Below are 70,899 nucleotides of genomic sequence, written 5' to 3' on the forward strand. Positions count from 1 at the left end.
TGCTTGAAATTTAAAACAAATTTTTTAAAAATCAAATTGAATAATTTTTAGAAAAACTGACATATTCTATAATTAACTGAGGGTCATATTAATTTTTAATCTATTATCATTAAGGGGCAAAGAGTTGTTTGTACAGCATTCAAGTATAAGCATATTACATAACCAAACAACACAATACCACAATACCAGTTCCATTTCCCTACTGTAAATTGCAACTTTTTTTGGTTAGTCTACTCCAAGTATGATTGAAATACTTGAACATGCTGATTTCAGTACTCAAGTAGAAAATACCTTCTGATTCAGAAAAGTTTCCCTTGCACAGAAAACATCTTTTTAAAGCTGCCTTCCCAACACCTCTTCAATTTATGCAGATGACATGACCCTTCTGCAAAACTGGAGTCAGTCTAATATGTATTCATCCACTCCAGACTGTTCTTCAGTTCTACCTGTTCTAGCCTCCACCAGGTGCCTTTAGGTGGACAGACCAGTGCTGCATTTAAGAATGTGAAGAGACATGTATTTTACTGTATTAAACGATCCATTTATCTCACAATAAATTGTTTGAGACTTACAGTTCAAGGCTCAAAATATGTCTCCAAGATAGGTAGAGTTTACAATTCTAATCATTGCAGACACCAAACAACAAGAATGTTTAACAGCTGTCAAACCTTCCATCCATTTAAAAGTCTAACTGATTTGCACATATGGTATTGGTCTTGGTATTGGCCTTTGAGAGGGTACACAAATATAATAAGAACCTTGAAGAAGTTGGCAACATGCAACTATTCACCAATGATCACTGAAAATGTTAACCATGTGATCTTTTGGTTAACACAGTTTGACACAAAAATGAAAAACCTAATAATCTGTCTCTTAAAACACAAAATAAAGATATTTAACAGAAAGTAGATTTACTATAAGGAAGATCCAGAAGAAGAAGAAAATACTACAGAAAATTTGGGATTATGCATATCTCAGTGGCCATCATGAGGAAGTGGCATAAAGCACTTCAAGGGAAAATAAAAACAGCATAATCCCAGCACATACAGTTTTAGGGTATGTACTCACAAGTGAGTAGATTAAAAAAAATTCATCTAAAGAAAAAGTTGATATAACTTATTACTAGAATATAGAAAAGAAAGCAAGAGAAAGATTCCATCTGAGCAAGTCATACAAGAACATCCAAGATCTTTTTTTCCCGTTTCTTCCTTCCTTACCATGCCTCTTCCACTTCCCTCTTTGACAATATTTTTACAAAAATTATCAGAAAAAAATAGAAGTGAAGAGGTAAAAATGGAAATGACTGCATTTTGTGAAGTTTTCCCTTCAAGAAATTTTCTTCCAAAACTCCATAGATATGTTTGCACTGAATTCACCTGCAGTTCGTGAAAGGGCACATAGAAAATATGCAGGCAGCAGTTCATTATCAAGAATACTCTCTAGCCTCTATAAACCCTTCCATTATTGCACTGAATTTCAACCAGTCATGCCCGTCAGTCAGCCTTACTCGTCACACTATCACTACACTCTCTCTAGAGAAGAAAGGACTTGCCTACTCTTACTGTTAGAGCCCTCAAGGAACTAACAGGCTTTAATAGCCCTGATCAGCCTCAGCTGGAACGTCCACTCACATCCCTTGCCCGTGGGCCTGGGAGCTCTATTTAAGCTCAGCCTTGGCCCTTTAGTGGCTTGAGTTACATGGTTGGAGGAGTAGCGGTCTTGGTTTAGTACTAGTCACACCTATGCTTGGCTACTGAGCGCCTTGACTCAGGCCTTGACCTACCAACTGACTTCCTGCCTCCACCTTGGACTATCATGCTGCTGTGGACCTGCTGGGCGACCGCTGGAACTGATCCTGATGTGTGTGGATTGACTCTCTCCCTTGATCTCAGTCCTGTATCATCACAACGAACTTGTCTGGGGATGTGGACTCCTGGTTGGATATGGATATGGTGACTGTCTCTGGACACGCCCTGCCTACCTTGCTCAGGTGCTGTGGGGCTGGGCCCTGGCTGTGAGGCTGGCTCTGTCGTGCTCAGCTCCTAGCTTGCTTTCCCTCAGAGACTCACTAGCCAGTGCTGTTCCCTGATGCTTACTTTTGTGCAGCTTTTCTGTGTTCTTGAGTACGCTTTCTTATTATGCAGTGTTAAGTGATTTTGATTTTCCTTATGTTTTATCTGTATGTCTCCTTAGGTTTTCTGGCCCTTTTTCTCTTCAGTTTTCCAGCTGACTTTTGGTTTGCCCTTCCTTTCATACCCTTCTTCTCAGGTCCTCACTAGGACTCCTAGCTGTGGATCTCACTTCTTTCTCAAATCCCTCTATCCCCTTCCACTAGGAAATCTGTCAGTTATTTTCAGTAGAACTACTTCATGCCTATCCTTGATGAAAATGGTTTCATGACCTAATCTGTCCCTAAATAAATAAAGGTGACTTTCTCGCAAAACACATCAGAATCATTTCACAGAATAAGTAAAAAAGGGTGAGAAAAATCTTGGGAGTTAGAAGATAAGCAATGATTTAGTAGAAACTCTTAATGACATTCAAGAAAGGTCACTGCACTTGAGGGGAGGGGGGGAGGAACTAAAATGCCAAGCTCTCCCTTAAATAGATTTTTAGGTGTACAAACTCCAAGCTCTTCCTCTTAAAATCTGATGTAAACTTTGTCTCGGTAAACTTAATGCTGAATGAACAGAAATGAAAATGCAAATGTTTTTTTGGTTTTGGTTGGGTTTTGTTTGTTTGTTTGTTTTCTGGCCCAAGACTCTGGAATAAGTAATAAGCTGGAATAATATTCTGCAGTAAATCTAGTGTTTGACAGATGTGCTTCTTTCAGAGCAGATAAGTAGCTTCTTCCACTAACGGAAGTTTGAGAAGTGTAAATAAGGAACTGCTGCTTTGCTCCTTCCATCAGGGGCTACAAAACCTGAAACATTACTAGTAGATTTTATGAAACCCATGCAGGCCTTGTTTGCCAAGTACCATGCTTTATTTTCCATATTGATGAACTGATTTGCAAACAAAAGGGTTATGTGTTTAAAAAACAAACAAAAAAAACCCCAAGCCAAACCACTGCAAAACAAAAAAACCCCAACCACACCTGACTATGGCAGTACAGGGACAGTGTGGGGCTTTGCCTCAGCACAGCTCTTGGAAGTAGTGGCTCTGAGCACAAAAGACACTGCCTCCTCTTACTCTCGTCACAGTAGCAGCCCTCTCATGAAGAAAATAATTTACTCCCACCCCCCTCCCACCCCAGTGTTCATTTTTGCATCTTTCCGATCCAAGTGTTTTGCTGAACATGAAATCATAAAGTTTTCTGAAAGTGCTAGGTATTATTTCAGTACAAATTCTTTTTCTATGACTATGACAGGAATCAAACCACAGTAGCCAATGTTTTTACAGTTTCAAATCTCTTTCCATTATCATTCTTATTTTTATGACCTCCTGACTGCCATGGTCCCAAGGTTGTGTTCAACAGTGCCTTGATCCCATTTGTTCTACCAGTTCATTTCACTGCTGTCTCCCTATAGCAGGCACAAAGGCTACTGTAGTATTACAAAAAGCAGCATGTCCTTTCTTCCTCCTAAGTTAAGGAACTAAGAACAGGAAATTCCAGTGGTTCCTAGACCAGGGTATGCCATATACATGTTCTCCTTCAATGGATAGTAAATTTAAATTGCAGTTTTCCCAGTGGGTTTCAAGTCTGAACTACATTGAATACTTAGACCTTAATCCAGCCAGTAATTAATGAGACTAATGTGCTTACAGCTTGTGCTTGAAGTGCTTTACTTGAGGTAGAGTGCTCAGCACCATCCATGTAGAAGCTTTTGGCAAAGTGAACAATCTATGTGTGACACTTACTGCAACTATTAGGATTCAGTGAAACTGCATGGAATGGTCTTGGCCTAAGATAGACTGGTCTGAAAAGTATTAACCTTATAGGAAAAAAGGTCTAGTAAGACGATGATCTTTCACTTGAAGACCTCTGCTGGATCATTCTGAAAGCATACAGATGAAGGCATTGTGATGCTTCACTGCACAGATTTTATCAAAGTTACACTACAAAAATACTGTTCGGAATGTATAAAATTCTTTGTTAGCCCCACAGCTTTTTTAACTAGTGTGCAAAAAGAAAAAAGAATGTTTGTCTTAAGGGGAGAATTAATACTTAAATATCATCATAAAAACATAAAAATCATTTGCTTTATAAAAGCCAGAAAAAAATGAATGGACTTAGGAGAGTGTGCACTTGAAAGCCTTCCAAAACAGTCATGCTCTTAGCCAGTAGAATCAGAATAATAACATGCTAGATAAAAACTCTAATTAGGGTACAACAAGGAGAAGAACCTAAGGGGAAATACAGCCTTTTATAGTCATGTCTTAAATGAAGCAGAGCTGCAAAAGAACTTTTATAGACACTCTGCACTGGAAAGAATTTAACCACTAGTGAATATTCCTTATGTTTTGCTATGTTATGTTTGTATGGCTTAAGATGGTGCCCTCTCATTCTTCTCTGTTCCTCCTTTTAAATATGATCTGACTCCAATCTCAGGCTGACTTTGGCACCAATATATAAAGTAGATGTACACATCTAATACTAATGACTGTTTGAGCTCTTCTATTTATCAGTGACAATTAATGAAATCTACTATATTCCCTTATGAAATTTGTCATCCTCTTCCGTGATTTACACAAAGACTTAGTGATAAGTGAGCTGCTGTAATTCAAGTCAATAGATCTCCAGATGACTTTTTAAAGTTATCAAAGAAAATTCTTTTTGTAGCAGGGAAGCTTCTTCCAACCAATGAAGTTCTGCCAGAGTAGAAATGGATATACATACTAGCATCTAAAAATAAAGTTCAGACACAAAGAAAAAAGTTTTTAAAAAAGAATAAAAATCACACTCTCAAACAAAATGGAAGTGTGTTGCAATCCAAGAAGACTCTTCAGGGTTTGGGAAATATATAGATTTATTTAAATGGAAATTCTGGTGATGAAGCCTCTTATATCAGTTTTAAATGTTACAGTTGTACACCAATAGTTTTAAGACCAGAAAAAGTCCTGGTAGAATGCTGATATCCTTACTAATACTGAATAAATATTTCATGCAGTACCTGGATATCAGTGGGACCATTAGTGAAACAAGGGTCTAAATTGCCCGGTCATGGGGTAGAAGAATTAAAACAAGTGGCTCTTAGTCTTTGCTCTAGGTCTCTTAGAAACTAAGACTGGCCTCTGCTTAAGCCTGAAGAAAGTCATGATTCTCCATCGTGCTGCCTCATTAGAATGTGTTACTGCATGCACACTGCAACTGTGTAAGCATGCTCTGCAGATTTGAGGTCCCTAACGCCATCATTCTAGTGGCACAGAATTCAACAAATTTTAATGGCAAATATTTCACTTAAGGAATTTTACTTCATGCACTTGATGCCTGTATAGGCACTTCCTTTTTGGAAGGCAGTTTTACATGTCTTTGAAGGTGCCAGTAAGCTTATACCTGAAAGTGAAATGAGTAATAGCCTATACATTTAGTGAAACTACTGCAACTTGGTGTCTATTATAGAAGCCTACCTCAAAGTAAATTAGTAAAGATACACACCAAAACAAGAGTTAGCATGCTTATGTTACAAGAGCTCAGTTTCAGTATAATTGTTAATGAGTTTGCAAAAAGAAAGCTCATTTTTAAAATGAATGTTGAATTACACCTCAACTCAGAGCCTGCTGTGACTATAACATCACAGTAAATTTGGCATTGTAGTGCAATGTAGCCATTTTCCGATTAGACCCTAGTGTGACTAGCAGATGCTATTTCAGTGAGGGCAAAATAGGCTTTATGTACTACTTATCTTTCAAAGAGCATAATTTCCTTGCTTACATATTGAAAATCTGATCCAGATTTCTGACTGGTGGAAGTATACTACATGTGTGTCTAGAAGTGGGAAAAGCTGTTATTAAGCTAGTTCCAAACCTCTTTTATGCTGAACTGGCAGGTGCTGAACTAGCTTAGAGGCTGTTCTGAATTGTATAACCTGTTTTCATTCCTGTGCTGTTTTTGACATATGGGGATCACCCGAATGGAGTCATGCCTTTAATACTCCTACACAGGAGGCGGCTAGTTGAGTATGTATGCTTTGTCTGCTGCAATCAATTTAACCTTATTGTAGTTAACATTTTCCATAAGAAGATGGAAGAGTTACTGCAGAAATTAAAAAGTGTTTGTAGGAGTTCCTAGAAATGGCAAATGCTGAAAAACAATCAGCTCACATGTCAGAATGCTGTTCTTCAGTAAAATGGTGTCATCTTTGAAAGTCTAATGGAGCTCTTGGCTAAAAGACCCAACAGTGTCGATCAAACCACTGTGCTGCTTAAAATAAAAAGGGGAAATAACTTATGGCAACAGAAATTGGAAATAATGCCTATGGAAATAAGTAAGACCATCTCATTTTTTAGCAATAGTTGCAAAAGAGAAATGTCACCCTTAATTCTAGTTGCAGTTACAGCATAGAAAAATAAATTCTAAAACTGAAACTAAAAACACCATTCTAACTAATTATGTAGGACAGATAAACAGAATGAAATATAAATATAACTCTGAATTAAATATATCAAATCTCTTCTCAGTGTGCTTTCCACTTTTTGCAAAAATCTTTACTCAAACCAGTCCACGTCTGCATCTATGCAGAATATATATATGCACAGCTTCTAGAATCATGTGATATTCACATGATTTCTGCTAGTATTAGCTGAAAGAGCTACTGCTAAGCTGTGTGATCTATACGGATTCGCATAAAATATAACTAGTCTATATATGATAACAGCTATAATGCATGTAAGAACAAGAAAGAAAATACCAATTTTTCATATATGAAAATGCTGCAGAATTCTATAAAATGAAAGAATAACAACGAAATATTAACAGTCCAGTATCATTTGCAATTAAGAGTCACAGCATCATCTAGTGGTCAAATATGAAAAGCAGAATTCTAAGTGAAATATCCATTGTTTTGGTACTTTATTCAGACAGAAAAATTAAAAGCATAAAGAAAATGGCTACTTACACTTCAGGGAGCATTATAGACAAAGCCCAGGAAAGCACTTACCTGACTTAAGGCTTTTTTAAATATCTACTTTCTCTTTTCATAGAACAGAAATTCAATAAACCATACTAATAGAGGAGACATCATGTACTCGCTTTTTCTTTAACTGTATTCAGATATACTCCGAATGGAAATAAAATCCTCCACAAAATGTACAAGTCAAGTGAAATGACATTTAGCAATTATTTTGCAGTCTCTTTGAGGTTATATGTATGCTTACATAGTTGTGGTGGGTTGACCCTGGCTGGATGCCAGGTGCCCAACCAACGCCACTCTATCACTCCCCCTCCTCAGCTGGACAGAGGAGAGAAAATACAATGAAAAGCTCATAGGTCGAGATAAGGACAGGGAGAGATCACTCACCAGTTACCATCAGAGGCAAAACAGAAACGATTTGGGGAAAAAAATTAATTTATTTTATTACCAATCAAATCAGAGTAGGATAATGAGAAATAAAACCAAATCTTAAAACAACTTCCCTCCACCCCTCCCTTCTTCCTGGGCTCAACTCCACTCCTGAATTCTCTACCTCCTCCACCACAGCGGCACAGCAATGGGGAATGGGGGTTATGATCAGTTCATCACACATTGTCTCTGCCACTCCTTCCTCCTCAGGGGCAGGACTCCTCACACTCTTCCCCGGCTCCAGCGTGGGGTCTCTCCCACAGGAGACAGTTCTCCATGAACTTCTCCAAAGTGAGTCCTTCCCATGGGCTGCAGTTCTTCATGAACTACTCCAGCATGGGTCCCTTCCACAGGTTGCAGTCCTTCAGGAGCACACTGCTCCAGCGTGGGTCCCCCGTGGGGCCACAAGTCCTGCCAGAAAACCTCCTCCAGCGTGGGATCCTCTCTCCACGGGGCCACAGGTCCTGCCAGGAACCTGCTCCAGCGTGGGCTTCCCACAGGGTCACAGCCTCCTTTGGGCACCCACCTGCTCCGGCGTGGGGTCCTCCACGGGCTGCAGGTGGATATCTGAATTTGAATAACACGTAATACTGCCTATACCTCTAATATTTTTGATCTACAGAGTTGTTACTGCAATAATGACCTAGTAATATAGGATTACCCTGTAGGCCAGTAAATACAGTATTGCCATTACTAATAATAAGCCCCAGGCTTTCACTGAGTTTGCAAAGCCTCAGGACTGAGGCATGTCAGAGTTGCTTTGCTTGTATTCATCTAGACCTGTCTGGAGCTTTGTCTTAACTTCTTTAGATGTAACATCAATTTTTCTTATCAGGTGGCTATGCCTAATTTCATTTACTTTTGTTTAGTTCTGTACTGAAAAATAGATTTGATATAAACCGTAGTAACAAGTAGTCATTCTGCATAGAATGAAATACTCGTCACTTGAATGCAGAAATACAGGCCTAGTATGATAGCCAAGGCCTTGAAATCAATGAAGTGTATAGAGCCATTCTTATCAACCTCTCAATTTGTCTGTAATTGTATGCAAACATACAAGAGCGGTTGTAGAAGCTTTGTAGAAACTGGAGTGCTATACAGTGCTTGTAACCTGTATTTTGAATCTATCAAGGAAAAGTAAAAACAGACTTCACTCAGAGAATCAAATAGTCCTGGCTGCACATTTTACAGTTCTGTGAGTCACTATATAGTTACAGAGCAGCTGTTTCATGTGGAGTTTGAGAGCTAAGAAGTAACCTGTACTTTGAAATTATATTAGTCTTTCTTTGACACTTGTCCCAAGAATAAGGCTGAGTACCCTAGTGTTGGATATGGTTTGATACAGAGACTTCTACTTGTGATAAAGGCATATTCTGTAAGTACATGGTTTATTTTCCTATGAGGTACTCATGCTCTTCCACAGAGGAAATATATTTGCTTCTCAGCCAGTTGATAGAATCTACTCTGCACCATGATCCACAAACTGAGAAGTTCTGCTTTAAAGGATGCAATTGCAGCAACAGCAAACTTAGCACAGATACTGTCCTAAAGAACAGCTAATGCTGAACAGGTCAACATTTTTGATATTTTGAGAAAATCCACATATCAACACACAATTGGAATGCAATTAAATTTATCTATAGCTTTGAATGTCTTTGGTTTCTTGTGCCAAACACTTAGTATACAAATATTAAAGTCACTAGACAATTTTAACACTGAAGTCAGAGTAATGATGTCTCCAAATCCTATACGATGCATTAACTCTGATTCACAAGTCATAAATGTCCTATACTATTCAGTCTTTAAACCAAGTTTCTTTTGATGACTTTTGAAATAAGGCAGAAAATATATGAGTTAAAAAAACCAGGATGATAGTGAAAGAATGAAATTTGACAAGCGCCAAATTTGCAATTCAGGAGAACTAAAATTATATTCCTGTGGATGTTATCATTCTAAAAGCCATTTGCTTGTTATTCATTCCTCTTTCTGAAGGAAAACAAAGATTCCCCCTCCCCTAGCTATTTTTTGTCACCTATAATTATTTCCTACATAGCTGTAGTTATCATTCTGCAAGGCAGGAGGGACAGAAAGAGGGGAAACTGCAGAGTGCAATTGCCAGATCTTGCAGTGTGGAACAACTTGCTCAGGGTAAAATGTCAATTACTTCTGGAATGGCAGTGTAGAGGCTCTTCATTTCAATATAAGGTAGCATGTCTGAAAACCCACAGCCCAATGATCTAGAATGAAATTGTACTTGCATATAAAGTATTGACTGTATTTGGTGGAAAAAGACACTAAGTATCTTACATAGAAGTATAACACACATAATAAGGCATTAGTCCTGAACCTGATCCCCTGTGGGTAAAAAAACCCAGGCACTCAGCTTATGCAGAGGTGTCTTTCATGCTTTCATCTGAAAGGTTGTTAACGCTTGCTTTAAGATATGAAATACATCACCTTAGCATTAGACATATAACCTGAGAACTGACTTTGGAAACTGATGAAATGCAGCACGTAGTTCTTCCCCTCAACATATTGAGCAAAAGGTAATTTGATTTGATTGACACTTCACTGTTAAAATGTAGCACTTCATAATAAAGAGAAAGTGTTACACTAAATGGTTTCTTATTCTTATGCTGCGAGACATGCTTAAACACGCAGATGCTGTTACAAAAATTTTTATTCAAACAAAGGCTTGGAGGAAAAGCAACCAGAACACAACTGCATAGGGAGAGAAAGGCAAGAGACACCACTGTTAGAACAAAGTCTGTGCACTTTGTTTAAAACGAAAAGAAATAATTAGAACTTGCTGCTGAGACTTCTCAGTGTGCAGGCACAACGCTTTCCTTATTCTGATACTGGAATTACAGTTGCCCCAGTCTGAATAATGTACAGAATATATAGAGAGTAACAAAAGTCTTTCATGTATTTCATTAAAAGCAGACACCCCTCCCCAAGAAAAACAATTGCATCATTTGAAAAAAAACAACTGAGGAAAGCATTTTTTTCTTCCCGTTAGTGAAAAGACTGTTTTCCTTAAAGCCTTTTCTGACAGCCTTTCAAATTGTATTAAAAGTTCTGACTGTTTTTTCTGGGGGAAGGAACTTGAATTAAGGTTATTTGGAGTTGCTGCTGTTGTAATCTGAAGGTTTTTTTCTTGTAAAAAGAAAAAAAAAACCTCTTTTCTTCTTTCAGTAAAGGATGAATGCAAAACCAGAAGAGTCAGTCAGTAAATTCAATTGTACAGTCTTTCTGTAGTCCTAATTCTAATATGCAATTTCACTAATGAAAGAATGTGACCCTATTATACAGTGTTACTTACTCTGTGGATTGTGCAACCAGTTTTGGAGGGCCATTTAAAACTCTGCTGCTGGTGTCCTTTCTGGTCTTAACCATACAAGAGAGTTCCAAAATGTTAGGTTGCCCTTGGATATTCATTAAGTACATGGGTATACAGTATTTTTCAGACAAGGTAAAACAAGCCGTACTACCTTGGTCTTATCTTCATGCTAACACAGCTACTTGTCTCCTCACTTAAGAGCTTGCTTGTGTCCAGCCAACTGGAACAACTACTGGAGACAACAGAAAATACCTAGAGGAATATATATATATATATAAAAAAGACATAATCCATAATGATAACAGCAGGGTCTAGAAATCCCGCAATGCAGCTTTTCTTCAACATTTAGCCTCTTTCTAGTCTCACTTTATCAGGATGATGATTTAACAGCATCTTTGTGTATCTTAATTGCTCAAAGAAACAGTAGCATTGCTGCTCTCAAAAAATTGTGAGCCTGCTAACTCATACCATACAAAAGTAAACTCATCTATTTCAAGTGGACCCTTACCTATTTTTTTTATAGATTTAAATAAACCAGTTTATCATTCAATGTGTCACTGATTTTCTGCTTTCATAAATAACTATAAAGGACAGGCTGAGTTGGAGTTCTTTTACTTTAGACAACTGTATCTGCCCTGGCCACTGCTGATTTGATGTCACTAATGGAAACTTTATGGGGTGGGTAATGAATGGTGCTTGTAGCTCTCTAGTACATTCCAATTATCAATCTGCACATCAGTCACCAGACGGTGAAATTACAATACAACTTCATATACGTTTTCCTCTCAGAACTAAGAAACACTGTTTTCAGTTCTGGTCAGGGTAGGCTGAGAAAAATATGTTTTCTAGGGCATTCTGCAAAGTTAGCTTTCTTGATTTTTTTCAAACTTGTGTCTCTTACCAACTCAATATTTTAATTGGGAATTTGAAATTTTGTCTTTATGAAGTTACCACACATTTATACAAATACAGTCACTTCCAAGTGGATAAAAGGGGAGAAAAAAAAAATCACCAGGAGGTTAATTACGGAGTGGAGAAGCTTGTCTGTGAAGGCTGTAGAATCTTCACCCTTAGGGCCTTTTGAGGCCAGGCTGGAGAAAGTCCAGAGCAATGTGGTTAGAATTCAGTGTTGACCCCACTTTGAGTAGGAGGCTGGACTAGAGGTGTCCACAAAAGGATGTCCTTCCTTTCTGACCTGAATGAGTCTGAAATTCTGACTCACACTGGTATTACTAAAACACTTGCATTGAAATTTCTCTCTGTATAACCAAAGAACTCCTAAACCTAGAATTTCAACCCCAAAACATGATGAGTTTGTGTTGAGGAACGCTATTGTTCAAGTATCTACAGATTTTACATCTTGGAAAGTAAAAAAAACCCAACACATTAGTCAGCTATTTTGAATGTGGGGATGAGGGGAGAGAAAGGGAAAATCTAAATTTTTTGGCTTTCTGCATCTTAGAAGAAAGAACTGCACATTTTTATCACCTTGACATGATACTCTGTTAAACCTCTGCTCTAGAGATGTTCAGCTTCAGTGGCCCAGCCCATCAGGGTGAACAGACTTTAAAAAAGTTTCTTTCTTTGAGGTGGATTCTGTGCTGAGAGGGACAGGTGGGCTAAACAGCCATGAGATATTAGAGTTGTTTCTAGTGAAACTGTTCTTATCACTTTAGTGTTCAACATCACTAGAAAACACATATTTTTCTCAGCCTACCCTGACCGGAACTGAGAACAGCGTTTCTTAGTTCCAAGAGGAAAACATATGTGAAGTTGTATTGTAATTTCACCATCTGGTGACTGATGTGCAGATTGATAATTGGAATGTACTAGAGAGTTACAAGGGAAACAGGGAAGCTTGGTTTGCCTACAAGTTTCAGGGACCTGCTGCATAAAAAGTTCTCCTATGTCATTACCCAGGAGTGAACTAAAAGTCAGGCCAAATTAAACAGGATGCAGCAGCACAGCTAACACAGACTTTCTTTTGCAATCCTGACACTCCCATCTGCTACAGTTGCATGTTGACCAGCATATCCCAGAAATCTTCTAGGCTATATATAAACTACAAGCCACCCATGGAACTTACTCAGCCGGCCAGCATTACTTTTAAAGTTTCAACAGCCTCAGAAAAAAACAGTAGTGCTGGTGTCATCAAAAGAGAAAGTACACTGCCATATTTGCACACCGTGCCAATTCTTCCACCTGTTTCCAAGTTCATAGATATTTCCTAGCTTATACTAATGACAGCAACAAAAATGCAGTAATGGGTCCTGTAAGAAATTGCTGCTAAATTTCTGCTTTTCTCCTAGATCACTTTGGAACATCCTGTGCTTCCCCAGTCTTTTTTCCCCAACTCCTTCCCAAACCCATCTGGAGGAGCTTGGACTGTCAGCTGATCTACTCAGTTAGACCACTGTGACCACCCACAACGGCCAGATCTTTCCGCAAAATGTCAGTGTTCAGTCATGAAATGAGCATGGCCTAAGACCCTTCAGGTGTACTGCACATACAGTGCCAGGTCTTCAAGGAAAAGAAGCAGCCTTGAGGACTTTATGGACTGAAGGCGTTATTTTTTCTATTGAAAGATATAGTAAACAATCGTTCCCTATTCACCAGGTACACCGCACAGCCGACAAAACACGTTTTTACTGTGGCTGGCTTCAGTGTACCTCAGACACCAGTCCCAGACCTTGGGGGTCTCCCTCTGTGCTCTCGCTGCCCAGTGGCAGGGCAAGTCCTTCAGGCTCTGCACAGTGGCATCAGGTGCTATGGCTGTCGGACCCAGAGCCAGGGGCAGTAGTGGTCTAGGCAGTTGGTGTTTTTGCCAGCCAACAAACAGCTAATTAGATATGGTACGACCTGAGATTCCATCAGTCAAGCTTGGGGATTCCCCTCCCCGCTTTTGAGATCACAGCCTCTGTCTGGCCTCAGAAAAGAAGGCAGGCTGTGGATCAGCCTGTCTGGTTGCAGTAGTAGCTGGCTGGTGACTGCGTCTGTACTCACTACTCATGCTGCAGAATCCCATCTCATGCCTGTAATTACAGGTCGTAATTACTGCTGTGCTTCACCCATGCTGCTTGCCTTGGCCAGACACAGCTGCTATCCTGAAGCAGCATATTAATGTCTACGCCAGAAGGATCTTGATACCTTGCCGTGCAGGTGAAGCGGCAGGAGAAAAAGAGAAGTCTCTTCAGCTAAAGGCTAATGAGAATGCTATCTTGAAAGCAATACGACTTCTTACAATTCCGTCTGAAGACAACCTCCGAACTGTTAAGGGAGGGAAAGAAGGGAAGGGCCATCTCTCCCTCTGGAGCGTGACTTCAGATTTGACTACGGCAGATTTTGTGTACCGTCTGTCTAAGGCACCACCTGGCAGAGACACGGCCCTGAAGAACGCCTCACGGACAGCCCACCCCAGCGCTTACGGCAACCCCGGCACCAGCGAGACGGACGGGGCGGGCAGGCCCCGGCGGCGGGCTCAGGTCGCGGCTCCGGCCGCCCGTCGGCACGCGAAGGAACAGGCGAGCCCGCAGTAGCAGCAGCTCACCGCGCCGCCCCTTTGCGCCCCACAGCTGCCAGCGGACCCGCAGCACGGCGCCGGGGCTGCGCGGCAGGTCCCGAACCGGCAGGTCCCGAACCCGCAGAGCCCACCGCGCCGCGAGGACGGCCTCGGCGCGCGCTTCCCGCCCTCCCCGCTAGCGACAACCCATCCCGCGGCGCCGCCAATCTCGCGAGACTTGAGGCCCGAGCCCCGGCCTCCGCTCTCGCGAGATTTGTCCCCTTGCTTCCGGGTGCGTGCGGCTGTCGCGCCGGCTCTGCGCGCTGCGATGGCGGCGCCGGGCTGTGAGGAGGCGCGGGCGGCCGCCGTGGGGCTGGGTGCCGGCCCGCCTCACCCCGGCGTCCCGCCTCACCCCGGCGTGGCGCGGCGGCGGGGCCGAACGCTCTTGGTGCGGCACCTGCCCGCCGAGCTGACGGCGGCGGAGAAGGAGGATCTGCTGAAGCACTTCGGGGCGGTGTCTGTGCGCGTCCTGTCGGACCACGGGCGGCTGGTGAGGGCCGGGGCCCGGTGCGGCTCCGGGCGGCGGGGACGGGAGGAGAGGCCGGGCCCCGCCCCGGGCCGTTTGCCGCGCCTCAGGGAGGGGGCGAGCGTGTTTGCGGGGCCGGGGCTCTTCCTGCCCCCCGCTTGGGCCGGGGCGGGCTGCGGCGCGGTGGCCCTGCGCGCCGGGAGAGCACCGCTGGGCCGGGCAGGGCGGAGCGGTTGGGGGAGCGTCTGACACGGGGGGCCCGGCTCCCCGCCGGCTGCAAGTCCTGTGCCCTTGGCCTCGCTTGTTGTTAGGATTAAGGCTGTGGAAAAGCAGTGCAGAAGGGCCTGTTGGTAGGTGTAGGGTTGCGGTTTCACAGGTCTGTCTCTTGAAATCATCTTTTTTTTGTTGTTTTTTTCTTTTTCCAAATTACAAAAACATAGGAGTATCTGCCTGGTGGCAAATGCTGTTTGGAAAGAACCTTGTATTCCTGCAGAACTGCAGATAAATAATGTCCGCATCTTGTGTCAGGGTCATGCTTTCTTTTATAGGATATTTAGAATACTGACTTTGTTACAATGATTTTCCTGATAGCAGCTTATAACAGAATTAACGTTTTGGGGCTTTAATACCGAATCAGGTAGTGGCAAGAAGAAGCAATAAAGTTTCTTACAACAAATTTAAGTTCAAGGTTAACTGTGTATTCTGTGAGGATTTGATCTAATTTGGAAAGCTCAAGGATTTTTTTAAACTTAAAGTAAGGGAAACCGCTAGTTAGAAACCATCCGGACTTCCAGAGCACAATGATAGTTATGACTTTAGTAGCAGGAAAAGTATTACTTTTAGGAGTCGCTTTGATGAAAATGCTCTGCTGAGAGGTGCTGAAATAAATTTCCTTTTTTGAAAAGAGGATTAAACTTCTTTATCAATATGTACTTTCTTACAGTTTAGGTTGGCTTTTGCTCACTAGAAGAAAAAATAATAATACTGTTTTCCTGTATTCCCCAAACTGCTCAGTTCCTATCTTAATTTTTGACTGCAGGAGGTGCTTGTCCTAAATTCTTAAGAGAAACATTCTGTAGTCCTTCACCTTTGCCCCACGTGGGAGTTAGATAACCACTACCTAGAAGCTTTCAAATATGTAAACTTGAACTTACGAATTACTTGAAGGTATATGTTTTACATGCAATTTCTTACCTTTTCGGTTTGAATTCAGTATGACAATTTTTTTTGTTTGTTTTCTAGAAACATACTGCTTTTGCTACCTTTCCCAGTGAAAATGCAGCTGTGAAGGTTTGTATTGAGTTTGTTATTGAATGCTTTAGCAAAGCACTTTTCTGAATTGCCATTTGTGCTATGAAATGTTTTACCATCATCTAGTACTTTGTGTCAGGAAAAAAAAAGCAGAGCAGTGTAATATTAGAGTTCTGTTTCAGGAGGTGCTTGAGGGATTTGATGAAACAAATGCTTCTGTAGAGTCACAAGAAGGTTGGGTTGGAAGGGGCTTGTGGAAGTCGTCTGATCCAACCTGTCACTTAGAGCATGGCACACTTAAATGAGTTGAGACTGAGCAAGGCCTTGTCTAGGGTGTGTGTGCATTTATACGTAAACTATAAACCAAACATAATTTATTTGTCTCCTGCATAATTGCGTATTTGCCATAAAATTCAGACATAGTGATGTACACAATTCAAGACTGCCTTGAATGCCCAACTTTGATAAGGAAAAGAAAACTACCATGTTAATGGGGGACATGGATGCCAAAAAGGTAAAGCTAATAATGCTTTTTAAATGTGAATCTGGTAAAAAGCCTGTGTCCTGAATTTCCCTCTTATGCCCTAGTTTTTCTGGTGTTGCTTTTAATTTTTTTAGGCCATGCTGTAAAGTACTACTCAAAAAGTTACAAAGACTGTGTGGGGTGAACAATGGTGAATTTAGGTTGCTTCATGTCAATTGTTAGCAGGATCTGGAATTTCAGAATGATGGAGCTTCCTAGTGTCACTGTTAAGAATCTTGATTTTAAAATTCTCAGCTATTACTAGTGGACTTCAGCGTGTTTGTAGTTCATGAGCAAGAGGTTGGTTACTTGAAATCACAGAGATTTACTAGGCTGTGTAATAAGTGTCATTGTTAAAGCTGCAGTCTTGCTAATGTGTTCAGATGACCTAAGTCTCTGCAGTGGTTCTAGCTGTGCAACCTTATCTTTTTCCTTCCTGCTAGCGGGAAGGAGGCTGCTAAAAGCAGGGCTGTGAAGGCAGGAATGGTGCAGAATTACCTGTGTCTGTAGTTGCACAGACTTAGCCTAAAGCGGTTGGGACTGCATCCTATGCAAACTGTGGCTAGTTTACCAACCAAAGAAAAAGCAGTTATGCTTAGAAATAATTCTGATGTTTTTCCTCTTCCCTTTCTTTCTTTTCTCTGTTATAATTATTTGAAGGCTTTGTCAAGACTACATCAGCTGAAACTTTTAGGTCACACCTTAGTAGTTGAATTTGCAAAGGAGCAAGATAGCGTGCAGGTACTTAGCCAGCCTTCTGTCTCAGAGAAGTGTAAAAGGTATGTGCATAATAATTTGACTTCTGTGTGGTCAAGGAAAGGAAATTCCATATTCATGATACTTTCATAGTACTGTTAAGTCAAAGGATAAATTGTAACCATTTAAAAGTGTTAACAGGCAGGTCGAGATCTATAGATAAGTGACTGCATTCCTCCCATTAGTATTGTTTCATTCAGTATCATTATGAAATAATTCCCATCCTTATTCCTGTAGTTTAATAATCTTTAATCAGCAGATGGTCCTGTTTGTTCTCATTTACAGAGCAAGACTCCAGTCTGCGTAAGCTGACCTCTGTGTTGCACAGGTTCCCTGTGTTTAAAAAAGACTCTTCTACCTTTTTTTTGTCAGGATTATAGTTTTCTTTTGTTGTTGAACAGTGCATGCAATGCTTTCCTGATGTTTCTTTCTAATCTAATCAAGAGTTCAGGCAGAATTGACACCTGCTAGCATAACTGTATAAGACTATACTATTGTAGCCACTGGCTTCTAAGCTGGAGCTGATTTGCATGTATCTAGCTTGAAACATGAGCAGAACAAACATAAAACTGTCTGAGTCTGTCTTCAAATAGTTAAAGCATATGTAATATTTCAAAATAAAAATGAAAAAAAAAATCAATGAATCCTAATGCTAGTGTGACCAAGAACTGTGATTGTTTGGGTTTCAATTGTCTGTCAAGCACTTAATTAAAAAAATAAGGTGCATAGTTAGGCTCTCAAGTTCACCTGTGTAATATGTAACTAAGTGATAGAAGCTATGTGATAGTGCTTAATTAAAGTCAACTGTAGTGGTTTTAAGTTATTTATTCCACTCTAAATGTGAACAAAACAGTAATTTAATACAGCCTCTGAACAGAGAGTAACATGAAGTAATTTTAGTTCTTTTCCTGTGAGTAGATTTAAGTCAGAAGTGTTTGAATATAGGGAGACTGAAATCTGCATAAATATTTATTTTAGAAGTCTGGCTACTATAATTATCACATGTATTAATTCTTAAGAATTAATACGGGCTGTAGTAATGACATTCATGAAAGATGTTAAAAATAGTATACTAATCTATTTCTTACATTTTTTTAATAGATGAGATTAAACATATTTCATATATTATGCAAGGCACTTAAATTTTACCTGGTTTTAATTAATGCTAAATTAATTTTCAGTTCAGAAGAGCCAGTGAAAGAAGAAGAAAAGAACGAACCAGGATGTGTTAAAATAGAGAATGGAATTGCACCCAACCATGGGTTAGTGTTGTTTTTTGTCTTAATTATTTTATTTTGTTACAGTTTATTTTTAAATAAGTGTTATGCACTGTTGAACAAGAGAGAATGCAGTATGCTCCATTCTCTCTTGTTTTATTTCATAGTATGCTACTGGACTACATGCATAGCTGTAGGAATTGTCATAAAGATGAAATTTTAGTTCTTCGAGTTTAGAACCCTCACGGTTGAGTAGTGACTGGTGCTTTGAGCTGTGAAGTTGTGGATTGCATAATAGCCTTCTAGCACTATCCATTGCTTTCTCAGGAAGAGTTTGAGGACTGAGTAGGTTATCCCAGTGTATGTTGTCCCAACAGCAGAATACTGTTGACTTTTGTTTTTCCAGAGGTTTCTTGTTCTTCCCCCCCCACCATTTGCATTTTTGCATATATGAAGAATAAACTTCTTGCTGTGCTAATTAATCCAGAACTTTGAGTTTATGATGTTTGTACAGCATGGTATGCTGTGCTTTTTGTTTGGGGCATGTTGATTGTTTCTGTGTGCTTTAGGCTTTCTGTATGTGTTGGTACTTTCATTGTGCTCAAGCCCAGGAAGTCTCTCATGCATTAGGGGACTGCTCCCTGATGCTAGAGACATAATGTAAGTGGCCCAAACCTGTTTAGGGGAAATAATAATATTTCAGTGATACTTCAAACGTAATGAATAGTTAAATCTCTAGTAATCATTAATTGTTATCAGTTGTTATGTGGCAATGGTGCTAAAATGTCTTGTTTTTAATCTTTATTCCTCAGTCTCACCTTTCCCATCAATTCTTGCCTCAAATATTTGTATCCACCACCTTCAAGTACAATTCTAGCAAATATAGCAAATGCCTTGGCAAGCGTGCCCAAATTTTATGTCCAGGTAAGTAAAAAACAGCAAAAAAAGAAAGTGCAAAAAATAAAATCATCTCCTTTTTCCTCTTTTAATTATCCATAGAAATAATTTTTGTCATAGTAAATATTAACTTAGTTTTCCTGTGATAGTGTTACCCAGTGTTAATTTTTTTACTATGTTGAGATAATAAGATTTCATTGACCAGAAGTTAACTTACTTCCTTGGCACTGCAGACTTAACTGGATATGATCTTCCTAATTAGATTTTACTTGAGTACTTGGAATATCATTCTGAGAAGATGCTTTACTCTTTTGATTTGCCTTTTTAGGGTGTTGCTCATTTACCATTAGTGTTGGATCTCAAGTGCAGGCTTTCACATTGTTTAATAACCAATGTAGTTGTGTCTTTATTACAACTATGCTGATTTACACCTGCCAGAAGTTATTGGCTATGATACCTAGCAAGGAACTGTTGTCATTTGTTTAAATGAAATTTTACGTATCTTGAATCATTTCAGGTACTTCATCTTATGAATAAAATGAATCTTCCTCCACCTTTTGGACCAATTACTGCTCGCCCTCCCATGGTAACTTTTAAAATATGTTTTAAGTACGGTAAAACAGATTCACAAGTTAGAATGTTAGCAGAATGGTAGGAGATCAAAGTTCAAACTTCTAAAAGTTGGATAAGTCTCTAGAGGATAGCAAATACTGCTGCATTTTGTTGGGTAAAGATGGGCATGTTAGTCTTCTAAAGAAATCCTTTTAACTATGCTTAGAGCAAAGAAATATATGTATATGACAGTAGCACTGGAATATTTCAAACTGTTGAATATAAAAAAAAAGGGAGGTTATAGCATCATGTTACACATACAGGAAATAAAGAACACCATTAACCCATTGCCTTACAAAGATGCTTTCTTTGATCCATGTGTTTCTTTGGAGTTCCGATTAGGTTCAGGTTATGAGATTATGTTAATGAGATTATACAGTGCTTCTGGATTTAAATTGCCCTGTCTCCAGGATGCTTTTTGAAAGAGGCAGGGTTGAGGAAAACTGGAAGAGGCTTAGGGGGAGCTGTTTCTGAAGGGAAATAGCTCTGTGGTCTCAGTTCTCTGTTGCCGTGATAGTTTAACTGACTGCCAGTGGAAGACAGAGCAAGTGAGGACTTGCATTAACAGTGATAGCTACAGTATTTGGATATAGTGAAGTTGTGCTCCACTACACTTTGTGTTTTCCCTAACAGAACACCTACTTCTAATAACAGGAAGCTAGCTGGTAAAGAAAACTATGAAATAAATCAAATAAATTAATTCACACTGATATTCTGGGAAGAATTTTATTTGTTGCCTCGTATTGGGCCAGGTTAAGCACTGTGAATTTAATGGTCATGCAAAAAAGTAGTAAGGTGAGAAGCCAGTCCTCAAAATTCCTAGAGCAGTTTCTAAAGGGCACAGAGTATTTCTAATGCCAGAAGACATCAGTGCCTTACGGAACTGATGATACGTAAAGTAGCTGTTAAATCTAGTAAGATTGTTGAAAGCGGGGCTGGAGATGATTTTGTACATAGGGAATTCCTTATATGTGGTTTTTGCAGTCTCAATGAAAAAACTGATTCCTTTCATGAAATCCTCACTCCTTACAGAAAATAGAAATGTAACTTGGACAGGTGTTGGAAGGTTCAGTGTAGAAACTGAGATGGTTTGGGAGCTTAGGCCTCCTCCCATATGTTTTGACTATATTCTTCTCAGGAAGGTCCTTAAAGCTGAGTGCAAAGTAAAAAAAAAACCAGGGCCATGGTTGCTATTTTGTTTTTTTATCTGCTCAGATTGAAAGAATGAAAACATCCACTGTTATGCTTCAGAAAGGAGCAAATTTTTTTTCTTGTGGAAAGTTTTCATTAGTAATGTAGTTTAGCAAAATAGCATCTAGATCCCTATAAACATACTTTAAAAAAAATGCTTCTTGTCATCTTCTAATTTATTGCTTTGACTGTTTTTATTACGTAAAGGAAAACAATATATGCAATTTTTTTTCTTGAAATATTTCATTACTTTTTTTAACTTTTTCCCCCATAATTAGTATGAAGAGTATTTACCAGTGCCTGTGCCACCTCCCCCAGTCCCACCTCTGCCTCCTGAAGAGCCTCCTTTGCCTGAAGAGGAAGAGCAACTATCTACTGGAGATGAATCAGAATATGAAAGTGATAATGAGGAGGAAAAGGAGAGGTATGCATTTTACAGCAAGCTTTTGGGCTCTCTTAAAGTGGTGGGTTTACTTTTCTAGCTTCTAGTTCATCACATGGTGGAATCTGTTAATGTTTGCAGTATGTAGATAATCTTTCCAGATACTTAAGGAAGCTCCAGAGTGACTTAAAAACAGGACAGTGCAGTTTTGAATCACAGTAAGAGAAGGAAAATGGCTAAATGGTATGCAAATTATCATTTGTTCCCAGGTCCAAAAAACAAATACCCAACAAAACAAAAACACAGAATGAAGAGAGTGTGCAGATATAAGGAAGCAATAATTAGTTTGTTTTCTGGATTCTTCATTTTTTCACATCTTTACTGAGTAAACTACCCAGCCTGAATCATACATGCATTCTGACTTCCGAAATGTTCTTTGTACATCAGTGTCTATTGCTAGGAGTAATAATGGGAGGTTGTGTGTGCTGATGATTCTCTTGCAGTTTTGGGACTGAATTACATCACAACTGTTTTTTTAATCTTTAAACTAATACTAAATGAAGAAGCGTTTTTTCTTAATTTGCTATTTGAACTGAAAAGTAAACCAAAAAGTCACTATGCAGTATATATTCAGAAAAGTACATGCATTTGGAAAAAGGCACTCCTGTGGACTCGAAATAGTATTAACAAAAAAGGTTCAGCCTGGGGCTTCTTAGCATTTCTACAGCTTCAGTGTCCTGATCAGGTGCATGCTTGGGGAAAGAAGGGGCATCATTGAACTAATTACAATTTTGATCAGTCACTTAAGTGCTGTGTGTATATTGATTTGCTATGTGTTACAGTTTCTTCATGTAGTTTTGGTCTTAAGGTAGTTAGATTTATAACCATACTCTGAAAAGTTGTTTTTCAAGGGCTTTAAGGAGGGGGGGAAGGGTTTTCAAAATCAGTATTTTTCTAATAAACTGTAAACTGCTTCAGTTCTTTTTAAAATTTTGTTTAAAATAGAATGACCAAGTTGATGGAATTAGCAACCCTTCAGCCTAAAAGACCAATAAACACAAAGAGGCATGGTGTTAGAAAAAAGCAAAGAATTAAAGACTTACTGAATGTTCCCATGTGCACTCCTCACAGGTTTGTATTATTTCTGTAGTTTCTGTGCTTTTTGAGAAGATAAATCCTTTTACTAAATTGTTTTCTGTATCATCTTGCTTTAGTGTTGTTGTTTTAAAACAACCATTCTTCACTGGTATTTAAATTCCGTAGTGGAGTTGGTCTTCCCTTATCTACATGCTTGGTTTTCTTGCTCCAATGGTCCAAATTTTTGTATAATTTGAACTAAAGTCTGCTCAACAACCTTAATCTGTAAAAAGTGTTGCCTGGTTCAAGCTCTGTGTTTCTCTTGCTATCAAACTAATAATAATCCCTTCTGCATAAAAAAGAAAAGCAATTTCATATCACAGCCCTGACAGAAGCAATCTGGATTTATTGTTTGGGATTCTTTTTAAAATAAAAATTTAAAATAAAAAAAAGTATGATACTGGAAGAATAAAAACTGATTTGGTTTAAAATATGTTTGGTTTTTGAAACTGCAGTCCTATGGCACAGTAGACACCAGTGTAGTATTTCTATATAGTGATGATCAATTGTGAATGCATTTTTACTAATAGCCTTCTTCCTCCAAGTGATTTGCTATATTTTTTTTGAAAATTTGGTATATTTTATACACTATGTGAGAACAGCAGCAAGGCCGCTTATTTTTCGTATTTAAGTTACTGATAAAGTTTTTCATAAGTGCCTGTATATATTGTAATGTGGAATGTAATTCTTGTTTTTGCTCTCACTGCCAGCCATACCTACTATATTTGCAGTGTTTTAATCAATTTGAACTGTACTGAGTGAAATTTATGAAATGGACAACTCGTGTATTCATGGTAAAAAACAGTATAAAAGCTGTATGGAAGAAATCTTCTATTTGACTATGCGTTCATCAGTGTCTGAATCTTTAATTAACATATTGTTGTTTTTAAACAGTAATTTGCACCCTACGCTGTCACCTTCAGATGTCTTTGAGCAGCCACACCATGTAGGTCATAAAAAAATTGAGTTCCATATTACTACTGACATACCAGCTGTTCTTCAGATAAACTCTGAAAAAGATGAAAAAAATGGTAAGAAAATTCATACTTCAAATGTATTTAATATTAAATTCATGTGACTTCAGTGTGTAGAAGGCTGCTGAAATTTAGGCCAGGGAATTCTATTCTTTTCTTCTTTTGTATTGGAGCTTTCATACGTAGTATACATCAGGATGTATTTAAGAACATCAACATGAGTCTTGTCTGCATTTGCTGTTTTTCCCATGTTAAAGCACAGAACTCTGTGCTTTGGTACAGTAAAGGATTAAGAGGATTTTAAAGGTCTCTTTCTGTCCTATGTGATCTGTGGCTTTATTGTGAATTGCACTCTTAAATGTTAAGGTGGTTTTAGCAACTATGTTACAGATGCATTCTCAGTATTATATAGCATAATTGAATATGTAAGGCTAACTTCAGATTTTCCTTTTCCAGCTCTTAGAGAGCAGCATTCAAGTGATTGCCTACTCCTCTGTGATACACTGATTATCTGCTATAAAAATGCTGGGCGATAATAGCAATGAGGTGTGATGGTTTCTTACAGGGTTGTGGTCAGTCTGTGTTTCTTGATGCTTTACAGTAATAAGCAGTTTCTTTCTTTGAATGAAAATTAAACCATTGAAATGGATACAGGCTTGAACAGCAAGGCTAGTTTTACCTTAACTGGCATGTGCCATGGCTGTTATTTGTAGCACAGTTGATTTTATAGGACCATGTAGAGCAGGTGTGTTTGTCCAACTAGGGATTAAGACACATTTCTTTAAGGATGTGTTCAAATTACTTTCCAAAGTTTACTATATTAAAATGTTACTGAAATGTTACTTTTTTGCTTACTGTTGATCCTCTTGTGAATAAACACTACTTATGTAATGTGTTTGAAATTTCAGACCTTTATGCAGCCACAGAAGAAATCAATAGTACAGGCTTTGGAAGGATTTTCCCAGCTCCTAGCTCAAATGATAAAATGGAAACTGAAGAGGAAGATGATGAAATACCATCAGAATTTATTTCTAGAAAGGATCTAGAAAAAAACAGACTGTCTAGAGAAGGTATAACTGTGAGAATAAATTATCTAATAATAGCTCTTTGCTTTGTTGTAACAAATAGTTTAAATATTTCCTTTATTAGTTCATCATATATTAAATTTAGTTATTTTATACTGAGCAAAAATACAAAGTAAGTAAATGAGCTAAAATATTGTCTGTTTTTCTGTCTTGTTCAAGAAATGGAAAAATTTTCTGTTTTCAAAAACTATGAGCCAGGTGATCCAAATTGCAGGATATATGTGAAGAATTTAGCTAAACAAGTTCAAGAAAAGGTAGGTAAACAAGCAGATTAAGTATTTATCAAAAGGGCTTTTTATCAGCTTTCCTCTTATACCTACACTTTAATTTCAGGATCTCAAGTTCATTTTTGGAAGATACGTTGACTTCCAGTCAGAAGTGGAACGAAATATGTAAGTTAATTTGATACTTGGTTAAAGTTAAACGTTTTATGTTAACTTCTATAATACTGGTGAAAATGGCGATTTCAAAACTAGTCCATCTTTTCTCTTTATGCTTCTGCATAAAGAAAAAATGCATTTCGTCTGAAAATCTTCATTTATCACAAGTACAGAAATAGAATTATTTTTTGAACAGTGTCTGAAGACTCTGCTATTTTGCCCTTATATTTTCCTTGCCAAATTTACTGTTTATTGGCTGAACAACATAGAATGAACAGTGTAGATGATTGTATGTATCTGATCATTTTGCATATATCATGTTTACTACAATTGCACACCAATTTGCCATCCTGCAGTGTAATGTCACTTTTTACTAGACAGTTCCCCCAGGCAAAATGGTCTCCAGTGACATAATTCCTACTTGTTGGCTCTGCTCCTGTTTCTGCTATCTCTCCGACTTGAAGCATGAGAATTATTTGTACTGTGAAATAAGTGTGGTTAAACATGAGTAATTCCCAGTTCTCAATTTTGCCTCTAGGTTTGATATACGTTTGATGAAAGAAGGCCGTATGAAGGGACAGGCTTTCATTGGACTTCCTAATGAAAAAGCAGCTGCTAAAGCTTTAAAAGAAGCAAATGGATATGTCTTATTTGAAAAACCCATGGTGGTTGTATCTTTTTCTTCAAACATTTACATTATATTCTTCGTAATCGGTCAGTTAATCACTAGTTTTGCTGTTATAGTGTTCTACTTATTAGAAATCTATGGAAAGAGGAAATATCTTAAGAAAACCAGGCAGCATAGCATAGGGCACTATTGTTAATTTTATGATAACTGAAAAATAAACAGGGGCACCTCTTCGGAAACATGGAGGTAAATGTGTTTTAAGACAGTAAAATTGTCTTCTCTGGTTTTAGCTCTTTAATCCTGCAAACACAATACAAAAGATAATTTAGCTTGTATGACCATTGTATTTAAGTTAAGTAGGCTTTTTGGTCAAGCCTGTGTTTACAGAATTAAGAACATAAAGAAATGTTCCTGTCAGGGTCAGTGATCTCTGTTTAGACTGCTTCTCTTGCTGGAGCTGTCAGTTACTTCTTGGGCCTGTGTAACATGTTGGGATTTCTACACTTTTTGATTGCATTGCCCTGTGTTTTGTCTGTAAGTTCTTTCTTATTTTTCACTTAAAGGTTTCATAGTTTCTTTTCTTTTCTTTTCTTTGTACTCTTGTTCCACTCTTGTTCCTTTTAGCTTTTTTTCCTCGCAAATACCTACTGAGATATCAAAGTTATGAAATTAACATGCTGCGATCTAGGATTATAAATGTCAAGTATTTATCCTGCTGTAGTTACTCTGTACCTAAACCATTCCTGGTTAATCCTCCTTATTTACTTAGTGTTGTAAACTCTTGGACAGGCTCCCTTAAAATTTTTTGTACTGCAAATCAGAGATCCTAATCTTTGACTAATAGACGCTATTGTTATAATATTTAATACTGTGGTAAAATTGATTCACAGATAAAGGTCACTTTTTAAACTACCTTTTGCTGAAATAATACTTCTTTTTTGCTTCTTGATTGGCTTCTGTTTGTCATTGACACTTGTAGTCCTTAACAGAATCTCAGCAATTTGCTCGTTCAGCTAGACCAAAACAGGATGCCAATGAAGGGAAAAGAAAAAAGTAAAACACTGCACAAGGTATGGATTGTCTGCCTAAAAATAAAAATAAAGAAATAGGCTGGGATTCTTTGTTCCTTTGGTTTGTTGGGGGTTTCTTGTTTGTTTTGATTTATTATCTTTTTAATGGCTTCTTTAGGCATAGTGATGGTGGAGAGGAAATGTTGCATACAATTTTCTTTTCTTAAATGTGCACTTATATCAGAAAACCAGAATGCAAGGTACACAGTTGGTATAAGTTTAAAATGTTGCTTCTTCCCCTGTTTACAAACTTGGAGACTGCCATTTCCCTAATCCTGATATCCTAGGGTAGTTGTCAGTTTCTCTAATCCTTAATCTGGTGAGCTAAGGAGAATAATTCTGTAGAATTGGACCATTTACTTTTTAGTAATCTTCTGGGGTTTTGGCTTTGAAAAGAGTTATCTCTGTCCTCCTTCCCTTCCATCCTTGCCATTGTAAAGTGATCCTGAAGAACTGTTCCCAGCAATAAACTCGCTTCTAGCTCGTAAAGGACCTTTGGCTTTGCTAACTTTGAAAAATGAGATCTTAGTGCTGTTGCAGCATTCTTGAAACTTGGGAAATATGCTTAGGAAAGGATATTGTGTCAGGAAGTGCTACTTAATGTTGTATTGATCAAGGCTTCCTTTGTCGTGGAATGCATAGGTCCTAATTTTTGGCATTGTTGTCTAAACTTGATGGGAAAGTAACTTCTAGCAGAAAGTAATCACTATTTAACTTTATTTCCTATCATATAGCTTTACTTCACTACTGCTTACTCTAACTATTTGTTTTATATGAGAGTAACTGAAGCAAAATCAGCTCTAATTTAACTGTGAGGGGTTTCATGGCCTAAAAATATTTGAGTAGTGAACTGTCTCAAATTAGCATGTGAAGTAATTGGTGCAAGAATTAGAAGCATTTATTTCTCAATCTGCACCCTCTGATAGATCAGCTAGCTCAAATTTAAAGGGCATTTAGCTTAATTGCAGATTACGGTTGGGCATCACTTTGGTTATGCCTCCACCTAAGACCAAATGAACTCAAAGCTTAGGCTGAATACTTCTGAAACATTCTAATTAATCCATGATGTGTTTTTAATCTGGATGTTTTGATCATTGTTACTTTGGAAAAAAACCCTGAAGTTTGAAATAAAGGATGTGAACAGCTGGTTTTGATTTTTAAAAATTGTTTGGAGACCCTGCAGTATGGTTATTGTGAGGGTAGTATTTCTATTTATAACAGTTACTTCAATTGTAGGTTTATTGTTCTGTCAGTTGTCTGAGGATTTTTTTCCATCAGATTATATTTGAGCTTGTTTCCCTCATTTCTGAGATGCTATTTGGTCTTACCACTTCCTATTTTGAGTTATTGATTTGTGGTTTGCAAAATCTGTGTTTTATTTTATCAAATTAAAGAATACTTTTTTTACAGGCATTCTTCAATATTAGTCATTGAAAAGAGACAAATGAGCCTTGGCTGAAGTATTCTATTAGGAATAAGGGTTTATGGGAATGTTTCAGTCTTGTTTATTTCTCCTTCCTTGTTAGAAAAAACCTTATATTTTATCCAGTGTCTAATAAGGAGAAAATTACTAAGGTTTCTTTAAATGCAAAAAAGAAACCTGAGGTATTTTAGCTATGGGAAAGCCTTATAAAGGAAGTCTGAACACTTTTATTCTTTTAGGAATTCCATGTCTTTTCAACTAATTTGGTACAGTAAATCTAATTCTGACTTCACTAAACATGCTAAATAATACTTGAATTACATAAAGAAAATAATGAAGTCCTTATCTGGTTATTATGTTGATGGTCAACTCAGAAGCTTTTTTTAGAGTGAGCAAATATGTACTTATGCAAGACCTGTTTGTGCACCTGAAAGTCTTACATGAATTTCATTGGTGTCATTGGTTTAATGTATCATGGGCAGAACTTCTTCCTTACCTTGACCATTTATATGTAATAATCACAGAATGTGCCAGAGACTAATACAGATTTCTAGGGATCCATGAGGTTTAATTAAAAATATTTGTTTCACTTCCCCAACTAATGATGAAACTGAACCCTATTTCTGCATGACTATGTTTTCCTGTTCCTGCTGGAATATTCGTATGGATGCTGATTTATGATGCAAATTCCATGATAGAAATCTGAGTGTGTAAGAAAGAAGAGTGTTAGAATCTTGTTTGAAACATAAATATGCATACAAACAAGGTTATGCAAACATTTGAGGGACTTCAAGTTTGATCTGTATCCTGTGTCTCAGTGTTGTTGTTTGTTTGTTTTTTTAACAACTAAATTGACTTAAGTTAAACTTTTGATTATTTTTAAACAGGAAGAAGCTGTGTTAAATTCATGAATGTTATTGCAAATATTTTTATTATTTTTTAGTGTTTTTTCTACAAAGCTTTTATCCTTTGTAGAGAAAATAATACATATGGTTTATAAAAATACAATGTAACTCCTTGCTGGCTGAAATGTCTTTTTTCTTGATCGACTGGCAAAAATTTCAGTTAGTGTTTGGGGTGACTATTTTTTCTATAGCTAAAATGCAACTTTTTGGGAGAAAGGTTATGTAGAAGAAACTGATGTTGAGAGGTCTCCAGCTTCTTCATAGGGAAGAAGTGACTTGAAAGCCTGCATTGAATGGAAACATGATTGGGTTTTGGACCTGATGGAGAAAGTGAGTCTGTAAAATGGCAAAGACTTGAAGGAGAATTAATGAGAGAGAAAAATCTGGTGTCGTCCTAGTAGTTCAAGTTACCAAAAAAATGTCTTTACTTTTGAATATGGAGTTTAGTGTTGGTGGACTCATCAGCCCTCATTAAATCTCATAAGGGGTCAAAACTGTATTTTATCAGAGGCATATTTGCTTTTGATAGGTAGCATAAGTTATATGTATGCAATACTGAGAATCAAGTAAAATTAAACCACATTCTGCTGTTCTTCTTTAGAAACATTCCTGCGTAAATACTGCAGTAATACTGTCATGCAGAGTGTATCCTTTCTTGTTGTATCCTTTTTTGTGCAATGTTTCCCATAGCACTCAACTACATTTAAGTTTTTGTATAGAGTAGGTGTGGGGATGAACTGATCTGGTAATTTTAAAAGCAAAGGGCACTTTTTTAGGGGGTGGGGAAAAAAAAATCAATGAGTTGTCTGTGGTGTGTGAATAGACACAATGAAGGTTCCTAGTCTTAAAAGGTGGCCTATACCTTCTTCCTCAAAGTTCATATAACTTGCTAATTTGTGGTCCAGTTCCTTAGTTTGTATGAGCTAGAAGTGTTCCACTGATGTGTGTGAAGCTGTGCTGAGCTCACACTGAGGATGTCTTGTTTTTCTTTAAATATAGTAATAACAATACATTGGTTACAATATGTTGGAGAGCAATTCTTAATAATATTAAATGGTTAACCAGTATTGTAGATCATTTGATGATTACTGTTGTCCTGATATATGAGAAACAATCTGTAGCTGACTTACTTTGTACATTCCTTACTTTTTCTTTTTTGAGTAGTGAAGAAAATCTAACAGTATCTAGTGATGAAGTATTTGGAATTGAACTATTAATCACTGCTACCTTTTTGTTGGTTTTGTTGTTTGTTTTTTTGTTTGTTTTTTTTTCTTTAGATTCTCTGCACTGAGGTAGTGTTGTTGCCAGTGACTTATATTTTTCTTCTGGGTTTCATATTACATTATTGTTTAACATACTGTAATATAAAATTAATACAGCCTGTATCTATTACATCAGATTTTTTTTTTCAGACATTCAGCACTTTTCTAAATGCTAAGCATCTTTCAATTTAGTTGACAAAAGAAAGCATAACACTACTATTTTCTGGTTGTTCTTACTTTTAACATGCCTTTGTGATGTTCCAGGTCCCTTTTGTGTTCCATCTCTTTCAAGTATTATCAAGCTGGGGAAAGAAGCAGTGTAATCATCGGGACTCTTGAACTGTGCGTAGTAGCATTTCTAAAGTATTTAAGGCAGAGCATAAATTTTCTCATCTTAAAGATTCCAGATATCTTTAAACTGTCACAAGACTTATATGATAAATGTATGTTAGCTTGCTTGTGAAATCTCCTAATAAATTATTTCCTTTCTCTTTGTTTTGCCTTTTTCTCTTCATTTTGACTGTTTTGTTGTGGGGTTTAGGAGTGGGAAGGAGGAGGAAGATGCCTTTTTTTTTTTTGAAAAGGTGAACAGTCCAATTGTAACTGCAGCATGTTCTAGATGATTCAGAGTATATATTCATACGCACCTTCTAGAGTGTGATGTTTACCTGTTAGTGTTTCAGGGTAAAAAGATAAGAAAATCTAAGGATAATCTCATTTTAGTGTAAGTCTGCTTGTCTTGGAGACTAAGCAGGAGGAATAGTGCACAGTGCACTGGCATGAATTTGTCCTGTGAAATTAGGCACTGTTTTTTCCTCGGTAATTAACTTTTCATTGTTCATCCACATCTTAAAATATCACTAGTGAGACTAAAGTCGTTAAAACAGTGTTAAACCAGTGTAGGTGTGGTCCTTGCCCTGTTGATCTGTGTTTAATAAAAATCAATGCTGTGGAGGTCACACAGTAAGATTTGTTACACATAAAGAAGATTAGTGTAATTTTCTAAAACCATGTGGGAAACATTACAATGATGTTTACCTGGCAAAAGAGTCCAATGGATTTAAGGAGAAAATTATTCCATAAAATATTAATTCGTAGTTGATGGTGTGGTAACAGGCTGGTGTAAAGACTTTTATTTTGTCATCATTCCAGCTGTAAACAGCCTAACTCACTAGTATTGATTGCTGGACCAAAATAAGTGTATCTTTGCTGTTTTTTCAGTATGAACTGGCTTAGCAGATTACTTTAAAATGCTTTTACTGGAATTCTTAGCTTGTTTGCTGCATTCCCATGTGGACTGCGTAGTTCTTCGTTAATCTGTATTTGGAGTGGTAGGCCAGGAAAAATACACTGTGAGAGGAAGTTTTATGAGAACTTCTGAAGGGTTTATGATGCTTAGAAGAGGGTAAAAAAAGTGGCTTAAAAGAAGAATGATTTTTTTTTTTAGTGTTCTGTGGCCATTCCATTATGAATAAAGCTAAGCTGTGTTCTTGGGTTTATATTATTAAAGAACAAATAAAACACGCTCCCCACCATCCTGTACTGCTAATTTATCAAGGAAACTTATGCAGCCAGTTGAGAGAACTTTAAAATTCAGAAGGCAAAGCTTTCATTCACTTAAATCAACTGGTTTTTTTGTATACCCATTTCTGCTGGTTGGTTTTTGGTTTGTTGTTTGTTTTGTGTTTTGTTTTTTTTTCCCCTCAGAACGTTTGTTTTGTTTGATCTGATATTTCAGATCAAATAACCTCTTATTTTTTTTAACAAGTCACTAGGGTCAGCTTCCAAGGTTGCACATAAGCAGTGAATGCAGGCTTATTTCACAATTTTTCTTCATTAGCTAATGACATACAGACACAGCAACATTTCTTATTAAACTTTTGAATATGCTCATATCACTATAATTTTCAAAGTGATGCTGACTCAGGTAATCTAACAATCATGAATTTTACTATAGTGCTCTTTTATACATTGACTCCTTGATACAGGAAAGATCTTGTGATAACAGAAGCCAAATTAGATTAATTTTCTATACATGCGAGTTGTGTGCCTTGTCAAAATTTTCTTTGAAAGCCATATTCAGAAAGTCATTCTAATATGCTTTTAATTCTAAAGAGATGGATATTAAAAGAGCATGCACATTTCTCCAGTGTCCTTAATGTGAGTTTGTTATATGAGGCTCATCTTCACTTCCAATCTTTTGAGTGTTTTTTTTCCTCAAAAACATTGAATTTTAGGGACTTCACTATATGGTAGTGAAAAGAAATTTTGGTTTTGAGAAGGTAAAAAAAAAATAATGTCATCTACAGCGTGAAGTTAACGTGCATTTAGAAATGAACGGTTTCTAGCTAAATTATCCTTATGATGGTAGTAACTTGGAAAATTCATGAAGACGTTTCACATGTTACATAGTTTGCATCTTTGTTATCCCTTCATATCTTTGGAAGTTGACAGCTTAAGAGGGGACCTAATGTCAGACAGAGAATCGTTTTTCCTTGAGAATTTTCTAGGACGTTTCCAACTGCTTCCAGCTTTTTCTTCAATGTATCTTCCTACTTGATACAAGACTGAAGATAAGGTATTTGCTATTGTAAATACATTGGTTTCCTTGAGTAGCTTTGCTACTGTTCCTAGTGTAGGACAAACGCTTGAGTCCTGTGACTCCTACTGGAGTCTTTTACTTGAGCCTAGCAAGCAGCTTCTGGCATGAGATCCTTTTATGTTATATATGACCAATATTTACTCTGGTTGGGGTTTTGACCATTCCCGAAGAAACATTATTGTGATAATGACAAACTCCATTTGTTACTTTGTATGGCAAAGCCGCTGTTCCAATGTAGCAACGTTAAAGTAGAAAATACTAGTTAATCCACTGTAGCCTTGAAGGATGCAGAACCCTTCCTTGCCCTCCTCCATTTTTAGTATGTATCTGGATGGAGCCACTTTACAAAGCTTTGTTACTCAGTTTATTGCACATAAAAAGCTATATAAGAGAGGAAACAGGCAATATGTCCTAACACGCACGTTGAGTTACAAGTACAGAACCAAGCTATTAAAATAGTGCATAAGAGGCCAGCTACGTACATTTTCAAAGCAGCAAAGTAGGGTAACAGCAAGGTGGTGCTCTTCTCAAAGGAGTGTATATGCAGAGAGATTTCCTTTCTCAAACCTCCAGAACAAATCTTTTCCAGATAGTAATTTTATCTTGAATCAACGTCATCTCGTGTGATACAAAGCTTGTGGAGAAACCCGTTGACTTTGCCGTCCCCCAGTGTCTCACTGGCGGGGCTGAGGGGCTGGAGCTCGCTCCCTGCTGGAGGGCAGCAGCAAGGGGGGCGCCGCCCCGCCCTCCCTCCACGCCGCCCCGAGCGGAAGGGGCTGGGCTCCCGCCGCTGCGGCCCTGGCGGGCTGGGCCGGCGCTGGGGCGGCCGGGGCTGCCGAGGCCCGTGGAAACGACCCAGGTTAGCCGCAAACTGTACGTGTTGAGTTCTGCTGCTCGCTTCCGCTGTGTTTCTTGCCCGTCCGTGCTGAAGAGGGCCGGCAGGATTTGCGGCCGGTAGAGCTGCTGCTGAGGAGGTTGTGTAAGGGGCAGCGCTGTGTCTCTGAAAAGGTGGCGAAGCGGAGTTGCGTGTCTGTACGAAACGGGCAGCTGCTGAGGGAAGTTCTGTGGGGCGTGAGTAGAAGTTCACGGGGAAACTACTTTCCTGTAACGGCGTTTAACGTCTTGGAGCTTTGGCAGGCCTGCGTCAGACCTCTCGTGAATGTAAATACAGTTGCTAGTATTTTGGAGATGGCAGCTGAGTTTCGTACCACAGACTTTCACGTAGCAGAAGACAAACTGACTTGAGGTCTCCCCTTGTCCAAGGTAGCAATAGCGTTCCTCAGAAACAATTCTCTCCCACGTTCTTTGAATTGCAATCAGTTGTGCTCTCTTTTCTCCCATAGGGGAATACAGGCCTCTTACTTTTCTTCCAAGTTTCAAAAGCATCTTGAAGCTAAAGCCTTCAGAGTGTGTTGGGGATTTCAACATCTCCATTCTCTTACCAATACTTATACTGAAGCCAGAGCAGCCGTAAACCTATTTCAAAGAAATGAAAAACTGTATTTTCTCTTCAAGCACTACACCTTGGAGCTGGTTGAGTCAAAATATATCGTTCTTACTGCTTCATGTAATTTGCTGCTTTGTGTACTTACTGCTGTAACTAAAAATTGCCAATCTGATAAATGGCTTCTCATCAGAGAAGATCGAACTGTCTCAGCTCATTTTCTGCTAATGTATGTGCTTCCTGTCAGGGCAAAGAAGCTTTCTTTCATGAAAATGGAAGCACACACTGCTTACGGCTGAAATTTAGCTGTATGCTCTACCAAAGATCTACAAATAAATAATTTCATTAAAATTATTTTGTTCACAAGCAGAAAAACAAGCTAAATTTACCAAGTGATTCATTCTAAATAACTCTGGCTGCCTGTGAAGTACAGTGACAGGTGATAGCAACAGGCTCTGGAAGGCAGGTTCTATGTTTCATAAACTGGCATATTTTGTGCTTGAATTTGCTCCAAAGAGTGCAGCTACCCTCACTGAGAGATATGGATCATCCTTTCCTTGAAATAAAAATGAGGGCCGTTTTGTAGAAGTAACGTAAGATTTTATATAAACTTTTGTTTGGGTATCGGTATCATAGCAGGTTGGAGTTTTTAGCTGTGCATTCCCAAATGTGTATTAAATCAGGAAAGGGTGCAGGTTTTTTTCACGTAGCAAACCTGAAGGCCCTTGTGTTCATGTTTAAACCTTCATTGAAGTGTTTGGTGTCCCCTATGACAGCACCCAGGAATCCCCTTATCCCATCTTTGCCCTGTGTTGTTTCGGTGTTAAGATAGCTTTTTAAAAAGAATAGATACTTAGAGGAAAGTAACAAGATTCCGTGTTTTGTTATTTAAAGGAAGTAGTAGTTCAGCCTTTTGTTTGCAGAAGATCTCCTTGTAGGACTCCTCTATATCTCAGATTCTCTAAATCAACTTCTGAACCTGAAGAGTGCAAAATGAGATCCTAAATAGTGTAACATAAACCTTGATAGTTGTTTAACTTCTGGTTTGTTTTAAGTTGTATCAATCTTTAGATGAAAAAAGGGAGAGGCAATTTTAATAGGCTTGTCAGCTGTGTTCGTATATAAGTAAACAGAAATACAATATGAATTGGGAAGTATAGTTCTTAGCCTAGCTTATCAGAAGGTAATGCAGCTGGTTTTCTTCCTCTGGAAAGCTTCAGTGCACTTGTAGAACTCTGTACCTGGGCACTGAGAAGGAGACTTCTTGGTTATGGAGCTTCACAGCACTTCTAACCTCTGCATGCCATTGTGCTGTGTTCTCTGGGAGAAGAATATCTCCACACAAATTGTGCAGGTGTGCAGAGATTAAACAGCATTTCTGGTTTTGAGTCAGTGTAGTCACTTCTGTATCTGAGAGATCTTCCAAGATTAGGGCTGCTGTTTGCATGTTAGATGTCATGCATATCACAAACGACAGACTCACATATGTTAGACCTCCAAAATATCTGGGGTTTCATGGCAACTCACAATAAGGAACATACTGCTTGTCCAAGGCCTTGTCTAAGTATGCACAAGTCATAGGAACCAGATTGAAAAAAGGAGGCCTTTCAAAGATAAATAGGAATGTAAAATATTATCCATTAAAATGAGAAATGAAATGCCCATTTCAGTCTATGTAAGTACTCCTTTGCCTTTTGGGGTTGTTTTTGGCCTTATATTAACAAAAATACAACTTTTGCACACCAGAGACGGCCTGTATTAGACAATATCTGAATTTTAACTTTGGAAGAACAAAGTTACCATTAGTATGGGAGGTTGATACAGCTTAGCTAGAATACAATTCTCAAACAAAATGACAGTCAAGTATAGTTAAATAAATAGGATGCCAGAGATGGGCATGGTCCTGGTTTCAGCTGGGTTGGAGTTAATTTTCTTCCTGGTATAGCTGGTATAGTGTTGTGTGTTGGATTTAGTGTGAGAACGATGTTGACAACACACTGATGCTTTAGTTGTTGCGAAGTAGCGCTTATCCTAAGTTAAGGATTTTTCAGTTTCGCATGCTCTGCCAGCACGCAGGTGCACAAGAAGCTGGGGGGGAGCACAGCCAGGACAGCTGACCCGAACTAGCCAAAGGGATATTCCACACCATAGGATGCCACGCTCAGTATATAAACTGGAGGGAGTTGGCCAGGAGGAGCCAATCGCTGCATGGGCATTGGTCAGCATTGTGCATCACTTTGTCTTTTCTTGGGTTTGGTTTGGTTTTATTATTATATACCTTTACGTTACAGTTATTACTGTTAGTATTATATTTTATTTTACTTTAGTTATTAAATCGTTTTTATCTCAACCCATGAGTTTTAAGTTTCTTCTGATTTTTCTCCCCATCCCACTGTGAGTGGGAGTGAGCAAGCAGCTGCGTGGTGCCTAGTTGCTGGCTAGGCTTAAACCATGACAGGCATTTACTTTTAAATGTGTATTTCGTAATGTGTACTTCACTCTCTTGCAGGAGCATAAATAGGCAGTAAGAAGAGTGCAACGGACCACAGAGCACAGGATGGGTATCTATTTTCTTCTGTTAATTGTAGGGGTTTGCTGGGCACAGTACGACCCCAATACTCATGCTGGGAGGACGTCTATTGTACATCTCTTTGAATGGCGCTGGGTGGATATTGCTCTTGAGTGTGAACGCTATTTAGCTCCTAATGGATTTGGAGGAGTTCAGGTATGTCTGTTCCTATCAGTAGGTAGTAAAATTGCTACATAGATGATAATTTGTTTTTCAGAGAAAATGTTCAATTCACCAAAGGACAGGTACTGAGAAAGAAAAATAGAAATGGGTAATGAAAGTAGTAAATGCTGACAAATACATTCTTCAGCCATCATCATGTAAGAGTGAATTTATTTCATTGCTCCAAAGTGCATGTTTTGCACTCTGTGCTATTACATTTTGATGAATTGGAATTGCATATCACTGGTTAATCTTTTTTTTACTGCTGTGAAGAGTAACCTACGTTTATCTGCTTGATATTATTTAAATCAAGGGAAGCTCTTAAGAGCTGGATAAACATAAAATGAAACTATGACTGAGAAAACGGGCTCTCAAAGAGAATACCAAAGGGCTGAAGGTTTTAAATAAATAAATATAAAAGGCTGCTAATTGTGTTCACCCAAACTGGCAAGTTTCTTTTTGTAAAGCCTAGTGTCAGAGTAAGCCATTAAGAGACCCTCCTTTGCAGCAACCTGATGTGAGCCGGCAGAAATGGAATGAACACAGGTTCTGGTGGAGGTGTGTCAATGTGAATCTGTTCTGTCTGAACAACAGACACACATTCCTGTGGAACCAGTAGTATCAGATGGGTGGGGTAGTACGGCTGGAGAGCAGTCACCTATTAAACTATTTCAGTTTGTTTGTCAGATTGCTCAGGAAAAATTGGCGAGAGAAGTCTGCCCATCTCTTGTAACCCAGGAGTCTGCAAGCTGGCCTCAGTGAGAACTTTCCCATAATTTTTAAATACCACATCTTTTCTTTGCAACCTTCTTTCAAGGCACAGTCCTGATTGATTTTAAACTGATTTCTCAGACTATGGTGCAAACTTGGTTATCTTTTTAATCCATGCTGTGACAGGGTCTCAGAAAGTTTTTTCAGATGCAGACTTGCTGAGCTGGTCACAAAGGCATGGCAGCTAAGTAGGCTGCAGCCTAGGAATCTTTGTGAGAAATGGTGGGACCAGGTGGTTATGCCCAGAGACTTGGAGGTAGCAGCAAAAGCTTGTTGCCTTAAAAGTATCCTGGAAAGAGTCTATAAAAGGAAGAGGGATAGCTTATCTGGAAACTATGACAAGTCTCACATCACGAACACTTTTATCCAAAACATTACGGAAATGGGAAGTTAGATCAATTTTAAGGGCAGGATGTTATGTCAGTTGTTCTGCAGTCACTTCCTCCCTGATTCAGGGCTATCTCTACTGACCTAGTCCTTCAGATTTCAGACCCTTCTTTTGATCTTTGAGGCCTGCATTCACAAAGATAATTAGGACACTATGTCCATGAACATCATTTTTATAGTCTGTTTCTACCCACTGAAGATACAGGCGTAAGTCTTTTATTTTCAGCCTGGTACAGTGTAGGCAGAGGATACTGAGAATCTACAAGGGTTAGGTATTGTGTCTTCCATTAAACGGACCTGATTTTCTATTTTTATATGCTTTCTCTAACAATACTGGGCAAACAAATAAACCATTATCAGTATCCTGTTACCAAGAGACACCATCTTATTCACAGATTTCACCTCCAAATGAAAATGTTATTGTTACTGACCCCTGGCAACCATGGTGGGAAAGATACCAGCCCATCAGCTACAAGCTGTGCTCACGATCTGGAAATGAAACTGAATTTAGAGACATGGTGATCAGGTGCAACAATGTTGGAGTAAGTGGTTTGAAAACCTTCTGGTGTTAACAATGCAAGGATATAGACAACCAGTAATTTAAAAGGGAAGACATGGTAGCACTGAAGTGAAGGTGAGGGTTTTTTCATAGAATCGTAGAATAGTTTGGGTTGGAAGGGACCTTTAATGGTCATCTATTCCATCTATTCCAACCCCCTGCAGTGAGCAGGTATATCTTCAACTGGATCAGGTTGCTCAGAGCCCCAGCCTTGAATGCTTCCAGGGACGGGGCATCTACCACCTCTCTGGGCAACCTGTTCCTGTGTTTTGCCACCCTCATTGTAAAAAATTTCTTCCTTATATCTAGTCTAAATCTACCCTCTTTTAGTTTAAAACTATTACCCCTTGTGCTACCACAACAGGCCCGACCAAAAAGTTTGTCCACATCTTTCTTATAGGCTGCAATAATGTCTTCCTGGAGCCTTCTCTTCTCCAGGCTGAACAACCCCAACTCTCTCAGTCTTTCTTCATAGCAGAGGTGCTCCATCCCTCTGATCATTTTTGTGGCCCTCCTCTGGACCCGCTCCAACAGGTCCATGTCTTTCCTGTGCTGAGGACTCTGGAGCTGAGTGCAGTACTCCAGGTGGGGTCTCACCAGAGCAGAGTAGAGGGGGAGAGTCAGTGCCCTCGACTTGCTGGCCACACTTCTTTTGATGCAGCCCAGGAGACGGTGGGCCTTCTGGGCTGTGATCACACATACCTGCTCATGTCCAGCTTTTTATCCACCAGTACCCCCAAGTCGTCCTCCACAGGGCTGCTATCAATCCCTTCATCCCCCAGTCTGTATTGATATTGGGGATTGCCCCAACCCAGGTGCAGGACCTTGCACTTGGCCTTGTTGCACCTCGTGAGGTTCACATGGGCCCACTTCTCAAGCTCATCCAGGTCCCTCTGGATGGCATCCTGTCCCTCAGATGTGTCAATCACAGCACTCAGCTTGGTGTCATCTGCAAACTTGTTGAGGGTGTGCTCGATCCCACTATGTCGTTGATGAAGGTATTAAACAGTACTGGTCCCAATACAGACCCCTGAGGAACACCAGTTGTCACTGACCTCCATCCGGACATTGAGCCTTTGACCACTACCCTCTGGATGTGACATCCAACCAATACCTCATCCACCGAACAGTCCACCCATCAAATCCTTCTCTCTCCAATCTGAGAGATGTTGTGGGGGGACCGTGTCAAAGGCCTTACAGAGGTCCAGGTAGATGACATCCATAGCTCTTCCCTTGTCCACTGATGTAGTCACTCCATCATAGAAGGCCACTAGGTTGGTCAGGCAGGACTTGCCCTTGGTGAAGTCATGCTGGCTTTCTCAAATCACCTTCCTGTCCTTCATGTGTTTTAGCATAGCTTCTAGGAGGTTTTGTTCCATGATTTTCCCAGGCACAGAGGTGAGGCTGACAGGTCAGCAGTTCCCAGGGTCCTTTTTTCTACCCTTTTTAAAAATAGGTGCGATGTTATCTGCCTATCTGTTGAGATGGATGTTGTATCACCATTGCTGTATATTAATAAAAGAGAAATATTTTAAATAAAATGCTGGCAGAAGCAAGCAAGCAGAAAGAGGGGGCATAGGGCAGGATGTAAGAGAGAGAATGTTAATTAGTGGTGCCTTGGGAAGTAGCTTTCTCAAATTGAAATGTGAATACTGTTCTCTAGGTACATATTTATGTGGATGCAGTCATCAACCATATGTGCGGAACTAATGCTGGTGCTGGCAACCATGCTACTTGTGGAAGCTACTTCAATGCAAAGACTGAGGATTTTCCAGCTGTGCCATATTCTGGCTGGGACTTCAATGATGGTAAATGTAAATCTAGAAGTGGAGACATTGAGAACTATCATGATATATCTCAGGTAAACCTAGAATTATATTTTTCATGTACATCCATTCCTGGGCTGTGGATTCTTTGCTCCCCTTTACTGTCAGACATTTTTAAAGAACAAAACAAAACAAAAACCCTCATGGAAAACCATCCAAATTGATAATAGAGGTTAGTGTTGCTATCAGGAACACCACTTCTTAAAGGGATAGCTCTACTTGAGCCAATGGCTCAATTTCAGATTTAGACTAATGTGCTTAGATACTTTGTAAAGACAGTTTTAAAGCTCATAAAATCTATTTAGGGATTATCTTGTGTGGGGTTTTTTTGTGTTTAAAATAAAAAGTAGGAGTTATTACTTGCCTTTTATTATAATTTGGAAGTTTTCTTTGGTCTCCATTTCAGAAGATAGAGGTTAGAATTTCATAAAGAAGAATAGTAATGCTAAAATCTTGAAAATCAACCTCCTGTTTAGAGATTTCTCTTCCTAGGAGTCAGTCTGTTCCTCTGTATCAGATTATGAGGTCAGGACTTTAAAACTACCACAGAATGAAAAATTATTTTACAAAGAAAAATACCTATCTTTCTTAAATAATGTCTTATGCCTTTCAAATGCATTTGATCTTTCCTGAATCCGAGTTGAGGGGAGATGGGTTTTGGAGAAATGACAGAAGGGGAGACTTTAAATGTCCCTGAATTCTTGAGCAGTTCTAAAGAAGCACCTTTATAGCCAAATCTTTAGTACAGTTTGCAACACAGGCTGATGCACCTTGCTCTCTCCAGGCAGATAGCCATCTCTAGGCAGATAGCCATGGACACCCATCGTGAGAGTTATTAAAAAAAGCACTTCAGTATATTCAGTGTATGTTTAAAGTATTCTTTTGATGAAAATTGATGCCCATCATTTTGTATTTACTGGAAACAAAGACAAAAAGGGGACCAAAACCAGGAGTTTAATGTTTTGTAAGGCTATAATAACTCAAGATCTTTAAAAGATTTAGAAATGTGATTTCTAGAAATCTTTCCTACATCAGAGAACAAATGCGTGCACTTGAAATAGTAATGAATCTGTTCCTTAATACACTGTAGTAAAAATAATTTATCATATTCTTGCCCTATACTTTCATTAAAAAGCTGATTATAGATTTAATGGTTTGATGCTCTATTATAATCCTTCAACACCTACAGCTGTGTAAGCTGGGTGAATGCAGACTTCTTAATACACCTTCTGTGTAGATGATGGTGCAAGATAAGTGTACAAGGCAAAGATATGCATGGTGAACAATGGCTAGTGAAGGTTTTACTTGGCATTGTCATGTAGGTAACAAAATTAAAAATGTATGTAGAAAACTACATTTAGTTTATTAGGTGAAAAATGTTTCATTTCAGAATTTTTATACAGGTCCGTGACTGTCGCTTGGTTAGCCTTCTTGATCTGGCCCTAGAGAAGGACTACGTACGCTCAAAAGTTGCCGAGTACATGAACTACCTCATTGATATCGGTGTAGCAGGCTTCCGAATTGATGCTGCCAAGCATATGTGGCCTGGGGATGTGAAGGCAATTTTAGAGAAGCTGAAAGATCTAAATACGAAATGGTTTTCTGCAGGAGCAAAACCTTTCATTTACCAGGAGGTAATCTCCATGTTTTTTCCTTTATGTTTGTCTTTGCTATCTCTTTTACCTTCCTCCTTCAGAGTACGGGCCGTAATACGTCTTCACCCAACTTTACCCTAGAAAAAGCTAGCCATTTCTTTGGAGCAGCCCTGCAGGCACAAGTAGTTTTGCTTTTTAAAAATGCCTCCAGAAGAGATTGTCATTTAACTTTACCTTTTCTTTCTTGACTCATCTCTTTGCCTGTGTGCATCATGTATTAGATCGACTTTGGGTTGATCTACGTAGCAGAAATAAACACACTTGAATATTTTTTCCTCTCAGTGAAAAGCGAGAACTAATGTCGAGGACTGTACACTGCAATTTTTGTCTCTCTTGAGGCGAGAAGAGATGCACAGTTTCTGTTTCCTGTACCAGGTAATTGACTTGGGTGGAGAGCCGATCAAAGGCAGTGACTACTTTGGAAACGGCCGAGTGACAGAGTTCAAATACGGTGCAAAACTGGGGACAGTGATCCGCAAGTGGAATGGAGAGAAGATGGCCTACTTAAAGTAAGGATGACAATGCTGCGACTTATCTGGGATACACCATTTGACAGGGTAGCTTCAAGTCTTTGTGTTTTTGGCTAGGAACTGGGGAGAAGGCTGGGGCTTCGTGCCTTCCGACAGAGCCCTGGTCTTTGTGGATAATCACGACAACCAGCGGGGGCATGGGGCTGGTGGAGCTTCCATTCTAACCTTCTGGGACTCCAGGTAAGGAAGGGATTGCTCTTGTTGGGGCGATGCTTCTTCCTTTTGCTTGTTTGTCTCTCTGTTCTCTGGCATGGTTTCTCTTTCCACGTCTCATTACTTTCTCTGTCTAATGAACAGGCTTTATAAAATGGCCGTTGGTTTCATGCTTGCTCACCCATATGGGTTCACACGTGTGATGTCAAGTTTTCGCTGGCCAAGATCTTTTGTGAATGGACGGGTAAGCTGGGAACACTGAAGACAGCTACATTCATGGTGCGTAAGGATCAGAACAGGGCCAGAGAAGCAGGCCAGTGCATTTGAATTTGTGAAGTGATTTCTCTGTCCCATGTTGGATCTAGCAGGTGGAAATCTGATGCTCCATCTAGCTTTTCTCTACAGAGAGGCTCTCTGCATTTTCAGTAAGAAGTTTTAAAGTTCTCTTTTTAATTACAGGACGTCAATGACTGGTTTGGACCACCGAGTAACTCGGATGGGTCAACAAAGCCTGTTACAATCAATGCAGACACTACCTGTGGCAACGACTGGGTTTGTGAACATCGCTGGCATCAAATAAAGTAGGACACTGTGGAGAAAAAAATAAGTGAAAGCAGTTGCTTTTGCTTCATGTTTCTCGTGGCTTTAGAGCTCTTGCAGCCACAGTGAGAGCCGTTCCCTGCATTTTCAGGAACATGGTTATCTTCCGCAACGTGGTGGACGGTCAGCCTTTCTCCAACTGGTGGGACAATGGCAGCAATCAAGTAGCTTTTGGCCGTGGTAATAAAGGCTTCATCGTCTTTAATAATGATGACTGGTAAGTCAGTGGGAGAGGCGGTGTCCCCAGAGAGAAGCACAGCGTTCCTCATCAGCCATACTGATGGGAAGGGGAATGTCCTCTTCTCCTGACGAGAGCGATCGCTACAGCCTGAACTAGTCATTCAGTGGCATGCCGGGTCTAGAGAGCCAGAACGGGAGTGTAGGGAGCAAAGCAGGGATAGGATCAGAAAGCTCACACTGTACATTGCCCTTCAAAGTAAGGGAGTAGCAGCAGGTTCAAAAATCCTGTACCCAGTTTGAAACACCTCTTTTGAAAACAATGAATAAATAGCGTTCACTTATTTTCACACAGGAATATGAATGTCAATGTGCAAACTGGACTGCCTGCTGGTACCTACTGCGATGTTATTTCTGGACAAAAGGAGGACGACAGATGCACTGGAAAAGAGGTGCATGTTTCTGGTGATGGAATGGCTAATTTCCAGATTAGTAACAATGCTGAAGATCCATTCGTTGCAATTCATGTTAATGCCAAGTTGTAACACACGAGAAATGTCCTTCTCCGTTTGGTCTGTGCATTACTGTTTCCCCTATATGTGATTCCCTGGTATTCGAGCGTGAGTGACTCTGTATCTAGTGAATAATAAATGGCAATCAAATTGAAGAGTAATGCTTTTTCCCGTAATGCATTGGATTGTAACTTTATCACGCCATAACTAGTGGCAACGCAGTGGCGGGTTTTAAGGCAGTGCAGCACTCCACTTCCCACATCACAGAAACGCAGGAGACGATAAAACGAACAAAAGGACCCGAACCAACACCTGGGTAGGTTAAAATGCAGTATTTCCAAGGCCAATACACAGACACCCCCTGCGCCCTCTGTATCCCAGAGCAGCCAGACACACACACACTGTGGGCGGTCAGCTGCGTGCAGTGCCTACGCACACAGGCAGTTTATCTGTTTCTTGTGACAAACCAAACCCGGGGTCTGGGTCAGCAGAGGAAGCTGGGCCGTGCCAATCAATTATTCCCGCCTACGACAGCAGTCAAGCCGGCGGGTTACCTGGTTCACAGTCAGCTCGTGCCTGTACAAATCAAGAAACAGATCTTCCATCGCTAGCCCCAACGGCTTGCTGCAAACTAGCACTTGCTGTGGCTGTTCCAAAGGTGGCTGAGGAGCAGCACGCTGTACATCCAAGCATTGCGGTGTACATCCAAGCATCGCTTGGACTTCGCGACGGTGGCCGAAGCACAGCCTAGTCTTGTCTCTGTGGTGCGTTAGGCTTGCTTATTCTGTCATATCTCAGAGAATTACGCAGGTGGAGCATGGACTTGGCTTCTTTCCCAATTTCATTGTCGGCCGTGAGAAAATGCCGAGGCAAATGTGAGAGTGCACCGCGCTGCTGAGGGCAGGGGGCCTGCTGGCAAAACGCAGCGCCTGGATCTGCTCACTGGAGCGGTGTCAAAGATTGAGACGCCCACGTGGCAGGATGTTAATAGTCATTGCAAATCTGTTGTTTGCCCTCCCCCCAGGCCAGGGAGCCCTCCTGCCCCTTTGAAACAGACCGGCTCCACTTGTTCATGCAAACCGGGGTGACAAAGGGATGGGTTCGCATCCTTGTTGTGCTAGAACATCCCCAAAGTCAATTTTTGGGAAAGCTGGTCCAAAAGCATGACCTCTCTCGTAGTGTGCGATAGTGGCAGTATCCTGGTGGCTGAGAATTTACAATCAAGATGTTGTAGAAATTGGCATGATTTTTTAGGTCCTACAGCGATGATGGTTTAATCTTTTCTTGTACTGACTCTTTCTCTGCTTCTCTGAAACCATTGTTTCCCACCCTTCCTCAGATTTCCAGTGGATTTGCTATGGCAGATAGCACTGAAATTTGAGAACTGTTTCTTTACTGAGAGGAGGACAATTCTAACTTTGCAGCATGTTATGATACTCACCTGTCTGGTGAGTAGCAATAAATGTAGACATGTTCTTCTTTTAAAAGATGATAATTCAAGTCTAATAGCGCTAACTGAGCATCTTTAAGACTGTCATCTCCCTTAGTCTTTTACATTGGTTTTAACAACCTGTCTGGGAATAGTTGAATGCTGTGTTTAATACACAGGCACACTTAACCGTCTTTCATACCCCTCAAGCCATTGCTATGACAGAGCACAACAATATTGATTATTCATTTGGTCAAGCTAAATAGCAGCGAGGCAGAAGACTGCATTGAGACTGCTCTGGCTGTGTCAGAGTCCCATATGCTCTGATCAGCTCCTTTTAGATATTCCACATGTGCAGGGCGTAAAGTTTAATGTCAAATTCACTTGAAAATAATCGATGCTAGATACTTCCTCTAGCAGCGTGATACAAAATATACTGAAATCACAAGACAAATGTAAGTTACACTTAGCAAGAATAAAACAGTTGCAATGTACAGTTCAATCACAGTATCGACATGATCTCTATAATATACTCACCATCAGGATGCTGGGTGTCCCCAGTCACTGGAAAGGAATATGTGGGTTGAATCCAGCTAAAGCCCATTGCTATCTCCAAAAATCTTCTGTTAATTGTTTAGCTTTTATAATTTCAGTTGTGCTGAGTCATGTGTACACTCCTCCCCATGCTGGTGTGGCTAAACCAGGGAGACAGTCACTCTCTTTTAATTAACTCGGGGAGAAATAGTTACACTACCAGCTGACGCACGCAGCTGACATAGCTGCTTATCTAAAATAAAGGCCACCTTCCAGCCCTCTCTGTGTTGAGATAAAGTCAGCATTCTTTGCAACACCTGTGGACAGTCACAGCCTGCATTATTCCCTGAGCTTCATGGGCATGTCACTCTTGCCTGTCCCCTCTGAGCCTTCTTCCTTTACAGGGGCTTATCGGTCAGTCACATGCTGGTAGGTCTTGTGACACTGCAACAGTGCGTTGGGAAAACGCTGGCGTTGCAGCAAGGCATCGATTGTGTATTTGATTGACAGAGCTGTGCCATGACCATATAAGGACATATAAGAGCAGGCCTGCCTTTTTAGGTTTGCAGTGCAAAAGCTTGCAAGTAGAAGGCTCTTTTCAATGTCTAGAACCCACGTCTTCCAGTTTCTCACAACCAGGTTTCCAATGATACTGGGGGATCAAATGGATTAAAACATGGGATTTCAAAACAAAGCCAAACCCCTCCAATGTCTTGTCTGCCCAAAGCTTCAACTCCCCTGAGAATTAGAGACAGTTTGTGAGGGACCTGACAATTTTACCATACCACAACAGATGCTGTGATTGAAACTGCACATTAAATACTTTCTACTTGGGGTTATACTTCAGAAAGACTGATAAATCATCGGTGCTGGATGGCCACCTTCTCTCCTGCCCTCAGGCATTTCCTCAGCATGCTAAAATATTGCAGCCTGTTCAGCTTGAGCTGCTGAGCAGCCTGTCACGTGAAGACTCCCAGTTCCCTTGCCAGTGGACTGGCCATCCATCGCATCAGGCTATCAAGGATGGGGCCTTACCCTCCTGGGCTGATAGCAGTGTATTTCAGTGACAAACGCATGTCACTGGAAGCTGAATTTTATGCAGTGACAAGCTATCACATCAGTGGAACCCCACAGGGAATGGTGATGTAAAAATTAACCTCAGGCACATTTGGTTGCTCTCGGTAATATTGATATTAATAACCGGTAATAATCGGGGTGGGGGTGGTGCGTCTCTTCTCACTGAATTGGTAATCACAAGGTGCAATCATCTCACTGGTACCTTACTGTTAGGGAGTAGGCAAGATCATTCACAGTAATTTACTATTTCATCACTGTAGTGAAAAAAGAGGCCTTTCAGACAATCTGGGATATGAAAATGAACAGGTGGGCAAATGGAAGCTGCTTCTGCATTTTGTCCTTGAGGACAAATTCTGGGAAAAAGAAGGATGCATGTGACATATTCAATGGCATGGCTACTTTCAGAAAGAACATACTAGAGGCAGTTCGGGTACAAAGCGCACTGAGTTTTCTTTTCTCTTGGAGTAGATGTGCCATTTTGTGGACTTTTTGTTTTCCTCCCAGATATTCATCAAATGTCAGGGGTTTTCTGGTCTTCATATTCTCTCAGAGTGTTGTTTTACCACTGGCATGACTTGAGCTTATTCATGAAGCATTGCTGCTTAGACCTCAATCTTATAAGTCAGTTCCAAATGAAGACCTGAAATTAAGTCATGAGCAAAAGTCAGCAGGTTTTTTTGAAGGAGGAAATTGCAGGAAAAGCCAGAAGACACTTGGGCCACAGCTCTGGCTTTCAAATTCAGTTTTATGGCAGGCAGCTAAAATTCATCTGCAGTATCACTTTACCTCTGATTCTGGGTTGCCTGCCTTGATTCGGGTGACTCATTGGTCATTCAAAATGAGATGAAAGCTTATGCAAGGTCTCCGTTGGAGAGGAAAACACTTGCAGCTCTGATCGCTTTCAACCAGGTAGAGCAACAGTTGCTCTGCAAGACCACGTGAAGAAAACCTGTAACAGTTCCTAGCAGGGACGGGGCAACGACGATTGAAAACTTCAGGCGTGAAAAGGGGTCAGTTTCTAGTTACCAGTGTGATTCACCTGGTGAAGACCCAGGACATGTTGCATGCTATAGCTGCTATTGACTGAGAGTGGCTGATCAGGTACCCTAGTTTGAGCTTGGACCAATCCTGAGAGCTAGACACCTCTGAATGCTGGCAAACTCATTCATTCTCCTAGAGCTGTTAGATTTGCAGTTGTTTTTTAATTACCTCCCTTTCCTTTCACCTTCCAGAGCCCCCTTTGAGGGCCTATGTGTTATGTTTTGGAATACTTTTGATAAAATATCTTTGTTTACGTGATTGGAAGGAGTACAATTCTGAATTGGGGTGCGCTACTCACAGACCGCTTGGTTTATGATAATGTATAATCACTGTGAAAAGGTATTTTATCTTCAGCTGTTGGGCAATCCAGGAAAAAACAAAACAGAACAATGATATCGAGCTAGCTATCCGAATAATAGCTGATAACATTGATCTGTGTGAATTTTGACAGCTGCAATAGGAACTTTGTCATCTTGCAGGTGTATAAACTGCTAGTGGAGAGATCACAGCCTCATACTGAAGGCGTCATGCAAGTCCTTCTCCTACTCGCAGCTGTAGGGTTTTGCTGGGCACAGTACGACCCCAATACTCAGGCTGGGAGGACATCTATTGTACATCTCTTTGAATGGCGCTGGGTGGATATTGCTCTTGAGTGTGAACGCTATTTAGCGCCTAATGGATTTGGAGGCGTTCAGGTAAGTTGTTGCCTGTAAGTAGGTAGGCAAATCGCACTGTAGCATTTGATTAATAAATCAAAAAGCCTGAATCGGAGACAGCCGGCTCCAAGTAACTTTGGTGTTGGAAGTAGAGGCGGGGGGGGGCATGTGTGGAAGCAGTAGAGCCTGCAGGGCCAGCCAGTGACATTGTATCTCCAGCAGGTCAGTTACAAAGGGGCATGCTTTCCTCTGAAAAGCTTCCCCTTCAAAGATAAGTTTTCCTCTTTACCTTGTCCTGAGGGAAGTGCATAAGCACTGAGTTTTGGCTTTCCCAAGGATGCCACTATTCCAGGTAAAAATAATTCCTGTGTCTTCAGCCTTCCAATGCACGTGTCCTTGAAAGCAGGCCCATGCTGGACCTGGGCAGCCCACAGGAAGAAAAGAAAGCTTTCTCGCCTGTCTACTAGACGGACATCTCCCAGACCTGAGCTTATGCTGTGGGAGAGAGACTGGCTTGGGCACTAGCCTTCCTCTGAGGGCAGAGGTGCTGAGCACAGATTTTGCCCTTAAAAGGTTGAAATAAACCCAACTGATTTCTTATCAAAGTGCACAATTTCATCTGCAGGTTTCACCTCCAAATGAAAATATTGTCATTACTAACCCGAACAGACCCTGGTGGGAGAGGTACCAGCCTGTCAGCTACAAGCTCTGTACTCGATCAGGAAATGAAAATGAATTCAGGGACATGGTGACCAGATGCAACAATGTTGGAGTAAGTGCCTTGAAAATCTGTATCTGATACGGCAAGAAGTGCTGTATGAGATGAGGGAAGTTATTGCTGCTGTCCTCAAAGGAGGCATAAACTGAAGGGGGAAAAAAAGGTGGAACTAATAGTGATGTGGTAAAGCTCTGGCTATCACTTCACCATCATTACAAAACATACTGAAATGCACTTACTGCTTTTCCAGGTTCATATTTATGTGGATGCTGTTGTCAACCACATGTGTGGGGCTGCGGGTGGCTCAGGCACGCATTCTACTTGTGGAAGCTATTTTGATGCTGGGAACAGAGATTTTCCAGCTGTGCCATACTCTGGCTGGGATTTCAATGATGGCAAATGTCAAACTGGAAGTGGAGAAATTGAAAATTATGGCGATATGTATCAGGTAACTTTCTCTGGCAAAAGTTTGAAATCTTTTTTCCTTTTTTTTTTTTAAACTGTTCCATAAACGTTACAGTAAGGCCAAAGGGAGTAGTTTCTCATAAAACCTGTGCTTAGTCATCTGACAAGTGACAGAAATAGTGAAAATAGGTACAGGAGGGGTACTCATGGTGCAAAATATTTTCAGTACTGAGAAATCAAGGACCCTCCCGCATGTTTCACATCAGCATGTATGTCGGCAGTTTGCTCCTGAACTGAGCCCAGTGTACTCAGCTCAGCTGGTGAGCTCTTTCTTGTAGCTTGTAAACTCAGCTGATCTTGAGAACGAGCCCCTGCCCCCTCCCCGGAAAATGACAGCAGTGCAAGACGGTACCCTGGTTGAGTGACTTTCTCTTTTTGTAGATGGAATGTGTGGCAGTACTTTCTCAAGGTTACTGCTCTTCCTGTGGCCACTTTGTTACAATAGACCATGCTGTTTCTCATTCTCAGTTCTGATGACACCTGCACAGGGAGGTGATATCCTTCACCAAATGTCCTAACTTGAGTATTGAGCTGTACAGTAAATTTAACTATGTCTTGGTGCAGACTGTTATGGTTTAACCCCAGCCAGCAATTAAACACCACACAGCTGCTCACTCACCCCCGCCATGGCAGAATAGGGGAGAGAATTGGAATAATAAAAATGAGAAAACTCGCGGGTTGAGATAAAGACAGTTTGGTAAGTAAAGCAAAAGCCACACACGCAAGCAAAGCAAACCACGGACTTCATTCACTACTTCCCATCGGCAGGCAGGTGTTCAGCCATCTCCAGGAAAGCAGGGCTCCATCGTACATAACAGTTACTTGGGAAGACAAATGCCCTAACTCCAAACATCCTCCTGCCTCCTTCTTCTCTCCCCCGCCAGCTGTATACACATTGCCATTGCTGTCAGCAAATTGTTCCCAGGCACAGTAGAGTAAGATGATAAGCAGTACAGCAAGCAGCAAAACAAAAAAAAAAAGCAGCCACTAATGAGCACTAGAGTCTAATATACAGTAAGGGAAGCAAGCCCCATGGCAAGCGCAGGAGCCTGCCAATTAATAGCTAAACAGCAATCACAGCTATAAATTCGACCTAGCACATTCCAATCAAACCTGTCATTATCTCAAATCCTTCGGGTCCCACACTGGGCGCCAAAAAGGACTGTTGTGGTTTAACCCCAGCAGGCAACTAGAGCACCACACAGCCGCTCGCTCACTCCCGCCATGGTGGGATAGGGGAGATAATCGGAAGAGTAAAAGTGAGACAACTTGTGGGTTGAGATAAAGACAGTTTAATAAGTAAAGCAAAAGCTGCGCATGCAATCAAAGCAAACCAAGGAATTCATTCACCACCTCCCATCGGCAGACAGGTGTTCAGCCATCTCCAGGAAAAGCAGGGCTCCATCACGCATAGCGGTTACTTGGGAAGACGAATGCCATAACTCCAAATGTGCTCCTGCCTCCTTCTTCTCCCCTGCCAGCTGTATACGCTGAGCATGACATCACATGGTCTGGAATATCCCTCTGGTCACTTGGGGTCGGCTGTCCTGGCTGTGTCCCCTCCCAGCTTCTGGTGTGAGAAGCAGAAAAGGCCTTGGCTCTGTGTAAGCACTGCTCAGCAATAACGAAAATGTCCCTGGGTTATCAACACTCTTTTCAGCACAAATCCAAAACATAGTCTCATACTAGCTACTGTGAAGAAAATTAACTCTATCCCACCCCAAACCAACATACAGACCTTGGCATAATTCTCTTCTATGCAAATTGGATATCCAAGCAGAATTGATTCTGTGGCTGAAAACATGCAAACATTTCACTGAAAGGTTTTGCAAACTGACAGTTTGGCACCTCAAAACTTTTTTTCTTTCTCTTTTCCATTACACAGGTCCGTGACTGTCGCTTGGTTAGCCTTCTTGATCTGGCCCTAGAGAAGGACTACGTACGCTCAAAAGTTGCCGAGTACATGAACTACCTCATTGATATCGGCGTAGCAGGCTTCCGAATTGATGCTGCCAAGCATATGTGGCCTGGGGATGTGAAGGCAATTTTAGAGAAGCTGAAAGATCTAAATACGAAATGGTTTTCTGCAGGAGCAAAACCTTTCATTTACCAGGAGGTAATCTCCATGTTTTTTCCTTTATGTTTGTCTTTGCTATCTCTTTTACCTTCCTCCTTCAGAGTACGGGCCGTAATACGTCTTCACCCAACTTTACCCTAGAAAAAGCTAGCCATTTCTTTGGAGCAGCCCTGCAGGCACAAGTAGTTTTGCTTTTTAAAAATGCCTCCAGAAGAGATTGTCATTTAACTTTACCTTTTCTTTCTTGACTCATCTCTTTGCCTGTGTGCATCATGTATTAGATCGACTTTGGGTTGATCTACGTAGCAGAAATAAACACACTTGAATATTTTTTCCTCTCAGTGAAAAGCGAGAACTAATGTCGAGGACTGTACACTGCAATTTTTGTCTCTCTTGAGGCGAGAAGAGATGCACAGTTTCTGTTTCCTGTACCAGGTAATTGACTTGGGTGGAGAGCCGATCAAAGGCAGTGACTACTTTGGAAACGGCCGAGTGACAGAGTTCAAATACGGTGCAAAACTGGGGACAGTGATCCGCAAGTGGAATGGAGAGAAGATGGCCTACTTAAAGTAAGGATGACAATGCTGCGACTTATCTGGGATACACCATTTGACAGGGTAGCTTCAAGTCTTTGTGTTTTTGGCTAGGAACTGGGGAGAAGGCTGGGGCTTCGTGCCTTCCGACAGAGCCCTGGTCTTTGTGGATAATCACGACAACCAGCGGGGGCATGGGGCTGGTGGAGCTTCCATTCTAACCTTCTGGGACTCCAGGTAAGGAAGGGATTGCTCTTGTTGGGGCGATGCTTCTTCCTTTTGCTTGTTTGTCTCTCTGTTCTCTGGCATGGTTTCTCTTTCCACGTCTCATTACTTTCTCTGTCTAATGAACAGGCTTTATAAAATGGCCGTTGGTTTCATGCTTGCTCACCCATATGGGTTCACACGTGTGATGTCAAGTTTTCGCTGGCCAAGATCTTTTGTGAATGGACGGGTAAGCTGGGAACACTGAAGACAGCTACATTCATGGTGCGTAAGGATCAGAACAGGGCCAGAGAAGCAGGCCAGTGCATTTGAATTTGTGAAGTGATTTCTCTGTCCCATGTTGGATCTAGCAGGTGGAAATCTGATGCTCCATCTAGCTTTTCTCTACAGAGAGGCTCTCTGCATTTTCAGTAAGAAGTTTTAAAGTTCTCTTTTTAATTACAGGACGTCAATGACTGGTTTGGACCACCGAGTAACTCGGATGGGTCAACAAAGCCTGTTACAATCAATGCAGACACTACCTGTGGCAACGACTGGGTTTGTGAACATCGCTGGCGTCAAATAAAGTAGGACACTGTGGAGAAAAAAATAAGTGAAAGCAGTTGCTTTTGCTTCATGTTTCTCGTGGCTTTAGAGCTCTTGCAGCCACAGTGAGAGCCGTTCCCTGCATTTTCAGGAACATGGTTATCTTCCGCAACGTGGTGGACGGTCAGCCTTTCTCCAACTGGTGGGACAATGGCAGCAATCAAGTAGCTTTTGGCCGTGGTAATAAAGGCTTCATCGTCTTTAATAATGATGACTGGTAAGTCAGTGGGAGAGGCGGTGTCCCCAGAGAGAAGCACAGCGTTCCTCATCAGCCATACTGATGGGAAGGGGAATGTCCTCTTCTCCTGACGAGAGCGATCGCTACAGCCTGAACTAGTCATTCAGTGGCATGCCGGGTCTAGAGAGCCAGAACGGGAGTGTAGGGAGCAAAGCAGGGATAGGATCAGAAAGCTCACACTGTACATTGCCCTTCAAAGTAAGGGAGTAGCAGCAGGTTCAAAAATCCTGTACCCAGTTTGAAACACCTCTTTTGAAAACAATGAATAAATAGCGTTCACTTATTTTCACACAGGAATATGAATGTCAATGTGCAAACTGGACTGCCTGCTGGTACCTACTGCGATGTTATTTCTGGACAAAAGGAGGACGACAGATGCACTGGAAAAGAGGTGCATGTTTCTGGTGATGGAATGGCTAATTTCCAGATTAGTAACAATGCTGAAGATCCATTCGTTGCAATTCATGTTAATGCCAAGTTGTAACACACGAGAAATGTCCTTCTCCGTTTGGTCTGTGCATTACTGTTTCCCCTATATGTGATTCCCTGGTATTCGAGCGTGAGTGACTCTGTATCTAGTGAATAATAAATGGCAATCAAATTGAAGAGTAATGCTTTTTCCCGTAATGCATTGGATTGTAACTTTATCACGCCATAACTAGTGGCAACGCAGTGGCGGGTTTTAAGGCAGTGCAGCACTCCACTTCCCACATCACAGAAACGCAGGAGACGATAAAATGAACAAAAGGACCCGAACCAACACCTGGGTAGGTTAAAATGCAGTATTTCCAAGGCCAATACACAGACACCCCCTGCGCCCTCTGTATCCCAGAGCAGCCAGACACACACACACTGTGGGCGGTCAGCTGCGTGCAGTGCCTACGCACACAGGCAGTTTATCTGTTTCTTGTGACAAACCAAACCCGGGGTCTGGGTCAGCAGAGGAAGCTGGGCCGTGCCAATCAATTATTCCCGCCTACGACAGCAGTCAAGCCGGCGGGTTACCTGGTTCACAGTCAGCTCGTGCCTGTACAAATCAAGAAACAGATCTTCCATCGCTAGCCCCAACGGCTTGCTGCAAACTAGCACTTGCTGTGGCTGTTCCAAAGGTGGCTGAGGAGCAGCACGCTGTACATCCAAGCATTGCGGTGTACATCCAAGCATCGCTTGGACTTCGCGACGGTGGCCGAAGCACAGCCTAGTCTTGTCTCTGTGGTGCGTTAGGCTTGCTTATTCTGTCATATCTCAGAGAATTACGCAGGTGGAGCATGGACTTGGCTTCTTTCCCAATTTCATTGTCGGCCGTGAGAAAATGCCGAGGCAAATGTGAGAGTGCACCGCGCTGCTGAGGGCAGGGGGCCTGCTGGCAAAACGCAGCGCCTGGATCTGCTCACTGGAGCGGTGTCAAAGATTGAGACGCCCACGTGGCAGGATGTTAATAGTCATTGCAAATCTGTTGTTTGCCTTCCCCCCAGGCCAGGGAGCCCTCCTGCCCCTTTGAAATATATTAGCATTGCCTTCTCTTTCTGGTTTACTGCACCCTTGTCTGCTTACTTCATGCATTCAGCTCTAACCCTCAGAAACTATGTCACGCTGTACTATCTATTATTCGAACATTACCTAAAGCCCAATGTAATAGTCTCTCTACCTTTAAAAAATTATAAATCCACCCCCAGGACACGGAGGTATTTTGATAAATGATTGAAATGACAGGTATTGTGCCAAGGTGTCCATAAATAGGAGATGATGTAGACTCAGATAGCTCCATTTTTAACAGTGCACTTAAATACAAAGTGGAGAAAAAACAATCATGAGACAGTTTCCTTAAGTGTAAGGGAACATTGTGGGCCAGATGTTAACTGAAGTGAAAGCACAAGACCTGCATCCAGATTTTGGTTTTTTGTTTCTTTTATTTCAGTTTTTTGACACTTTGCCTTATAATTTTGAGAGGAAAGAAGGTGAAGAAATCAACACCAGATCTTTCAGATTAGTCATGAAACCATTGATCTTTGAGTTCTTCAGAAATTATTAGCAGTAGCAAATATTTGTAGTTATTTTTATTGTCTGCTTTGCTAGTCTTCCATATGTAATTTATGTCAGTAAGGCCTTAATTTTGTATGCTGTTAATGAATAAAAATTTCAAGTCCTGTTGTAAGACTTATCATGGTTAAACTAAGATATTTGCTGGGGCTCAATAGGTTGTATCTGCTGAAGTGTAAGATATTAGAATATTGTGGGCATTATGCAATATTTCATCTTCTGTTGGTAAGTAGTGGTCAGTTTCATTGGCCAATCTGAGTTTAACAGACTACTACCAAAACCTCTCATAGCTGATATTCTAAATTTTGTTGCAATATCGCATGCATCAAGCCTTGCACAATAATATCTGAAACACTACAAATTTTGAGAATTAAAAGAAAGTAATGGTTTGAATTAGAGTTGTTTTTTTTATTTTCACACCAAGTTTTCAGTTTTTCAGGTACAATGTCTTCTTGTTTTTATATTTTATTTTGAAAGTTGGTCTAGAATTTAAACATGGAAAAGTCCTCCAATCCTAACTGGCTGGGATTAAGCACATAAAATTAAATATTTCCTTTTTTAAGGCTATGCCATGTAGCTGATTGGAAACAGCTTCACTTTGAGCAAAGGTAAATACTGTTCACTTACTATCAGGTTATCAGACCAGTTCTAAAGTGAATGGAGGAAAAATGATGGCTAGTAGTAAATTATTTTCCTTTGGATCTCTGAGATTTCTCTTCCAGGGAAGTTTAACTAGTTCCGTTACAGAATTTCCTTTTAAGTTGGTTCACTGCAGAAGAGCATGAATGCAGTTGCTGGATCACGAGGCACCACTCAGCTGACATTTGTCGGGCAGGAGATAAATCTGTCCATCCTCAGTTGAGAGAAATAAGAAAACAGCACTGCTGAGAAACCTTCTCTTCTTTCCTCCTTCTTTTGTCTCTGGTTTGGCTCATCCAGCTCCCCTCTGTTCTACTCTCTTCTACTATACTTCCCCCACTTTTGCTTTTTGTGCTCGTCTGTCTCTTCTGTCACATGCCAAGTACCATTTTGTTCCTAGTCAGATCTTCATTTGTGCTTTTTGTAAAGTTCAGAGGAACTGTGTTAGAGTTATGCAGCCATGAAAAGGAAATGCTCTTTATAGTTGTTTAGTTTGTGAGATAAGAAATCCATATCAAATGTTTGTATGATGGGCATTTTGACCACTGTTTGACCAAATTTATGTTTTTAGAGCATTATAGTGTCCTTTCGGATAACACAGAAGACAAACAACACCCAAAGCAATTACTGTTTTGTGGAAGCTTTTGCATTGATTTTACATCAAATGATCATGTGAATTAGCTAGCAATGTTGAATGTTAAATAAGGAACAAGTTGGTATTTTCTTTATACTGGGCTGGAGCAAGAGTGGAATGAGACTGTAACTTCAAGGAATATGAAGCCTACAATGGTATCATTTGGAATAGACACGTCATAGGTACCATAATTGAAACTAAGCAGAACTTAGTATGTATCAACATATTGTTTGAGCATGGTTTGTTTTGTGCCATACAACATATGGAGGCATTTAAGGGATGTATTCTGGAACAGAAGGAAGATCAAAGAAGAGATAATTAATTTGCAGTGTTCAAGAGAAAAATTTCTTGAGTTATTTCAACCATATGGTGTATAAGTATCCATTATCGGGCAATCGTATCCCTTACAGAACATTTTAGGGACAGTAGTTAAATGGTTTTCCAGAGAAAGGTTAAGATTTTACCAATTCTTTCTGTATACTTTATTATGGTCCTCTAATTTACCATCTTAAATTCTGTGATTTCTACACTAAGTTTAGGGGCTTGTGTTATATTCTGAACAGTTAACACTTGCAAAATCAATGAGCAATAGTTTCTATTTTTCTCATTTAATTAATCGTACTTGTGTTTAATTGGGTGATAAAGAAAGAAATGTCCTTTACTTTCTAAATAAATGTTGTGATGAGGTGTTTTAAGTCTACTGAGGTGGGAAAGGCAATGGAATCTTCTCAGTTTTGTAAGTATAAAACACTTGGTCTTTTAAACTTCTGACAAAAAAAAGAGAGAAAGAACAAAAAAAGGAAGCATAGCAATAAATGTCTTTTTGTTATGTACATTTCTTTTGTTGATCTCTGAATACATGTAAACAAAGCACACTGCACTTAATTAAACAAAACACAGTGTTTTGCTACTAGAGAAACTATCTAGGTTAGTTATAAATTGGACATCTTTAATGTTATCAGTAGTTTATGTGAGGAAAGTAAAGTATAGCAATGCCCTCACAAAAGGAAAGATCGTCAGTCCCCTTAGAACCTAACAAGAAATGTTAAGCCTAGAGCTATATGACCTGTTATGGTATAAATTGTCAGCTATTGTGTTGCCTGATCTGGTCACAACAGTATTATATTTTCAGTGAATATTTATAGTAGAATACTTTTACTTATGCAGACTAAACCAGTGGTAATCAATTAGGAGACCTATATATGCTATATTTAACGAAGATGTCTTCAGTTTAAGTAGCCAGTTGACCATAGCAAAATCTCAGAGATGGAAATGGACAGTGTCTTTGTTCATTCAAAAATATATTAGAAGTAATACCATAAAATGCAAGTTCACAAACATTACTCATTTCAAATACTATATATTTCATGGCTTCATTTGTTATCCTGTGCACTGGACATAGTTGTTTCTTGCATAACTTTTTACTACTAGTTTTATCCATACCTAGTAGAATTCTGTTTGAGATGGTAGTGGTAGAATTATATCCACTTACTAGAGCCAAAGTGAAAGTGCTTGGTTTTTTCAACCAGTTAGGACACTAAGAGCTCTGAGATAAAGAGGCAAAGCATTTAATGTACCATTAAGAAAGTGACTTACACCCTGCAGGAGAGGAATAAAGTGTGAGAGTGTCTGTGGCACTTGTGAGTTGAAAATGGAAATACCAAACGTTTGTCACACAATGAAATTCTATTATCTTCCTCGGTCCTAAACTACGAATTAGATAGCCTTATCCAGCCACCAAGACTGAGAAGTAGCCCAGTTAATTAACTGCATTATACTTCCTTATTATTACAAAGATTTTTTTTCTTCCCTCCAGAAAAAAGAAAGGGCGATGTCATGGTAAAAATACGCTACCATCATATTTTATTTTTCTTTCCAGTTGTGAAGAAATCCTTTGGAAGCTTAGCAATTTCTGAGTGTTCGTAGTTGACAAATGGTAATAACTCTGCAATGGTCTGAATATTCTGTGGAGCATGAAGTCAGTCAGAAGACCCTTGGAAAAAGTTAACCTTTAGAATTTCAGCAAGATGACTACAGGGAACTCATTATGTTTACAATAATGAACATTCAGATTTTGGCCTAATTTACTTTGGTATTATTCCTGCGTGATTCCCTTATAGTCTGTGTGGGAAGTAGTCACTAAATTTTTTATTCATTATCCTACAGGACTTTGTGGTATATTTAAAATATTGGAATTCATCTGTATTTAAGCTGAACTGTTTGTTACACCATTATTGTCTGTAAGATTTTTTGTAAGCATATCAGTGTCTTGGGGATTGTCAAGACTAAGCTTAAATAATTGCTGCCTGAGCTCATAGGATAAAAACATTGACTTGCAGAATAACCATTGACAGAATTTAGATACTAATCAAATTGTATCTCACCAGTCATAATGTTTACGAAAAGGAAAAGAACATTGTGCTGGTCAGATTAACATTAACACTAAAAGGGTAATTTTGGCTTTTCTTCTTTTCTTTTCTTTTTTTTTTCTTTTCTTTTTTTTCTTTTCTTTTCTTTTCTTTTCTTTTCTTTTCTTTTCTTTTCTTTTCTTTTCTTTTCTTTTCTTTTCTTTTCTTTTCTTTTCTTTTCTTTTCTTTTCTCTTTTCTTTTCTTTTCTTTTCTTTTCTCTTTTCTTTTCTTTTCTTTTCTTCTTTTCCTTTCTTCTTTCCCTTCCCTTCCCTTCCCTTCCCTTCCCTTCCCTTCCCTTCCCTTCCCTTCCCTTCCCTTCCCTTCCCTTCCCTTCCCTTCCCTTCCCTTCCCTTCCCTTCCCTTCTCTTCTCTTCTCTTCTCTTTTTTTTCAGGTGTTTTCTTCTTGTTTTTTCCTGTTTCTTCTTTTCTGGCACTAAACCCAAAGTGAATGGAAAAAGCTTCTTGTATAGCCTTAGTTAGCAAGAATAATGAAGTAAACAAGCGTTTTTTTAAGAAGTGATAGGGTCACAGCCTGCTGTTAAAAGCACAACAGATGCAGTAGCAGTCTTGGTCTGGAGAACTACTAATGCTTATCAGAAAGCAATACAATTGGAAGAATAGCATTTTCCTAAAAGGAAGTTTCTTGGAAATGATGGCAAGTTGTCCTTGGTTCAGCTGGGACAGAGTTAATTTTCACAGGAACCTGGGAGGGGCCACAGCAGGGCAGCTGACCTGAACTAGCCAAGGAGCTATTCCATACCATGTGCCATCATGCTCAATATATAAATGGGGAGTGGGCTGGGGGGAGCTCTCTCGACTTTCGGTGGGGGAAATGGCGGAGCGTCGGGTCCAGGGTGGTGAGCAGTTGCACTGTGCATCACTCGTTTTGTATATGCTTTCAATAGTAGCGTTGTTGTTGTAACTTCTCTTCTTGTGTTATCCCAGTAAATTGTCCTTATCTCAACCCTCGAGGTTCTGGGGGTTTTTTTTTTCCTTTTCTCCTTTCTGATTTTCCTCCCCATCCCACTGGAGGGAAGAGTGGGCAAGCGGGAGGAGTGGGCGAGCGGCTGCGTGGTCCTTTGTTACCAGCTGGGCTGAAACGGTGACACAGCTTCATGAAGATATACCCACACCTCTCTAAGGACATCTGAATATCTCTAAATTTTGATTCTATTTAAACATATATAATTTGCATGGTCTTGTAGAAAATGGCAGGACAATGACTATGACAATGCAGGAAGATAATAGAGTGATCAATAACATGTCAGAACCTTTCTGTTGAGATATACCCTAGGATGGCTAAAGTGGCATAGAATGAATGTGGATTTCCGTGAAGTATTCTCATGGCAACTCAACCAAGTTCCTCTGAACCCTATCAATCAGGACAGATAATGGGGTATAGCAGTACCTAAGGCAATAAAGGCTAATAACACATAAGGAAAAATGTGAGCTTTCTCAGTCTGGTTTCTGTGCACATGTCTAGCTTTGTACAGCTATGCCTTGAATATACCCTTTACTAGACAGTGCAGTTAGTGATGGAGAGCTGCTATGAACAGTGGTGACAGTGACAGGACAGATTAGTCAGTGGTGGACAGAGAGCACGGCAGAACAATTAGATGGGTGGTAAGCTAGAATGAATACCAGTGTTGACAAAAAAGAAGATATTGACAAGATGAATAAATGCAAATGATAGATAACAAGATAGAACACAAACAGAGAATAGGCAAACTGCTTCTGGATGATTAGTCTAAAGCACCAAACTGTGTATCCATGAGTTGGAATTATACATGACTGAAACAACAAAAAGACAGGACTAAGGCAAGTGGATCAGCAAGGATCATGTTTATGAATTGTAGATAGGACTTTCATGCTTTAAGTGGGAAAAGAAATTATATCTTACAACAGCTGTGATTGATAGAACTTTGCAAGGCTGTAACCTGTAGCAAATTGTTCATTTACTCTATGAAAATAAAAGTAATGACCTTATGTTGTAAGACAAATGGGATGTTAAAACCTCTTGATAGGAGACCTCAGAAGATACGAGACAGAAGGAAATGTGGCAGAAAACTTTAAGCAGTGGAATTGGATCTAGTTTTCTACTTTTCTTTGGAATCCATTTCAGTATCTGCTTCTATAATTTTTTTTTTAAATTACCCATCTTTTACATATAATAGCTAACTACTTTCATTGCCAGCCTCAATTAAGTTGTGGCCTCTAGATAAGTTCTCTGTTGCTTGCTGAGGGAAGTCAATGTGGTGGTTCTGCATAAGAAGCCCCTACACATGCAAAACCAGAACTCAAACCAGCTGCAATAAAAATCACTTTTGTGATTTTCTACATTGTGGGAAAATGCATTCTACACCTTTTCATGTGGAAACCCACATGTTGTCTGTGCTGATATTCCCTCATGGCACTGTGTGAATATGATGAACTCATTGTACAATCAGTCAAGTCGTTTTCTGACCTCACATGAGATTAGAGAAGGCTTGTCTCAACAAGTCTGCAGCTATTTATAAAGCTGACACACTGGAGGAGTGACATAACTTCACAGTGGAGGGCTGCTTTTTTCTGGAAGAAGGAAACATCATGTAATCCAGGCCTGAATTACTACTATCTTTCCATTTGCCGTGGATGCAATACAATGTCCCTTTCTATGTCTGCTAACTTTGGAAAAAATATTCATCTTCTAGTGTCAAAGGTGGCTTTCTGTTCATTTGAGATTCACACGCAAATGCCATGTTCTGTTTATCCTACACTTAGAGATCAGAAGGTTGGATAAAAACATTGGAATCATTTGAGCTGCACCATAATTACAAGATGATCCTCTCCATTTATCTCAAGTGTTTTATCTGGTCTACTTTGAATACAGCTTTGTTGATGCACCTTTTGAAAAGCTACTCTACTGCCTAATGGACCTTATAGGCAAATTTCTATCAGTAAGCTAAATTTTACATTTTTAAGTTATTATAGATCATTAGTCTTTAATCACCTTAAATAATGCTTTGTCTTTCCCCTGAAAATATTTACTACCAGTAGTGGAGAAACTAAGTGTGTGCTGAATGTCAGTGTAGTATAAATCAATTAGAATTAAGTACACTGTCACAAAATGAAAGCCACTTTCATTTTTCCCTTCCTCATTTTTATCTACGTAGACACAAAAATCTATTAACAGAATTTCTCTAATCCTGCATGATTCAATAGATTTTTGGCCTAACGTGATGTGACACTTACAAACTTTGTTAGTTAAGCTGTAATCATTGCAGGTATAACCTTATATCACTGTATCTCTACCCTGAAAAGATTAGGAAACAAGTGGTCTTGTTACCGAAATCTGGAATAAAACTCCTTAACAGCAACGAGAAGTTAAGAAGCAGGCACTCCTTTATTGCAGCGCTGGGCACACGGGGGATCACTCCACCTAGTGTGTGCACCTGGCTAGTCTAACTGTGCAGGCTAAATACACACCTGTTATACATAGTCACTAAATTTCTGGAATATGTTATACATAATCATTAGCTTTCCAATAAATCATTAGCATATGTAAATGTCCCTTCACGCAGGTGCAGTGAAGGTCTCTGATGGTCTTCAGAAGCCCTCTGGTGGTCTTCCATAGTCTTCCTCACTTGACATCTCTTGGGTGATTCTGTGCAGTATGATTCTCACCATCATCTATATTAGTTTACATAAAAATGCATACTATGTCTATTCTTAAATTTAACCTTTCTAATAATTGGTCCTTCAGTCACACCATCTTATTAATATTCTTATGTTAAAACAATCATTGGTTAATCTCACTTAACTCTACTTATTGGAATCCTCAATAATTAGATCGAGGTGGGAAGGGTAAGGGGTTTCCAAGCAGCAAACTGGTGTCCATAATGGTTTCCTTAGTTTCTTAAAAAAACCCACTACAAATCAACAAATCTTTGTCAAAGTTTCTATGGTTAACTGATTTTAGACAATACTTGAATTCTTATGGTTACACATCATAGTACATTTTCTAAAGTTCCTATGACTATATTTCAAACTTAACACTCCCATACCTATGCTTCACAATTTTCTACTTCTTAATCAAACCAAACTCTTTCATATAATCAAATTTTAATTTCTTTATCAAAATATTTGCAACAGTCTGACTAATGTCAAACCAAGTAGCATATAAGTGTGTGTGTGTATATATAATAGGAAGTCTGTGTATATCCATACACACATATGTATATATTTTTTCATTCTTTATGCCTGCAGGACACCCCTTAGGCACTTAGCTGGAAATTATATGAAATATTTATAGATTCCATTATATTCAGTTTCTGCCATAACTGTTTAGCAATCTGACTTAGCAAATAGGGTTTTATTTCTGGGATAATCAATGGTCCAGTCCCATACTTCTGCATCCAGAATTCTCATTGAGATCAAGTAGACACAAGTATGAAAAATAAAATAGCACTGAGACCAGAATGATCAGATACAGTAATCTTTTTCGTTTATGCATAGTTCCCTTAAAATGTTTGAAATAATGAGTCTTATTTTTATGTTTTGTTCTAATCTCAACTTTTAACAATCAAGTAAATAAGTGGAGAATTTTTTACTGAAGCCCAACACCCTTTACACAGTAAAATATCTGCAGTCCGAACTCTCCCTACTCCCTCTTCTATTCCTCAAAATTCATAGAAATGGCAGTTCTTGTTCAAACTTGTATGGGTGCTTTAAGCAAACCTGATTCTGTCCTTCTCCCTTCACTATTTTGCAAGTACACACTCTGTTTCTACATGGCTACTTGAAATATTTACTGTAATGAGAGGTCACTTCAGCTTTGGAAGAAGGAAAAGAGAATAGCTGATTTTTCTTGCCATGTGTATACTCTGATGGCAGATACTTAAGGATGTGATGATGAAGCTATTGTGTCACAAGATGAGTCAGGGGCCATGTACTGTGCTGCAGGATGCTTTTGAGCATTGTAGTTGGGGAGTAGTACACAGAGCCCATGTGGAAGACTCTCATAAAGAAACCATGAGAGCTGACAGGTCTGTTTGGTGTCTGATTACAAGGTGGTATGAAATAATTACTTTAATTAAAGTAATACTTGTCCTAAACTGAGTTCAGTTTAAGGCTGTGAGTGGAATAAGGCCACATCTATTCATCTTTGTATTTATGTCTCTTCCCTTCTTTCTCCTTCTAATACATAAATATCTAAGAAATATGAATGCATTCATCATCGCGGTAACTTGGTTGGAAAGGATTTGCATTACGGAAATGTAACTGAGGCATAAGCAGCCTGGATCTGCCTGGTCTTCAACCTGCTAAATTAAAGACTTGGTCAGGACAGACTCAGGAAGGAATAGCACAGTATCATGAAAGCCTTAGAACAGCTCACTAAGGCACAGAAAATTATTACCTCTACAGGACCCATGGATGTTTCTGTAGGACAGTCCCATGCTCCTGAATGCAAAACTGGAAGCCACACTTCTCAGGAGAAACACTATGCCAAAAAGTATTTCCAATGGAATGCCCCATGTGAAACAAGAGTCCTGGCATTCTGCCTCTTAAAGGAAGCTGCTCTTTAGCTAATTTAGGCAGACAATGTGTTACTTTTGCTTAGCCTCTCTTCCCATCTCTGAACTTTGGACACAGTTTTAACAAAAGATAAAGGACACCATTCCTGGTCTTCCCAAATAATTTGCAGCCTAGTAGAGCAATGTCTTAAAATATATGAGCAGATCACTGACACCCCTCCAAGTTTGAAATAAGCCTTAGACAGGGCTAACCCCCCTGCAACACTCTCTCCCTCCCCCACCACGCCATGGGTCCTCTAATCACTCATGTACCAAAGGCACATAGCAACTCTGCTGGTACATCCTGTGTTCAGAAGAGGACCTCAGACTGAATTAATCTAAGCTCAAGATGGAGGACAGGAACACAAACCAGACTGTGTTCAGTCCATCTTGGTGGGTAAGTTGTAGCTATGCTTAGTCTGTGGCTTTCTGGGCCACCTAAGTATTTTTTGTTGAATGTCATGCATTGCTGGTTTAGGTGCTGTAACCTGCCTTTGAGGCACTTAAAATAGACAGTCTGAGTCATGCCTAGGCTCTATACCTGAGAACAAACAATGCTGGAGGCCTGATTCACATGTTACCTTTTGAAAATTGTTAAGAATTAGGAGTGTAAGATAACATTAATGTTATTGTATTAAATTTCCTTTCTTATACTGAACCCACGGCTCTCATGGAATATGTGGAAGAGAAGATATTTGACAGAAAGGTTTTTCAGCTGTGTGTGTACCCTGTTTTAAACTGGAATGATAAATAACGCAAAATTTTTTATATCCTCAATGGCAAGATATTAGCCATATCAATTTCAACAAAATGTGCTTTATTTTTAGGGAATAAATGTTCAGTAAGTTGATCACAGTGATGGATAAAGCTGCAATCTAAACACCAAAGACAGCAATAAAAAATAAACATCAACTCAACATCAATAAATTCATCTTATGAGAATGAGACGTTATTTTGTCACAGTGATCTAGTCTCATGATTTTATTGCTTTTTGACTGCTTGATTAACTATATATAACCTCGTGTTCTTGTTCCCACGTTCTTAACAATGCTTCAAAATATTGTGCCTTTTTATGCCTTAACTGTTGTGCAATAAAGTGTACATTTTCAAGGCAGATTTAGAGTAGATCTAATGAAAAAATCTCAAGCAAATCTACAGCTCAATTCTTCTGTTATTGAAAAAGCTATCTGGTTGATATTTTATTGGCATCTTTGCCCACCAGAAAATGGATAATTAATAAATCTGTTATTTCACAATTATATTTTACAAATGAGATAGGTGAAGAATTTTGTCCCCAAGCAATTCCTAGGAATACTACTCATTTAGTTTATATGTGAGCAAAGTGATCACTAATTAGTGTTTGCAGAGTCATGATAATATTGTTCAGCTCTTCAAAAAACTTCTGTGCTGCGACTAATTAAAATTACTGTGAAGTTTTAGGAATGTACTGCTGTAGAGCACCTTGGCAACACCTCTTCAATCTCTAGTTCCATGCATTTTTCTATCATTCTTGAAAAATAATAGGCATTCTGCTCTCAAAAAAAGAAGCCATCAAAAAAAAATTACTTGTGTCATGTCATTAGAAAATTATTTTGTTCACAACTGTGTTTAATTATTGCTATAATGACAGTGACTACATGAAATCAAATCTGCATGGGATTTCCAGTCTACAGTATCTCAAATGTGAACTGAATTTTCTCAGTACTGCAATATATAAAAACAAACCAAAAAAGATACTCTTTACATTCATGACACCTTTTGCTTGTTTTTAGTTTGGAGCCATACCACACAGCTCCATAAATGCTTGTATCAGCAAAACTGAGGAATTCCCAAACTTTTAACAAGTGGGAATGAACAAATTTTCTAAAACAAATATCTAGAGATTCTAGAGAAGCCATCTGTGCTGCCATTGAAGTCCTGGTCACAGTTTTGGTATTTTAAACCATGCTGCTATTTACTTTAAAATCAATATGCACTAAAACAGAGATAAAGACTGTATAAAATCACAATTCTGCTGCTTTCTAACTTTGAAAGTATTTAAATTGTGCAAAATAAATATATTCTTAGTCTTGCTACTGATATGTATATATTGTATACACACACATATACACAAAGGCAGTGTTGTATCTGTATCTATAATATAGATGGCATCATCTGTATGTTCAGGAAAGACTGCATTTTTACGGAATATAACAGAATTGTAAGCTTTGCTGACTATGTCACTGACTTGAAATAAATAGCTTAGGCTCTTCAAATTCCATTTTTGTGCTCAACAAACTGTCACCGAGAAAGTAGTTTTGCATGGTTTATGACAGTTTCAGGAGATTTGCAGTTGTGCCCTGAATGCATTCAATTATACTTAATATCAACCTTCAGACTTACTTTTTACCATTACCTGGACAACTTTAGTGCAAAGTGCTTTATTCAGGGATAGTATGCTAATGTCAGCTGTTTGAACATCCGATATATTTAAACAAGCCATTCCATATGGAGAAAAGAATTGCATCAAGTATATATTAAATATCATAGGCCTTTCTTCCCCAGTATCATCCGGCTGAGCAGTCAACTACAGTGACTTGGCAAGAAGCTGAGGAGGACAGGCTGAGCCCTGGGGAGACTCCTGCTGCTGTGACAGAGCTTGGGCCCCAAGGCGTGCGCATGGACTTCTTACATGAGGAGCTACCTCTTCTTTGTCACTTGGCCATGGCTCCAGTCTCTAGAAAATTTAAGAGAAAAACAGATTCTTAAAACACTAACTGAAAAAAGCATGCAGGATCTCTGGCTCCCTCTGCTTTGGACAAGGCAGGTGATGGTCTCTCATTATCTGCCTCTCACTGTGGACTCTGGTCAAAGACAGCTCCACCGCTCCTGTGCATTGGGCCTTACCAGATTAACCTCACGGAGTAACTGCCCCTGCAACGGTTGCTGATGACAGTCAGTCAACATCTTTATTTCACATGCATTGTTAAGCAGTCATCCCTTTTCTGCATTTGAAAATGTGACAGGCTTGTAACTCTTTAAAGCTAAATACTGGATCTGCTATCCTTCGGTCTCTGAAGCCAGACCGTAACGTGACCTGGCAAACTTAAAACATCAATGTTGTTATCATGGACAGGAAAGCAATGCCTTAGAGTCCTTTTAAGTGATAATCCCTACAGTCTATTGAGTGTCTGTGGTGGGGGGCTGCAGGGTGGCCTCTGTGAGATGAGGCCGGAGGCTGCCCCTGCCGGGCACAGCCGGTTCCAGCCGGTTCCACGATGGCCCCACAATGGGGCACAGCTGAGCCCATCTGTGAAAACGGGTTGTGCCTCTGTGAGAGCGTATTTAAGAAAGGACAAACATGCTGTACAGGCAGAGGAGTGAGCAGAAAAGTGTGAGGAGCAGCCCTGTGACCACCAAGGTAAGAGATAAAGAAGGAAGGGGAGGAGGAGGTGCTCCAGGTGCCAGAGCAGAGATTCCTCTGCAGCTTGTGGAGAGGACCATGGTGGAGCAGACTTCCATACTGCAGCCCGTGAAGGACCCCACGCTGAAGCAGGTGGAGATGCACTTGAAGGACTCTCCCTTCAATGTATTTTGAAAGAGACATGGTAAATTCACATGAGAGAAAAGATATTTGTTTTCATCATAAGTAAGTATCATGCTTTAATCTGTTACCTCTACTAATCTACAGCCTAAGTTTGCATAACTAGATTTTTTTTCTATTTCAAATAATCTCTACTCCTTGAATGCAATCCTATTATTGTTCAATTAAAAAAATATTTCAAAAAGATCACATGTAATTCAGAGATGAGGCCTGATTGCTAGGTGTTTCTTGGAACACAAAGTGGTGTATCAGGAAGGCTCATGAGTCTCTAACAAAAAAAAATTTGAAAAGACTGTCTACAAAAGAGCCATCATACATAGGCATGCTGATGTGCCTAATTAAAGAAACTGGATCATGATCATCAGGATAATGTAAGTACTAATAATGTAATAGTTTAGCTTAATCTAAATTGGACTGTTCTGGAAAATAACCACTAACTGGTATTGAGAGAAGTCATGTAATTTTTGCTGATAGTACTATAATTAGTGCACAGAAACAAGTTCAGTCCAATGTTAGATGAAACAGTTCTAGTGAATTGCAAATAAGTGCATAGCATAAATGATACCTTTTTGCTAAGTGCTAAGCATCAACAATGTACTGTTATCTGCAGCCTCAATTACAGAAAACTTCAGGTTTTGGCAACAGTAACAAAACATTTTAAGTGTTGGCAGCAGTCTGGAGGCCCAAGTTCAGCTGGCCTGGGCTGCAATAACACATGGAGTTTCCTGCTAGCACAGCTCCTTAGGCAGCCTGAGCGAGGGGGGTCAGTCCCTAATGATTACTGGTTCTGGCAGATTTCCTCCTATGAGAAACTAACACTTTATTGAAGTCTTTACAGTCCTGCAAAGCTTCCACCTTCTTTTTGTTAAAACTAGCACAACAAAATTCTGCAATGCCAGTGGCGGCTGTGCAAGCAATATAAAAGGCCATTAACTAACTCAAATGATATAAAATCCTCTTGTCTTCACATTTTTCTTTTCTCTTAATGAGAACTGAAGTAATGTAAAGGTTCTAACACCTACCTCTTATTTTCCCTCGTTTTGGCAGGGAGGGGAAAAAGAGAAAAAAAACAACCCAAAATGGAATGTACTATTCTGTACTTTGAGCAATTATATTAAAAATCAGAACATTACAAAACTCAGTTTTTCATATTAAACACTAATTTGGCAATTTATGTATTACTGCATTATATTTTATATTTATGCAGTGATAGAATCTTTCTGTGTTATTAAATGTGTACCCCGAAATACAAAGAGAATACAAGTTCAACAGTTTCATTGCAGACTTTAGCATCACCTTAAGGGAAATTTATATATTTTAATTTCTGTATCACTGGCTTTTATGGTTGTCTGAAGAGTCTGTATTATAATTATACAGAGTGACTGTTTTAAGCAGTACACCTAATTTCATGCCTCTTAGTTATTGTTAGAGTCTAAATATTTTAGTTGTCATTCTGCTTACTACAACTCCAGCTGCTCTTGCTTCAGGTCACCATCATACCTACAGATGGATACCATTAAAATTTTGTTTGTGTTCAGTCAGAACAAGGTGCACAAGACAGGTGATCTTTTGATTTAGCTTTTAGAACAAGATCTTTGCTGATGACAGAGCAGATGGTCAACTTTGTTGAAATGGAGAATTAAAATAACTAGATAGATTTTGGCAGATATTCACTACATTCATGCATAAATAAATGTAATCCTCACCCTTTATCTCCCCAGTCTGGTTCTAGGTGTAAAGGATGTGCAGTGTATCATATGTAGCATGTTCTGAAACCTGAATGATAATAACTCTTCATTTTCTAGTATCACTACAGTGAAAGAATGATGTCTTCTGTTTTTATCCATCAGAAGACATAAAGATTGTTAAAAATCTCAATTTATTTTCATATATTTGCTTTACAGTTTATTACAGAGAGAAAGTTTCTTACCAATCAAAATGGTATTTTCAGAATAGG

At 39.6% G+C, this 70,899-nt stretch overlaps 3 protein-coding genes across 7 annotated transcripts; all 3 read left to right on the forward strand.

The window, feature by feature from the left end:
* The first annotated feature begins 14,637 nt into the window (after nt 1-14,637).
* RNPC3 (RNA binding region (RNP1, RRM) containing 3) lies at nt 14,638-31,054 on the forward strand. 4 transcript variants are annotated; one of them, XR_012652020.1, is made up of 15 exons: nt 14,638-14,891; nt 16,110-16,157; nt 17,302-17,420; nt 18,579-18,659; nt 19,427-19,538; nt 20,029-20,097; nt 21,593-21,738; nt 22,702-22,827; nt 23,728-23,864; nt 24,716-24,877; nt 25,052-25,146; nt 25,226-25,284; nt 25,811-25,986; nt 26,880-26,970; nt 29,900-31,054. XR_012652020.1 is itself a non-coding variant. In XM_075038801.1 (15 exons), exons 1-14 carry the CDS (start codon nt 14,670-14,672, stop codon nt 26,955-26,957), a joined length of 1,569 nt encoding a protein of 522 aa, XP_074894902.1. In that variant the 5' UTR covers nt 14,638-14,669; the 3' UTR covers nt 26,958-26,970; nt 29,900-31,054. The 4 variants fall into 4 exon arrangements, 2 of the variants coding, with proteins under 2 accessions (XP_074894902.1, XP_074894901.1); XR_012652021.1 differs by having other exon boundaries at nt 30,825-31,054; XM_075038801.1 differs by having other exon boundaries at nt 25,811-25,943; nt 26,898-26,970.
* Nucleotides 31,055-37,135: 6,081 nt separating this feature from the next.
* On the forward strand, nt 37,136-44,671 carry LOC142035982 (pancreatic alpha-amylase-like). 2 transcript variants are annotated; one of them, XM_075038802.1, is made up of 10 exons: nt 37,136-37,331; nt 38,891-39,037; nt 40,718-40,915; nt 42,284-42,514; nt 42,911-43,044; nt 43,123-43,245; nt 43,363-43,462; nt 43,678-43,799; nt 43,910-44,035; nt 44,351-44,671. In XM_075038802.1, the coding sequence occupies exons 1-10, from the start codon at nt 37,164-37,166 to the stop codon at nt 44,538-44,540; spliced, it is 1,539 nt and encodes a 512-aa protein (XP_074894903.1). In that variant the 5' UTR covers nt 37,136-37,163; the 3' UTR covers nt 44,541-44,671. The 2 variants fall into 2 exon arrangements, with proteins under 2 accessions (XP_074894903.1, XP_074894904.1); XM_075038803.1 differs by lacking the exon at nt 37,136-37,331 and having other exon boundaries at nt 42,271-42,514.
* Nucleotides 44,672-49,100: 4,429 nt separating this feature from the next.
* LOC142035461 (pancreatic alpha-amylase) lies at nt 49,101-54,716 on the forward strand. Its single transcript, XM_075037558.1, has 10 exons — nt 49,101-49,283; nt 49,870-50,016; nt 50,213-50,410; nt 52,313-52,543; nt 52,940-53,073; nt 53,152-53,274; nt 53,392-53,491; nt 53,707-53,828; nt 53,939-54,064; nt 54,380-54,716. The coding sequence occupies exons 1-10, from the start codon at nt 49,116-49,118 to the stop codon at nt 54,567-54,569; spliced, it is 1,539 nt and encodes a 512-aa protein (XP_074893659.1). The 5' UTR covers nt 49,101-49,115; the 3' UTR covers nt 54,570-54,716.
* Nucleotides 54,717-70,899: the final 16,183 nt, after the last annotated feature.

The sequence above is a fragment of the Buteo buteo genome, chromosome 10 (genome assembly GCF_964188355.1).
Source record: "Buteo buteo chromosome 10, bButBut1.hap1.1, whole genome shotgun sequence".
Classification (NCBI taxonomy): domain Eukaryota; kingdom Metazoa; phylum Chordata; class Aves; order Accipitriformes; family Accipitridae; genus Buteo; species Buteo buteo.

Coding starts and splice junctions, on each gene's coding strand:
- RNPC3 (XM_075038801.1), top strand. CDS start 14,670: ATGGCGGCGCCGGGCTGTGAGGAGGCGCGGGCGGCCGCCGTGGGGCTG. Junction 16,158..17,301: donor GTGAAAATGCAGCTGTGAAG/GTTTGTATTGAG, acceptor AATTATTTGAAG/GCTTTGTCAAGACTACATCA. Junction 19,539..20,028: donor TGCCCAAATTTTATGTCCAG/GTAAGTAAAAAA, acceptor GAATCATTTCAG/GTACTTCATCTTATGAATAA.
- LOC142035982 (XM_075038802.1), top strand. CDS start 37,164: ATGGGTATCTATTTTCTTCTGTTAATTGTAGGGGTTTGCTGGGCACAG. Junction 39,038..40,717: donor TCAGGTGCAACAATGTTGGA/GTAAGTGGTTTG, acceptor ACTGTTCTCTAG/GTACATATTTATGTGGATGC. Junction 43,463..43,677: donor GATCTTTTGTGAATGGACGG/GTAAGCTGGGAA, acceptor TTTTAATTACAG/GACGTCAATGACTGGTTTGG.
- LOC142035461 (XM_075037558.1), top strand. CDS start 49,116: ATGCAAGTCCTTCTCCTACTCGCAGCTGTAGGGTTTTGCTGGGCACAG. Junction 52,544..52,939: donor AACCTTTCATTTACCAGGAG/GTAATCTCCATG, acceptor TTCCTGTACCAG/GTAATTGACTTGGGTGGAGA. Junction 53,829..53,938: donor CATCGCTGGCGTCAAATAAA/GTAGGACACTGT, acceptor CTGCATTTTCAG/GAACATGGTTATCTTCCGCA.